Here is a 72,089-nt window from a genome sequence, read left to right as displayed (position 1 = left end):
CTGACGCAAAACCCTCCAGAAACGGTCTATAGCTTTCCGTTTCGTTTAGGCCAGGGGGGGGGGGGGGGCGGTTGCAGCAAGCCTCGCAATCCAGCGTAATTCACGCTGGAGTAGCAGCTTGTTCCAATCGCCCTTCCTGGCCGGAATGTGTATACGTTCCAGGGCATAGAACGTTACCCTGGGGATCCTGTATTTATGCGCAAAGGCTATATGTCTGCCTATTGGTAGATGGGGGTCTCCTAAATTTATCCTTTGCATGTGTTTATTCACGCATTTTCCAAACTGTTGTTTAGTTTTACCTACATAAAATGCGTTGCATTCACAACGCATCAGGTAAATGATCCCCCGTGTCTTACAATTAAATGTTTCGGGGGGAGAATAACTCCCCTTTAGGTAGTACAGTACTTTTACATTTGGTTATAAAACTTTATACTGTTCGCATTTCCCACAGGGGAAAGTTCCTAGATTGCGACAGGGGTCTGCTCTATTAGAGCCTTTATATTCGCTGTGTACTAATCCGTCCTTTAAGGAGGATGCTCATCTGTAAATGATGGCAGGTGACGGAGTAACAATTTGTTTCAGAATCGTATCCTCTTTGAGTATTGTCCAATGTTTTTTCAATATTTTATAGACATTTTCATGTTCAGAGGAATAGTTTAGGATAACTCTCGGGGGATTCTCGATAGGCTGTATTCTAGAGGTTTTTTGTTTGAAGAGTAAGTCCTGCCTATTTAGGTCTCTAACTCTATTGAAATTTTTTCTTAGGCACGTTTTTGAATAGCCTCTTTCCAACAGTCTTTTGTCAGTTCATCTGCCTTGCTTTTGAAGTCTAGTTCAGATGAACAATTGCGCTTGATTCTCAAGTACTGAGAGTAGGGAATCGATTTTTTAGGAGGTTCAGGGTGGAAACTATCTGCATGTAGCAGTGTGTTCCCTGCTGTCTCTTTCCTAAAAAGTGTAGTTTTTAATTGTCCCTCATGATCTTTGAATATACTTATGTCTAAAAAGTCAACTCTATTGGCATCATATTTCATTGTAAAGAATAAGTTCATACTGTTCTGATTGAATCTCTGCAGGCATTCCTCCAGGAGTTCCACCGGGCCGTCCCATACCAGGAAGATGTCGTCAATATACCTCTGCCACATAAGTAAGTGGCAGGAGTATATCGACAATTCTTCACTGGAGATGAAATTTTGTTCCCACTCCCCCAGGTACAGGTTTGCGTACGATGGGGCACAACATCTCCCCATCGCCACACCCTGCACCTGGAGGTAGTGGGAACCTTCAAAGGAGAAGACATTATTGTGTAATATATACTCCAAAATGTCCAAAATAAACAAATTATAGTTCCATTCTTGTAATCGCCTCTGTTGTAAAATATTTTTAATGGCACTTAGACCTTTATCATGCGGTATTGAGTTATAGAGACACTCAACGTCCACCGTTACAAGTATCGCATCCTTGGGTATTATAACATTGTCCAAAATTTGCAGCATGTGGATGGTATCTTTAGTGTACGATGCCAAACTTGTAACGTGCGGCCTCAAATGAGCGTCCACTACCCGACTTGCTGTCTCTGTGAGACTTCCATTCCCTGAGACAATGGGGCGGCCCGGTGGATTCGTAGAGTCCTTGTGGACTTTCGGGAGACAGTAAAACGTGGGAATACGAGGATGTGCTGTCCTCATGTATTCCCATAGTTCCATAGTGATAATACCTTCACTTTTTGCCTTATCCACAATATTATAATATTCCATATTATATTGTTGAATGATAGAAAATGGTATTTTGCGATAGCAAAGTTTATTTTTCAAGAGTTTGTAAAACATATTTTCGTAGTCTATGTTATTCATTAGCACAATGTTACCCCCTTTATCACTTGGCTTAATAGTAATGTTATAATTTGTTTTGAGTGATTTGAGAGCCCCCCAATGATTTGGGGGGAGGTTGTCATGCAATCGATCAATCTTTAATTTTTCAATATCCTTCGTAACTTCTCTCACAAAGAGAGCGACGGATGGATTCTGATTTAGTTGAGGAAATCTATGCGATTTCTTGCGGAATTTAGGGGTAGGGGGGTGTTCATATCATCCTCTTCTATATTTTCCTCATCAGAGGAGCTGCTTATGTTTTCCCATATTTCAGGGTCATCATAGCCGCTCTCCTGGAGTAACAAATTTAAATCACGCAATGCTCTGCATTCTGCTGCTTTCAGCTTTGTATCTGGTTTTTCAACTTTTTCTTTTTGCTTAAAGAACTTGCTCTTAAAGAACAAGTCTCTGGCAAATAAATTAATGTCTTTGATGACACTAAATTTATCCATTTTTTGTTTCGGGCAGAATGATAGACCAAGTTTTAACACTTGTTCCTCCTCTTTGGATACTATATGGGACGAAAGGTTGATAATGGTTAAACCCCCTTCTGTATCACCCATTAAGGGTGAAGCAGTTAATCCCCCTTCTCCGTCACTTTGATGGCATATGAATCTATACTCGCCTGTGTTTTGGATGTTAGACGAGTGTTCAGTTTTCCTAAAAAAAAACGCTTTATTTAGATTACCTTGAGATCTCTGTTTATCAACCATTGAATTATCTGATTGCGTGCCCTGTGGGTCCTGGTCCTGGATATGTCCCCCACCTTTGTCACCAGGTGTGCCATCCTTGTCAGGTACTGTGGAGGTCCTTTGTCTGGAAGGTCTTCCTCCTTTGATAAATTTATTATTTTTCTTTATAACTTGTTGAAAATTGTCAGCTCTCTGGCGTCCCTGTGCTTCACTCTGTGAGGTATTGGATGCAGAAGAATCAGAAGAGTAATTATCATTCCTATTACCCTGTTCATATCTCGGTCTAAAATTCCGTTGTCCTAAATGCCATTTATAGGCTTTACCTTCATTAAATGCTATTCTATCTCTCCAATATTTTTTCTCCTTTCTTTGTAGGATAGATTTGGTATACTCCTCTATATGTGTTTTTAGTTTAGCCTCTTGTATACTAAAGAGGGGGGAAGTATTAAGGGGAGTAAGTTGCTTATTTATTATAGTTATTTCAGAGTCAATAAGCTTTAACTGTTTAAGGTACTCACCCTGTAGGAGAAACATGAGTTTTTTAGAACATTCGTTTAAGATTTTTTCCCAGTCCTGTTTTAGTTCCTGTGAGATGTTTTCAAGGGTTGGAAAAATCTGGATTCTCAATCCCAGAGGGTTCAAATTTTCCTTAATATACCTATCAAAGGTTTTAACATGCCAATGAAGGGCCGACTTTTTATCGAGGAAACGTTTTAAGGTGGAGAAGAGAGAATATATATCCGACTCCACTTGTTCCTTTTGTTGGAATTCATTTTCTATTCCCGACATTAGCTCCTCCCATCCCTCACCCTGGAAACCTCCCATTTGGGGGTTTTTTTCTTTATCCATAAGTCAACTATGACTTATTGAAGGCACGGGTGGAAGGCTTTAAGGATCAGCCTCCCTCCTGTGTCGCTTTCACAAATTTTAGTAAGATTTGACAGATCGTTTAATGCTCTGATTGGGCCGCCCTATAATTGGCTACAGAAGAAAAGGGGGGTAGGGTGTGTTATCCACCCGAACATATAAATTATAAAGGGTGTGTAGTCAACTACACTATTGCTGATCTCAACCTTACTGCTAGGGAAGAACTTGATTTGATCATAAAATGGTTGGGACCAGAATCTTCCGATGGTGTTAAAAGACAGAGAACAGTACATGTTGACCACCCAGATGCAGGTCTTTCTGCTGCATGGGCAAGACTTGAGCAAACTTATGGTAGTTCTGAAGCCATAGAAAGTGCTCTATTCAAGAGACTGCAAAACTTTCCAAAAATATCAAACAAAGACCATTGCAAGCTGCAAGATCTAAGTGACCTCCTCATGGAGTTGGAGTTGGCAAAGAGAGATCCACGTCTACCTGGACTAAGCTTCCTGGACACTGCTCATGGCGTCAACCCAGTGGTGTCTAAACTGCCATACAGCCTACAAGAGAAATGGACACAAGGATCAAAGTATAAAAGAGACTATAATGTATCTTTTCCTCCATTCTCATACTTTTGCAGGTTCATTAGTGATCAAGCTTGGATGAGAAATGACCCCAGCTTCCGCTTCAGTGAACCCAACATGCCTGCTTCATCCTCATCATCATCAAGGTATGATAACACAGCACCTAAACGTAGAGACTTTAATAAAGCAATATCTGTCAAGAGGACAGACATCTCACCCTCTGTCACCTCACCGAGTGATGAGTGCGTGGTTGACAAAGATAAAGACCCTAATCGCCAGTGTCCTATTCACAAGAAGCCTCACCCTCTTAAGAAATGTCATGGACTTAGGGCAAAGAGTCTACAAGAGCGCAGAGAGATTCTCCAGAAACTTGGAATATGCTTCAAGTGCTGTGCTTCTTATAGCCATCTTGCTAAAGACTGTGAAGCCCTCATCAAGTGCACGGAATGCAGCAGCGACAAACATGTTACAGCTATGCAGCCTACTCCACTTCCAGACAAGTTACAGCAGCCACCAACCTCCTCACCTGCCTCAAGTTATGGCGGGGAGCAACAAAGTCATGCTCCAGCCAAGGATAATGTTCTCTCTTCATGCACAGAAGTCTGTGGAGAAGGCTTGGATCACAAATGCTGAGCCAAGGTATGCCTAGTCAAGATATACCCAAAGGACCATCCTGAGAAAGCTACTAAGATGTATGCCATAATAGATGAACAGAGCAATAGATCCCTGGTTAAGCCTAAATTCTTTGAGATCTTTGGCATAGAGGGTCATCCCACACCGTATACTCTTAGAACCTGTTCTGGTCGTGTAGAGGCCTTTGGCAGAAGAGTGGATGGGTTCATGGTTTCTCACATCAAAAGGGGGACAGGGTATACCCCTACCAACATTAGTTGAGTGTGACCAGATACCAGATGAAAGGCAAGAGATTCCCACTCCAGAAGCCGCATATCACCATCCTCGCTTAAGGCACCTTGTTGATGAGATTCCTGCAATGGACATGAATGCTGAAATTTTTGGTTTTCCTAGGAAGAGACATCCTCAGAGTACATAAAGTGCGCGACCAGTGTGATGGACCTGACGACGCCCCTTATGCACAAAGTCTTGACCTAGGCTGGGTAATAGTGGGCGATGTATGCTTAGACGGGAAGCGTATGTCATCTGAGATCCGCTCCTTCAAAACTTACATATTGGGGAATGGACGTGCCTCCCACTTCAAACGATGCCCTCGCCATTATGAAGTAAAGGGAAAACCTCTTGACGTCATCCAAGTACGGCATACTGCTTCTATTCTTTCTTATGACAACCTAGGTGCTGCAGTGTTTAGTACTACAAATGATGACAACAAATTAGCCTTGTTGATTGAAGACAAAGAATTCACCAAAATAATGGACAAAGAATTCTTCCAGGATGAGTCTAACAGCTGGGTTGCGCCATTACCTCTTCGAGCAGCAAGAGCCAAACTCCCTACAAATCGTGAACATGCTGTATCCAGATTGAATTCACTTCAACGAACGCTAAAGAACAGACCTGAAATGAAGGATCATTTCATCGCTTTCATGAAAAGGATCTTCGACAATGATCATGCCGAACCAGCGCCACCACTTCAAAGCCATGATGAGTGTTGGTACCTGCCTTTCTTCGGAGTGTATCATCCACGCAAGCCTAAACAAATCAGGGTAGTATTTGACTCCAGTGCCAAGCATCAAGGCGTATCCCTGAACGATGTTCTACTCACAGGCCCGAATCTAACCAACAACCTTGTAGGTGTACTCATGAGGTTTAGAAAAGAGCCAGTTGCAATAACTGCCGACATTGAGCAAATGTTTCATTGCTTCATTGTACGCGAAGACCATAGGAACTTCCTAAGGTTTCTGTGGCACCGTAACAACTACATGGACAATGAGATCATAGAATACCGCATGAAAGTTCATGTCTTCGGGAATAGTCCCTCACCCGCTGTTGCAACATATGGTTTACGAAGGACTGCCCTTCAAGGAGAAAAGGAGTATGGCAGTGACGCTCGACACTTTGTTGAGTGCGACTTTTATGTTGACGATGGGCTTAAGTCTTTACCTACAGATGAAGAAGCCATAGATCTGCTCAAAAGGACACAAGATATGCTCTCTGAGGCTAACCTCAGACTACACAAGATTGCCACAAATAGTGTTGCCGTCATGAAAGCCTTTCAACCTGATGAACATGCCACAGGGTTTAACCACTTTACCACCGGAGGATTTTGCTGTCTTCCGTCCAGGCCACTTTTTGCGATTCGGCGCTGTGCGACTTCAACTGACAATTGCGCGGACGTGCGACGCCGTACCCAAACGAAATTTACGTCCTTTTTTTCCCACAAACAGAGCTTTCTTTTGGTGGTATTTGATCACCTGTGCGATTTTTACTTTTTGCGCTATAAACAAAAAAAGAGCGTTTATTTTGAAAAAATAACAATATTTTTAACATTTTTTTATATGAAATTCCCCCCAAAAAAGATGTAAAAACCAATTTTTTTAAAAATTTTTGGCCAATTTGTTTTATGCTACCTATGTTTGGTAAAAAAAAAATCACAATAAGCGTATTTTGATTGGTTTGCGCAAAAGTTATTGCGTTTACTAACAAAGGGAAAGATTTCTGTCATTTTTTTTTTTTTTTTTTAACGCGTAATGGCGGCGATCTGCGATTTTTTTTTGTGGGACTGCGACATTGCGGCGGACAGATCGGACCCTTGACTGACATTTTTGACACTTTTGGGGTTACCAGTGACATTACTGCAGTAATCAGTGCTATATATATGCACTGTTACTGTAAAAATGACACTGGCAGGGAAGGGGTTAATTTTATTGGAGAGGGAGGGGTTAATGTATGCCTGGTGCTTACTGACGTGTAGGGGGGAGGTGACTGAGTGAGTCATGGACAGATCGGATGTCCAGCTATGCTGAACAGTCCGATCTGTCACTCCCTGTCACTATGGAGATCCGCCCGCTGTGTTTACACACAGCGGGCGGATCTCCACACTAGATCCCCGGCGATCGCCGCTGCTCCTCCCCTGGCCCGACTCCCGCTGTGAATGAAAACAGCGGGAGCGAGCCTCCGGCGGCGCGCAAGCGCCACCCAGAAGGGGGAGTGTCTGACGACGTTAATACTACGTCGTCAGACGATAACGAGCCACTTTGCCGCAGTACTATTACCGTACTCGGTCGGCAAGTGGTTAAAGACCTTAATCTTGGAATGGACATGAGAAGTCTGGGCCTATGGTGGGACTTGTCAAAGGATGCCTTCGGCTATCAAGTCAGCTCTACAGACAAGCCGTTTACCAAGCGTGGTGTTCTGTCAGTAGTAAATAGCATACAGTGGGTACGGAAAGTATTCAGACCCCCTTAAATTTTTCACTCTTTGTTATATTGCAGCCATTTGCTAAAATCATTTAAGTTCATTCTTCTTCCTCATGAATGTACACATAGCACCCCATACTGACAGAAAAACACAGAATTGTTGACATTGTTGCAGATTTATTAAAAAAGAAAAACTGAAATATCACATGGTCCTAAGTATTCAGACCCTTTGCTCAGTATTTAGTAGAAGCCCCCTTTTGATCTAATACAGCCAGGAGTCTTTTTGGAAAAGATGCAACACATCTTTCACACCTGGATTTGGGGATCCTCTGCCATTCCTCCTTGCAGATCCTCTCCAGTTCTGTCAGGTTGGATGATAAACGTTGGTGGACAGCCATTTTTAGGTCTCTCCAGAGATGCTCAATTGGGTTTAAGTCAGGGCTCTGGCTGGGCCATTCAAGAACAGTCACGGAGTTGTTGTGAAGCCACTCCTTCGTTATTTTAGCTGTATATTTACCTTGTATGTAAACTCCACCCCCTGCTCTTGCTGTATTTCCTGTGTCATGGCTGCTTGCATTTGCCTCATATAAGCTAAGGAAAGCATCATCTTTTGACCGCATAATACTGAAATCCATTCATTCTGCTGTATTCCTGTTGTGTGATGTTCAGAATAAACCAGCTTTTGGATGAAACCAGTATTGGTGAGTTCAGCTAACGGAGGAGGATTGTCCGCAGTGACCGTATCTGCTTATACAGGCCAGGCACAGAGGTCTCACAAGGGTTAGATCACTATCACAACAATCCGAGTCAGAATATTCTGTCTCAATCATTCAAAATACACCCATGATAAAAATAAGACCCTCCATTCCAAGTGATTACAACCCTCCCATTTTTGTAAATATTTTTTCATGTGACAACACTGAAGAAATTCCCACTTTGCTACAATGTAAAGTAGTAAGTGTACAGTTTGTCTAACTGTTAAAATTTGCAGTCCCCTCAAAATGACTCAACACAGCCATTAGTGCTGGTTCACACTGTTCCGACTTGTCAGGCGACTTGGAGAGAGAGAGAGTCCGGAAGTATATAGGTCCCTGCGTTCCTGCTTACAGTGGTTTGTGTCCTGTCTGAGGAAAGTGGAGATCTGGTTGCCTGATTTTATCGGGTTGAGGTGAGAGGCCATTCTGTAAGGTGGTGGGCTGTGTGTTGTACACTGAAGAGCACCTGTCATTATCTGCATCTCCCATCAGGATTTCTGCCACTATAGTCTGCACCTGAGGGCTTTTTGCATGGACCTTTTACTTGAGTCTTTCTGGCATGGACTTATATATACAGGAGTTTTTTCACATGTTAGTTTACTTATCTGTTTCTAGCGCTACACTATTTGTTTTTATACATTTGTTATGCTGGTTTTGTTTTTGAACCTGTGTGTATAGCTGCCTTTTGAGCGCTGATATACCTTTTATCCGCTCCTATCACACCTATATGTGTGTATGTGTATAAATACGTGTGTGTGTGTGTGTGTGTGTGTGTGTGTGTGTGTGTATATATATATATATATATATATATATATATATATATACCCCCCTATACAGAAGTTCAGATGTTATGCCTGCCTCCAAAGACGCCTAAAAAATGCCCAAAAAAACGCCTGCAACAACACATCTGGGCATTTTTGTTGCAGGCATTTTTTGGGCGTCTTTGGAGGCAGGCATAACATCTGAACTTCTGTATAGGGGTATATATACACACACACACACACGTATATATACACATATAGGTGTGATAGGAGCGGAGCCCTATGCATGCAAATAATTTAATTAGCGCAGACATAGGGTTCTGCTACTTTCACACCTATATATGTGTATATATACATATATGTGTGTGTGATATATATATATATATATATATATATATATATATATATATATATATACCCCCCTACACAGAAGTTCAGATGTCATGCCTGCCTCCAAAGACGTCCACAAAAAGCCCAATAAACGCCTGCAACAAAAACGGCAAGGTGTTAAAGTAGCGGAGCCACTACCCTGCTCTACTGCAATTCTAATACAAACGATCTTTTTTCTATGGCGGTCACCCTGACATGGAAGGGTTTGGTCACCCTGCCATAGCAGTCAGAGTCAGTTCACCCTACACTACGGTCACCCTGACACTTAACACTTTCCCTACAGAAATTCGAATTTTGAATCTAACTATAGTGGAAAATAGTACCCCAACTACACTAGATATCCCTTTCTTCACACTAATAATTGCTAAATGAAACTTTTGAAGCAGGAGTAACAGAACTGCTTCCACTCTCTTCCACAGCCCCTGTATTACAGTGCTAGCGATTTGGCGGGGCTATCTTATATACTGGGGGGCGTATTCACTACTGATTGGCCTCTGGACCCCCTAGTCACTCCAATCAAATTCCTAGCATCCTCCTGCCCCCTTAATTGGCTTTTACTGATGGTTCTGGTCCAATCACGGGCTTTTAAAGCCCAGTTCCTGTCCCATTGCATTTTGGTCGGTTCTGGTTGCCGAATTCCAAACTTTTTCAGCAAAAAGTTTGGAATTTGGCCGAATTTCGAACAGTCAATGGTCGACCCGAACCGTTCGATCATCCCTATCCATTAATCCATGTCCCTAGTCTGCTTGCCTTCCATTAATCCATGTCCCTAGTCTGCTTGTCTTCAGCAAACTGTTTGCGGGCTCTTGTGCATCATCTTTAGAAGAGGCTCCTTTCTGGGAAGACAGCCATGCAGACCAATTTGATGCCGTGTTCGGCGTATGGTCCGAGCACTGACAGGCTGACCCCCCACCCCTTCAACCTCTGCAGCAATGCTAGCAGCACTAATACGTCTATTTCTCAAAGACAACCTCTGGATATGACGCGAAGCATGTGCACTCAACTCTTGGTCGACCATGGTGAGGCCTGCTCTGAGTGGAACCTGTCCTGTTAAACCGCTGTAGGGTCTTGGCCACCATGCTGCAGCTCAGTTTCAAGGTCTTGGCAATATTCCTATAGCCTAGGCCAGTGATGGCGAACCTTGGCACCCCAGATGTTTTGGAACTACATTTCTGAGTGCATGAGCATCATGGGAACCGTAGTACCAAAGCATCTGGGGTGCCAAGGTTCTCCATCACTGGCCTAGGCCATCTTTATGTAGAGCAGTGATGTGTGCTGCGATATAGGAGGATTGCGGCTTTTACCATTGACCATCACCGCTCGTTTTTTACTTCTGTTATGCAAGTATATTTCCACATTAAGACAATACTTCACTATGTGAGCCCTTCTGTTTCCTCTATACGGTCTGGACCTGCAAATACCCCTTCTTTTACCTATTGATGCCAATCTGAGTGAATTTGATATTTACTGGAGAGTACTGCCCTATACTTCTGAGGTGGATCCGGCTGGGAACCCATTGATGCCATGATCAGTGTCCTCTGATGGGATTCCTCTAACCCCAAGAAATGCACATCTGAAAGCTGGCTTCATTTTAAAGGGAATTTCAGATGTGGTACAAAGGATTGTCTTACGTGCCCACATGTTGCATCAGGAAATACCTTTCAGTCTACTGTTGATAATCAGATCAAAAAAAAAAAAAAATCGATAGATTCTTCAATTGTAATACAACATTTTTGATCAATCTGATTACGTGTAGAGGGTGTTCAGTGCAATATGTGGGCCGTAAGACACGCAAATTAAAGGACAGGTTCAGGGAACACCTCAGCGACAGAGGTTGCAAATCTACAAATGTTGCGCGGCCCTTCAACACAGAACATCATGGGGATTTGTCCCTTGTGTCAGTCCAGATTGTTGAACAAATTACATTACCACCCGGGGGGGGGGGGGAGGATGCCCTCCTCCTGTATAAAAAGGGAGGTTTTTTGGATATATAGACTTCATACTAGGTTGCCTAATGGATTAAACTTTGAGTGGGATGTTACACATTTCTACTCATAGTTATCCATAGTCTTCCATCAATGCTTCCCTATACACTCCCCTTACTGTATTTGGGTACAGTATACCCTGGATTTTTGTTCATGTTTTTGTGCACACGTCCATACTATGTGTACTTATTTTTGTACACATTATATATTAAATTTTTGCTTTGTTATTTTTATCATCATTTTTTTATTTTTTCGCCTTTAAGGTGTAGTATTGTGGTTCATAGGGTGTGTCGCACTCGTATTTCCACTGCTTGTTTAACAATAAATGAAGATGATTTTTTTTCTAATAAGAATTTTTCTTTAAAAATAAAAATCATGTATGGCTGTGTGCACATATACACATGTACATCTCCTTTCATTGTTTATGCTCAACAATACGGACTGTAATATATATTTTTTTTTTTTTGTATTTTTTTACTTTTTACCATCATTCTCTTTTTGGATGATATGGGAGTGATTTGTCTGCTTCATTTTGTTTGTTTATTTAATTTTGGTTCTCTTTTCATCTCAAATTTGCCACTTTATATCTGTGTCTATGCATCTTGAAGTTTGTATATAGAAAAATGGAAGATTGGGAAGAAAGGATTTTCCAGCACATAAATTGCTTAAGTAGTTTATTTGAATTCCATCACATACAAAAAAATAGGAGGGGGGGGGGGGAAGAAAGGGGACAATTAAATCACAAATAAAAAAGAAGAGGTCTATTAAAATTGACTAACCCCAGACTCGGCTGAGTAGTCATATGAATAACATACAGCATACATGCATAAATAAATGCTAATAGTCACAAATTGCGACTATATATTACATATTTATACTCAGGTAATGGTGACAAAAAGTAGTAGTTCGATTGCTCAAGTTGCTCAACATGTTTTGCCTCATATAGAGGCTTCGTCTGGAGCCTGTTTGTACAAACAGGCTCCAGACGAAGCCTCTATGTGAGGCGAAACATGTTGAGCAACTTGAGCAATCGAACTACTACTTTTTTTCACCATTACCTGAGTATAAATATGTAATATATAGTCGCAATTTGTGACTATTAGCATTTATTTATGCATGTATGCTGTATGTTATTCATATGACTACTCAGCCGAGTCTGGGGTTAGTCATTTTTAATAGACCTCTTTTTTATTTGTGATTTAATTGTCCCCTTTCTTTTTTCCCCCCTCCTATTTTTTGTATGTGATGGAATTCAAATAAACTACTTTTTAAGCAATTTATGTGCTAGAAAATCCTTTCTTCCCAATCTTCCATTTTTCTATGTAGCAAACTTTAGGATTGGCACGTTCAATATTAACTCTATATGCTCAGATTGCTGCTATCTGACGGCATTGTTTCATTGAATAATATTGAAGTTTGTATACACAAACGCTATTTTTAGTGATATGCTGTACATACATAGATATACATATATACATTGCTAGGAAATATGTTGTATTTCTTTGTCACCGAATGGTTTTTCTGCTCTTTTTAGGATGAATTTGTCTAGATTATCTTCATCTGCTTATGATCAATTTCTTCTTTTTTTGTGTTTTTTTTCTTCCATCTGTAATATTTAGTGTCTCTGCATGTATATATGATGATTCTATTACCGTATATTAGGTCTGTACAATGCTCGACCTAATGCGGATACATGTGTAGATGTTACCCTATTTATCATTATCATCCTATTATATACATATGAAATTGGGTATTTTTTATATATTCAGTTATCTGCCAGATGTTCTTGGATCCTTTTTTTTTTTCTTTTTGTCTTTTTCTCTCCTTTCTTTTCCTTATTTCTAGTCTTTTTTGCATTGTTTTTTATTTTTTGTTTTTATTTTTTGTTGCTTTTCTTTTTCATGTGGGGTTCACTCTTTTTTCCATGTGTGAAATAGATTCTTGCCAGAAGCCCATGTTGCAATTAGCTCTCATGGTTAGCAGCCTTTCACTTATCCAATTACCGTTGATTGTTTTTTCTGGTCTTTTGGCTGCAGTTTTATTATTTAGCTGGCATCTCCACATGTATCCCCACGGTTATGACTAAGCGAACATAGTTTTGTGAAACGCGTCAACTGTTTTTTGCCCTCCTGTCCCTGGTTTGTCGTTTTGGATTTTATGGAGTTTCAATAAAAGGTTTTTATCATTTACTATCACTCTCAAGTTGGTGTGCGGTTGCCTTCTTCTAATTGTACAGCTGTCGGGACTACGGACCTAACCTGCACCCTTCTGATTGTGAGGACATTTCAACACCAGAGCGGTCTCTGTGCCCTCATATCTATTTGATGGGATTACACCCATTACCCCTGTAGGGGTGTTTAGTTCCGGTGAGTGCGGTCAATATTTAGAGGGGAGCACCATTGTTTCCTCACAAGCACAATCACCTCAAGATTTTTATTTTGGGACTCCATATATCTATTCACTTTATGGATTACCGTTTGATATACTTCTGGCCACTTATGCACTAGTCACCTAATTTAATAATTCATTTATATTTATTTATTTAAGCACCTTATCACTATAGGAATTTGTTTATCAATTTGTATACTGGAGTACCAATTTTTTGTGGATTTATTACCAATTTTTAGTGGTATAATCACTTATACACATTTATGCACATTGTGTCACTTTTGTGGTTAATATTATCATTATACAGGATTTATATAGCACCAACAGTTTGCGCAGCGCTTTACAATGTGAGGGAAGACAATACAGTTACAATACAATTCAAAACAGGAGGAACTAGAGGGCCCTGCTCGTTGGAGCTTACAATCTAATTTTATGATTAATTTGATCTATTCAGACACCTTATCACCACATTCTATATTTATTTATTAATTCATTGCTTATTGGATCAATTACGATTTATTGATAGTGGCATATTCAATGTCGTTTATTACATTATATTGTATCACTTTTTGTGGACACTATTAATTTATGGTTGATACTGTACACTTCACTACAACACTTATTGCATATCTGATAAGTAATAAAAGTGCCAAGTGTGCAATAAGTACTAAGTGCAATGTGCAACATCACTATTGCATTAATACAAAAATCAATATTTTCATAACTCATCTACTATTTATACAATTTTGTGTTCGTATTGATTTAGGCAGCGCCAATTACCTTCACTTCCTCTATGTAGATCAACCATTTTTTTTTTTTTTTAAATCCTCAGTTCTTTGCCATTAGGGTGCCATGTTGAACTTCCAATGACCAGTATGAGAGAGCAAGAGCGATAACACCAAATTTATTCACACCTGAGACCTTGTAACACTAATGAGTCACATGACAGAGGGAAAATGGCTAATTGGGTCCAATTTGGACTTTCACTTAGGGGTGTACTCCCTTTTGTTGCCAGTGGTTTAGACATGAATGGCGGAGTGTGGAGTTATTTTGAGGGGACAGAAAATTTACACCGTTATACAAACTGTACACTCACATTGTAGCAAGTCATTTGTACAGTGTTCACATGAAAACATAATAAAATATTTACTAAAATGTGAGGGGTGTACTAATTGACACTTTTTTTCTCAGTCTGGTATAGATTTTAAAAAGGGAGGTACCTTGCCCAGGGGAACTCCCCATGTTGGGGAGAATAAGGGTCTCTTCCGCACAACCCTGGCCCAGCACTTGTGGGGATATAAGGGTGCGGGCAGGGCAGAGACCCAGAATATGGGTGCAGGCAGGGCAGAGACCCAGAATATGGGTGCGGGCAGGGCAGAGGTTTTCAGCAGTCATTGCCACATGTCTAATTCATCCCTATAGGCATGCGCATGGGGTGTGCCTGGGCACACTCTAATCATCCTGTGCAATGCAGGTTCCCCCTGCTGCCTGGGCTCGCCCCTGCAAGGATCTGTTCAGGATGGGGGAAGGGGCTAATATGTGATTTAAAGCCCACTTCCTTTTCTAAATGAACACCCTGTGTGATCAATAATGTGGTCATTCATAGCTGTAGCATAGTAAATTGTTTACTATCCATCCCCATGTGGGCAGAGTGACCATGGTGGGCATCCAGGCTGAGACTGCCATTTACTATCATACAGCAGGTCTTGACTGGGTGCATCTCTTGGGACATCTAGTCACTATCCACCAATGCCTGGAGCGTAGATCTCCCTTCCGGATCAGCACTCAAAGCGTGGGCACAGGACTTCATTCTCATACAGCCTGAGCAGCTCACACACATCCTTGGTTTGCAAACGGTTTACTATGCTTCAGTTTGTAGAGAAGCCGCTTAGCATACATTCACAGTCCTGTGCAGCTGAGGCTACAGAGAGGGCTGGGGGAATCTGTTCTCAGACCGATGTCTCCCTTTTTCAGACCGAGGAAGGGACTGTTTAGACCCCTTATATGTAAAAGCCTGCCAATTGGCCCCCTTAAAAAAAATTGTAAAAATAAAAAACAATGACGGCATCAAAGTTTTAATAAATGTAAACAAATATTTTAAAGAGTGTGTTCTGTGTGCGCACACACGAATTGAGCTTTGGGGTGCACACCCTAATCCAATAGGCTGTGCACACGTTTATCCCTTTTGCATGGAAGAGGAAAAAAAATTATAAAAACACACCATGACCAATCTTCATTCTTTCTAAACATTTTATTTTTTGAAACATCCATGTGCAGCTGCTGGTTGCACACACCCTGTGTAATACATCTTCAAACTGAGTTTCAATACATTAAAAAATAAAATTTTACTTCTAAAAGAAAAAAAAAAAAAAATATCCCCTTTAGCAAAAATGTCTTTGAAATTCACCTGCCCATTGACCCATAATACCTAATGGGAGACGGTTAAGCATTGCATAAACGGTTAATCGGGATATGGTTCGTCTTCATGCTTGCACTGTAAAAACAGAATTGCAAAATTACATCACACACTCTGAAGTTTGAAAGGTAATCACTAAACACCTCTAACCAAGGACCATGTGATCCTTGTCTAGACTAACAATTTATTTGGCTCCAAAAGCTTCATGTGACAATGTTGAGGTTTTAGGATTACAAGATGAATCATGTGAACCATTTCAACTATAATCTCATGCCATGTAGATTGCAATGGGTTATTTGCAACCATCTACATTCCCTGCCCCCCCCCCCCCCCGATGACTGCATGGTACCTTTCCTACAAACCAATACAGAAAGACAGCAGTGTAAAAAACAGCAAAATAACGTTCATATGAATACAATTTGTTTTGTATAAACAGGACATCTGGACCTTAGCATTTAATGTGAAGTGTTTACTTACCAAAGTCATAAGTCACCAGGAATCCTTTAAATTGTTTAGAGCGATCGCTGATAAAATTGAGCAGCATTTGATTTGCAGTAGACATTTTGGTTGGAATGGAGCGTTTACCACAAAACATGGATTTCTGGGAGCCCACTAAGCCTCCAGTATACACAAACAAGGCATCACGAATGCACAGACCTTGTAGAGGATCCTCAAGCTCACACGTGCCCGTCAACATGATCTAGGAGGAAGGTAGAAAGAATTAAAAAAGGAGAAGCGTTTTAACCTCAGGCAACACTACTTTCAAAAGACTCAAGGATCAGAACATTAAGGGCTATGAGATATGATTATGGCACGCCTACACAGGTTGAACTGGATGGACTATTATCTTTATTCAACCTCAACTACTATGCAAAACTTTCACTTTTTGAATTACTAAAATAAACTTTTTGATAATCTTATAATTTTGAGATGCATCTATAGCCATAAACTAATTCTGGAAAAAAAAAAAAAAAAAAAGTCAGGCTCCTGTTGCAGTGGATGCTTGAAAAGCTCTGGCTGTGCAGGCTTCTGCAGAACGAGTCAAATCACAACAGCAGGAAAGGATATTTTCACAATGTACAAAACATCCCAGATATCACTGTCGCAAAAAGTCAACACTGGAACTTTAATTTGATAATCTAAATAGCTTCAGATTTGGTTTATAGAGTTAAGAATAAGACCTTGCTGACAGATATACACTCATGTAAAAGGTTACCATTTGTCCCACATTCCCAGGGACAGTCCCCAATGTGAGGGGTCTGTCCCTAGCAAACAGGCGTCCCTTGATGCTGGGCACTGTAGTGCTCAGACTATAACTCGAGTCATACTGTACAAGCATCAGTCCAAAAATGGCACCACTATAGCAACCTGAGTGGCACATCACGTTTCCACAGATGTGGAGGCAAATCCATTTTGTATGTATGCCTGCAGTGTCACCCAAGTTGGAGCATGGAGCCAGGCATGGTAATGCACTATGGTGCCCAGCTTCCAGGGATAGTGCCGGGAACAAGAAAAAAAAAAAAAAAAAAAAAGGATATGGGGGGGGGGGGGAGAAACCAGACCAGAAACACTCAAGTCACTTGCTCCTGACCTGACCCCTGAACTTTGTGCATTACGTGCTTGTGACCTAAACCCTTGAACTCTGCATTACAAAATGCTGACCTCTGCGCTGTATGCATTGCAGATTTCTAACCATGCACTGTTACATACTCCACAAGCCTGAACTCTATACTTTATCCAAAGCAGCATAGGCCTAGGTCTTTAACCATACCATTTTAAGCCCTGCACACTGTCTGCAAATTTGCTTCAGGTCTTGTTAAAAAAAATGGAGATGTGGCTACAAATGAGTGGTTTTGTAAACCTGTAGAGGGAAAAAAAAAAAAAAGTCTTACCCGATAACCAACAGGCGCATAGATTGTATAGTTACAATTCAGGTTAGCTGGATATTCATCACCGGTACTGTACCCCGGAGAAGTGATTGTTCTTACAGCACCAGAGTAAAATCCGCCACATGGGACTGTAAAGAGGAAAAATAACCAAGTTATAACTGCTTAAGAGACCCAGAGAGAGACAAGTGAATTTCAAAAACACCAAATCAAGGATGGGTAATGCCAAAAAATGTCAGCCAAAATTATTTTCTTCAATTCAAGATCAATGAAAATACAGTGAAGAGGTTTTTCCTCCTTCCCTTTGCAGTCACTGGCAGGGCCGCCATCAGGGGGGTACAGCCCATACACTTGTAAGGGGCCCTGAGCCTTTCAACGGGCCCGGCTGCCTGACGAGAATGAGAGAAGGCGGGGCGGGTACAGAAGTGCTCGGTGGCTGCGCTGGCTTTCTGAGTGAGAGTCGGCAGCTTCGGCTGCTCTGTGTGTCATTTAGCTCACATAGGGCTCTTTGCTGCCACCTCTGGCTACTTCCTGCATGTGCACTACTCGTGTGTGCACTGTACACAGTACAGGTCCTATATTCTGGACTGCAGCTCCTCTGTCTCATCCACATGTGGAAAGAAGAGCTGGGACTAGAAAGACCACCTTACAAGGGCTATTGTACAAGTGAAGGGGGGTTGTGTACAGGTATGTGTGTGTGTACATGTCTGCGTTTGTGCACATGTGTGTGTATGTACATATGTGTGTTTTAAATATATATATATACACACACACACACACACACACAGGTGTGAGGGGGGGGCTGAGTGTGTACAGGGGTGAGCAGGGGCTGAGTGCGTACAGGTGCTGGATTGGGATGTCTTTTTGGGCAAAATATAATTCTTTACTGCTAAATCTTGAAAGCACTGATGACTTGGAATACTTCATTTTCATATATTAAGTTGTAAGATTGATAAAATAAAAGTGTGTGCAGTGAAAGACTCAGTGGGATAGCTAGTTGGTGGATTCGGTGGGATGGCCCGGGGGGGCCAGGTCTAAATCTGTGTAAGGGGCCCCACAATTTCTGATGGCTGCCCTTGTCACTGGGACAGACAAATGCCCTGTAGTATAATGCAAAAAGTCTTACAACTAGTGGCATAGGAGGATGCAGGCCAGTATCTTGTCCCACAAAAAGCATTCAGCATCAAGCAGGAAAGCTTTCTAACGAAAATTAAAAGGAAATCTAGCCAATTGAAGCGTGAACACCAGTTCAGCTTCATATATTTCTTATAAAACATAATTTGCCCATGCAACATAAAAACCAAAATGTGCCAAGTGAAAAAAACATATGTAAAGTCTGTCAAAGTTCTCATATTATAAAGTGCTCAGGTGCTCCAAGCATCAATCATAAAGGTGCTGAAGTGTAAAACATGCTGTCAAGTGTGCCACACTCCTCTTATATCCCCACTAACCAGAAAAAAAAAAAAAAAAAAAAAAAAAAAAAAAAAGACCCACTACTCATAGTGAAGTACTGTAAAAAGATTTGCGCAAAAATGCAAGATAACTTACAAGAAAGCAGATAAAAAAACAGGCAGACAATTAGGCCTTTTCCTGGGTTTGCCACTGATGGCGTGCGTTCCACAGAGGACAGAAGTGACGCCGTTGGTTTGACAGAACCGGAAGTCAACGCGTTTCACCCCTCCAAGACGTCATCAAAATGATGCTTGCGCGTCATCAGCGGCGAACCCGAAGCAGCCTCCTGATCTGTCCATGCTCGTTTTTTTCTGCATTCTTGCGAGTCATCTTGCATTTTTGCACAAAAACTTTTTTACAGTACTTCCCTATGAGCATTATTCTGCCTTATTGAGCCTGAAGAATATTATAGCCGCCCCAAGAGTAATAGTGGTGGGAGCCGTCCCTAAATGCCCAAAGGTCATTAGCCACAACAGATTCTCCACAACACCAGACAAGTTTGATTGACCCCAGACTGAAAAGCCGTGGGTCCATTTTTTCTGGTGAGTGGGGATATAAGAGGAGTGTGGCACATCTCACAGCATGTTTTACATGAAGCACTTCAGCACCTTAGGATTGTAGTTTGGAGCACTTTATATGAGAACTTTGAAAGACTTTACTTAAGTTTTTCGCGTTTATTTTTTGATCACATTATGGTTTCATGTTGTATGGGCATAAAATATCTTCTCTGAAGTCCATTGACAGATGCAGCCTCATCAGCTGAATAGGTTATGCTGCCCCCTGCAGGAGTAGTCTAAGCAGGCTGTCCCCACAGGCAAACCAGTTTGGTTGCAGTGAAGGAAAAACCGTCCCTAAATTATAGGGGCGCAGAAGCCCAGGGAAGGGGGGGGGGCCTTGCCCTACCCAACCCCTGGCTGTACTATCTGGCCTCCCAAATGCAACACCTGGTAGGCGCGATGTCGGGGACTCACTTATGCAGGAATTCACGGGGGCAATTGGGATACCGGAGGCACAGCTGTTCAAACCCAATCGGCGATACCCGACGTATCGCCTCTTACAGAAGGTATGGGATAAGAAAACAAATGCAGCATGTGACGGGCTACACTAAATTCAGTCCGATTTGGGGTAACCGCACTTACCCGGAATTGTGCAAATTAGATCAGGCAGATATATGGCGGGCTTTGGGGGTGACTCATTTGCGGCACATCCTCCGCAGAGGGGCCCTGCTATCTTTTGCGCAGCTACAAGAGCGATTCTCCTTACCCGACCACATGAAATTCTACTACCTACAGTTACAACATGCGCTGCGGGCTCAGGCTGTCACAGGACAGCTTCACCTGTCGCCTACTCCAACATTCTACCTTATGCAACAGTTCACTGACACCAAGGGGTTCATATCTAGCTGCTATGCTGCCCTGTTGAGCACGTGCCTAGAAAAATACCCTAGCAGGGCCTGTGACCAATGGAGCACTGATGTGGGAGAGATCCCAGGTGAGCAGTGGGAGGAGGCCCTAGAGTCGGTCCGCACATGCTCCTTGAATGTTTCGCATCAGGTATCTCAATTGTACATTTTACTTAAGAGTCCACTATACTCCTCTGAAAACTGCACTCTATGGGTGTCCGGGACGACGACATATGCGGTCGTTGCCAAAGGGAGGTGGGTGACTTGATTCACCTGCTATGGCGCTCTCCAAAGCTGCACAGGTACTGGACTGAGGTGCACTCTGCGATTAATAGAACCCTGGGAGTAGATATACCTGGGGGCCTCCCGCGCCCTGTTCCAAGCCCGTCTACTTATATTGCGACAATGGACTGCACCTGACCCTCCGACTTTTAGGATGTGGCTAGAGCAGATAGGGGGCACTCTCAGAATGGAGAAGGTTATATACCAACATAGCAAAAACTCTCTAAAGTATGGGGTGCTTGGTTGAATTGCCCGGAAATGGCTCCTACTGACCTCATCCTGGACCGTTTGTTATCTGAAATGTGTGAATATGTGTTGGGGCTGCTGAGGGATGATTGATTGAGGCACTGGGGGTGGATTGGAGGGAAGTCATCCTGTACCTGGCACTGTTGGGGGTTGCCTGCTTTAAGGGGGGTGGTGGCGTATTTACTATGTATACTACTCCATATGGTGGTGGTGATTTCTTGCTACTATGCATGTACCATGTTTTGTTGCTTACTGTGGTGATGTGAATTTCTCTCAATAAAGATGTTTTCGGATTTAAAAAAAAAAAAAATTATAGAGGCGGGTACTGCGTCTGTCAATGGGACTTCAGAGAAAAAGATCTTACAAAAATCTTATTTTCTCTATCAACCACTGACAGACACCGCGTCATCTTCCATTAGCTGAATGGGACGTCCCAAAGCAGTGTAGGCATGAGGGGTGGGAAGAATTCAATCAAAAGTAATGTAAACTCCAAGGGCTAAACTTAAACAACTGGGTAACATGAAGCTCAACCAAACAGGAGCTCACCCAAAAAAAGACCCCCAAGAGGAAAAAAAAAAAAAAATTATGAAAAAACAGCAGCCTGCAAAACCTTGCTGCCAAAAGAGGCATCCGAAGATGCCAACAAATCCACCTTGTAGAACTTGGTAAAGGTGTGTACAGACGACCAAGTCACTGCTTTAGAAACTGGTACAACAGAGGCCTGATGGCAAAAAGCCCAAGAGGCACTCCGCGCTCTAGTAGAATGCGCCTTCACGGGGAAAGGAGGAACCTGACCCTTGGATCAGGCAGACGGTTGTTCCGGCTTATTCAGTCATCACGTCTCAAAATGGTCACAGCGGTCGCAGCCAAACCTTTGAGAGGACCGTCCGAAAGGACAAAGAGTCAGACTTCCTGAAGGACTCAGTAACCATCAGATAAACCCTTATTGCCTGAACCACATCCAGAAGAGTATAAAATAAAGTGCAGTGCTACATAAATGAACAAGTGCATATACACACATAAGGGAAATTCAAAATAAAAAAAAAAAGTGTGTTCATCCAAACTCATAATTGATGGTAATCCACGATTGGAATCCCCACACCGAAAGACAGTGGATGCGCTCACCGGAGGGTATGGACCCAAAAACACTTTATAGTACATGGGCCATACAAGCTGGTAAATGCTGCAATTCCCAAACAGTAGCTTGAACACCCGATGTAATGAAGAGGTGGCCAAAGCGTCTCAAAAGGAACTAGCAGGTCTCAACAGTGATACATGGAGGAACAAGCCAGACAAAGCCGACAGTGTGAAACTGCTTAAAAACTTTTATTCAAAAAAAAGTTCAAAGACACACTTACAAGCATCCAGTAGACAGAAGCAGGAAATACAGAAACTGATGGCAATTATGACCTTGCCGACGCGTTTCCTCTAATAAGACATATTCATAGGAAGCGGCCATAACAATTTACCACCTGCAGTGCTTTATATATCTGAATATACCCCTAATTAGATTAAGTATTGGCTACAGCTGAAGATACATGCCGCCACTTCCTCCAAAATGGCACCGGCGTGCATCCCAAGCCCAACTTTAAAATCCGGATGTAAACTGCGGAGGCGGCGTCACCTCCGGGAGCGGATGTCAACAAACCACATCATATTGTTAGATGTATAGAGGTTTATAATTTTAATATCCTTTACACTCTGTTTCACCTTAATTTTTTTTTTTTTTTTATTTAGGCACTTTGCAATTACGCGCATCATTTCAGTCCCACAGTGTGCTTATAGTTAAGTGCAGGGCAGTTGGGTGTATAGTATCGCCATCTGTTCAATTGTTAGTTTGTGACATTCATTGATAATGGGCGAGTAGTGCATTTTTATGCATCTTGTTTTCCATAACGGTCTCCGGGGTATGATGAATATCCAAGTCCTGCCCTGGTGATCGTGGACCGTCTTCCCCATGTCCGCTACTCTCCTGGCCCTGAATGGTTTACTGTTTCCCCAGTGACCATGGTGTGGCTTCTTTCCCCCGCATGCTGTTCACGTCTGAGGGCAGGGATTTCCAGCAGTGGTTGTTGACATCCGCTCCCGGAAGCGATGCTGCCTCCGCAGTTGACATCCGGTTTTGAGAATGAGGCTTGGGTTACACGCCAGCGCCATTTTGGAGGAAGTGGAGGATTGCATCTTCAGCTGTAGCCAATACCTAATCTAATTCGGGGGGATATTCAGATATATAAAGCACTGGAGGTGGTAAATTGTTATGGCAGCTTCCTATGAATATGTCTTATTAGAGGAAACGCGTCAGAAACGTCATAATTACCATCAGTTTCTGTATTTCCTGCTTATGTCTACTGGATGCTTGCAAGTGTGTCTGACTTTTTATGACAAAGTTTAAGCAGTTTCACACTATGTCGGCATTGTCTGGCTTGTTCCTCCATGTATCACAGACCTTCAAGTTTCTTTGAGACGCTTTGGCCACCTCTTCATAACATCCGGTTTTCAAGCTACTGTTTGGGAATTCCAGCAATTACCAGCTTGTATGAGCCATGTACTATAAAGTATTTTTGGGTCCATACCCTCCGGTGAGCGCATCCACTGTCTTTCGGTGTGGGGATTCCTATCACGGTTTACCATCACTTAGGAGTTTGGATTACACCTTTTTACTTGGGACTTACTCCATGAACTTTTTATTACACGTGTATATGCATTTGTTCATTTATGTAGCGCTGCACTTTATTTTATACAACAGATGTCAGTTGGTGTGCTAGCAGCTTCATTTTATTTATTTTTGATCCTGTTAGCGCGGTGGATAATTCTATTTTTTCACATCCAGAGGAGTGCAAGGCAATTTCCTTGGGATGTTTAGGCTTAGGACATAAGGCAACACAATCTCTTCATTAAGATGAAAATCCGACACCAACTTAGGGAGAAAGACTGATTAGGTTGGAGGACCACTTTATCCCTCTGGTCCACCAAATATAGGACAGCGCCGCCAACTCAGACTCTGCGAGCAGAAGTGATAGCCACTAGGAAGGAAACCTTCTGCGACAAAGAAAGCAGAGAAACCTCCCTAATATTCTCAAGAAGGCTTTTGAAGAACAGACAAAACCAGATTAAGATCCCACGGTGGTAACGAGGATCTCATCGGAGGGGCCAGATGACACACCCCCAGAATGAAGGTGCGAATCAAACTAAGTGGCTATTTGGAAGTAAATAGCCAAGACTGACACCTAGCCCTTGATAGTACCCAACGCCGAAGCGCTGCTCAACCCCTTTTTGTAAAAAGGCCAAAACCCTAGTGTAGCCCCCTCCAATGTAGGTGCTAAGTAAAGTATAGTGGGCCTTGTCTGCTTATCAGCAGGGCCCTATTTTCAGCTAGGCTGGCATGTGCTCCCAGGTGTGCTTGTTGTGCTGGGGAGTCTCCCCACTGTATCCCAATGAGGGCTCTCATTCAGCAGTGGAGGAAACCTGGCCAATACCATACCAGGGCTTGTATCCATCCTAGAAGGACAGATTCTGCCACACAGCATTCTGGGAGGGGGTATAAGTCCATGGGGCACACATGTCAGATTGTTTTTGGCGGTAAGCAGAGTCCCAGGAGGGAGGTGACAGCTGTCTCTCCTCCTGTCAGGAAGAATCGGGTGTCCCAGGTGGCTGGCGAGTGGACACAGGGCTGAGCTGAGCTGCAGTAATGATCCAGGTGTGCCGAGGACCAGCGGAGCGTTGGGGGGGGGGGGGGTCAAGTTTCAGGAAAGCATTCCGAGTACTGCAAACTGCCCGTGGGGGGTCTGCCTAGCAGAGGGGACCACTCCGGAGAAGGTCAGAGGGATCCAGGAGCTAGTACAGAAATAAGAGTAAAGGGGGTAGCAGCGATAACCCTGAAGAGTAAAGGGGTGCCAGCGGTTGGGCCCTGTGTAAAGTGTTCCAAGTGTTGCAGCAGCATTGCAAGTAGCTACCTCAGTCAGTCAGTGAAGACTACAGGGAGCAGTTTAAAGGACTTTTGAGCTGCGAGGAAGTAGCAAAAGTCAAGTTTAGTTCACAGACCGCAAGTCAGTTTTACAAGCGCCAGTAAGCATTGGTCGGCCTTCAGCGCTAGGCGGCATTTGTCCCAGATTTGTACCTAGTTGAGCCAGAGGAATATCCCACTCATTCCCTTCTATCCAAGTTCCTACAATAAAACTAAAAGCCAAAGATGCCGGACTGTTCATTGAGAGCCAAAAGCCCCCCCACGTCCCTGCCGGCATGGGCTCAGCCAATTTTAAAGAATTGCGCACTGAAATAATCAGGGCTTCCACTAAGGCACCTTCCCGCACTGCAGCTGAAGACAGGTCCTCTTCACCATCTGACTGCGAGGACAGCGACCCCATCAGTCTCTGAATCAGAGGACACCTCCATAGAAGGAGAAGGCAGCGGCCGTTTTCGGCTATCAACAGTTTGCATCCAAACTGTCCGGGAGTCACAGAGTGGGTCTGAGGGTGATTTCACAGTTTGGGACTCCATATTGCAATTTTCAAAAAGACGATGTACTGTCGCTTTAAGAGCGCCGATCGTGGTATCCACCACCAATCGCCATGGTCTGCAGGGAACCCCTTTAAACCAAACTGACAGCAGAAAGTGCAAGGATATGCCCGCAGGGACCCCAAGTACTGTACCACCTCAGACAAACAGTCATCCTGAATCCTTCAGCAGCATGGAGAGAAAGGCAGGAAGTGACCTCGGCTCAGGAGCAGTAAATGACTGCACAGGAAGTGATGTCGCCTGAATAAGGTTACACTGCTGAGTATAGTTCCAGGGCTACACAAAGATGGATGCCCATACAAAATAGGAAGCTACAGGGAAAAATGGCTGCCCCATACAAGTCTATAGGGGGAAAAAAAAACATTTCCCACACTTAAGATAGCTGCGCCCATGGCGAACCATGCGGCTGGGGACCGAAACGTGAAGGCCTCAGGAACCACAACAGGTACCAGCAAGCCCAAGGTACCACATCACCCCCCCAGATTGCCAGGGCACACAGCCTCCACAGGGACAGGGAAGGACACAGACCGGGTAGGTCAGGGGGATCTTTTGTGAGGCACAAATCCCATTGTACCCAGGAGAGGGCCCACATCCCCCCAAGGCCAGCAGGGGCACATTTACTTACCATACCATGGACTGGGTGGGTTCCGCTCCGGGCAGACTGCCTCCCACCCGAAGTGCTGCCAGCCGAGGGGTACGCTGTGGCTCAGGGCGTTATATGTCATCGCTCCCCAGCGAGGCATCCACTCGCAGGCTCATCCCCCTCCGGAAAAAGGGGGGCCATCCTGGCTAGGCCTAGGTCGTAACTATAACCTGCTCATGCTCTGAACACTAGCTAGCAATTGAGTAAAGAGAAATAAAAACGGAGACCAGAGTCCCAGCAGGAAACCTACTCCTTCTCTAGGCAGAAACAAACTGATGTGCTGGGCCGTGGCAGTGGGGGTTATGCCTGGAGGGATAGCCCCTAGGGCGTGTACATTCAAATTTTCCCGCCTAGACTACTCCTGATGGGAGGAGCATAACCCACTCAGCTCATGGAGATGAGGCTGCGTCTGTCGATGGACGATAGAGAAAAAAACAGTTTTTAACAAGCTCAATAATTCAAAGCATTTAGAGACTACAAGTCCGTTCATAGGACTATATTGCAAGACATAAGGTTAAGCACTTTTAACATGGTCATTATTACACACACAAAGAATCACCCCCTTTAAAACAATCACATTTTTTTTTCTTTGCAGCCTGAAATGAAGACAGACCGTTTTTATTTTACCCAGTGCAACTTCTAACATTCAAGTGAAAAGATACCAAAAACAAGTTAAAAACTTTTTTTTCCAAACAAAAACAGAATCACTTGAGTTGGAAAAAGGATCACTCCCCCCCCCCCCCCCCCCCTTCCAAAAATGGACTTGTAAACTCCTATGTAGCTAAATCACCTTCTCAAATGGAACAAAAAGCCATTTGACTTTCAAATGTTTGATTAGCTCAGCATGAAAAAGCTTTCCTGGAGCATTTCATTCCCTGGTAGTGCAACTGAAGCAATCAACTATGAGTGGCAAGGCACCGTCAAGAGATCTCGGAGATAAAGTTGGACCGTCAAGTCAGGAGATGAATGCAAAAAAAAAAAAAAAATAATGCTTTATTAACCGCTTGCCGACCGCCGCAAGTAGATTTACTGCGGCGGTCAGCCCCTGCCAGGCAGAGTGACGTTAATTAACGTCACTAGCCTGGGAGGGTCTGGGGAGCGAGCGCGCTCCCGCGCGGTCACGGACCCCCCCGCGCGTGTGACCAGCGGACCCGATGTCCGCCGGCCACTCAGCGATCGTCGGGGGAGAGGGAGAATGTCAGGCAGCTTGTGTAAACAAGCTGCCTGTCATTCTCCTCGCTGTAAAGACACTGATCACACGGATCTAGTATGTAGATCCGTTGATCAGTGTCCTTACAGCTAGAGCCACAGCCAATCACAGTAAGAATCACGCCCCTAGGGACACACACAGCCCCTCCCTCCCAAATAAAGTTAACCCCTTCACTGCCAGTGTATTTTTACAGTAACAGTACATATGTATAGCACTGATTACTGTAGAAATGTCACTGGTAACCCCAAAAGTGTCAAAAATGTCAGTCAAGGGTCCGATCTGTCCGCCCCAATGTCGCAGTACCGCAAAAAAAAAAAAAAAAAAAAAAAAAAAAAAAAAAATCGCAGATCGCCGCCATTACGCGTTAAAAAAAAAAAAACAACAAAAATGACAAAAATCTTTCCCTTTGTTAGTAAACGCGATAACTTTTGCGCAAACCAATCAAAATACGCTTTTTGCGATTTTTTTTTACCAAACATAGGTAGGATAAAACAAATTGGCCAAAATTGTTAAAAAATTTTGATTTTTACATTTTTTTGGGGGGGAATTTCATATAAAAAAAATGTGAAAAATATTGCTATTTTTGCAAAATTGTCGCTCTTTTTTTGTTTATAGCGCGTGATCAAAAAAAAAAAAAAAACGCACAGGTGATCAAATACCACCAAAAGAAAGCTCTGTTTGTGGGAAAAAAAGGACGTCAAATTCGTTTAGGTACAGCGTCGCACGACCGCGCAATTGTCCGTTAAAGTCACACAGTGCCGAATCGCAAAATACCCCCTGGTCTTTAGCAGGAAAATCCTCCGGGGCTTAAGTGGTTAATGCCTAGAGGCACAGTGAAGTCTATTAAGAAGTGAAAGGCATTTAGTACAATACAGACCCTCCCTCCAAACTGGATAAAAGCCAGGAGGAAACTGGTCAGGGAGGCTACTAAGAGGCCTACAGCCACTCTAACATGCACTTAAAGCAGAGTTCTGGCCTCAAATACCTTTAACTAAAAATTCCCCTGCAATACTAATCCATCGCCCCTTACAGAACCGTTCTGCTCATACTTACAAGGTGTATAGTATTGGATTTTAGTCAAAATTTTACTTTTAAAAACGCTGTCTGAGAGCAGCCATCTTGGATGTGGGCATCTGAAGCCACGGTGTAATCTGCTGTGTCCTTCTTCCTGATTCCAGGGAGTTATTCCCGATTCCAGCCTCCTGGGAATAAGGATGACAACAGCTCCCAGGATGCAATGCAAAGGCGGAAGTGATGTCGGTGGCCACGGCCACAGAGGGGGGAGAAGGAGGAAGTACAATCAAAAATGCCCTGAAAATAAGGTAAGGGACCACTGAATAAAATTGAAAATGCCCAATTGTTGATCAGCATAGCGAGCACTCCAGGAATCACTAAAGTTGCAAAATAGGCCAGAACCCTGCTTTAATGACCACTCGGTCATAAATTCCTGAAACCGCTTCAATGTCACATTCTCCACAAACATGGCTTTATGGGAGGGGGGGGGGTGCAAAAAAACCCACAGGTAAGAACAGAAATCTATGACTTCATGCAGGTAACCCTTCAGGTGCATCAGGATCAGTTTGAAAGCAGCCCAGTATAGCTAAAAGATCTGTCCATTGCTGTTTAGTAAAAAAAAAAAAAAAAAAAAAAAAAAAAAACAAACACTGACCTCAATCTGAATAGTGACTCTAGGAAAAATATATAGGGGGGCACATAAGGTCCCAGTCAAAACTTGTATTTTGTACATTACTCTTGTATTTTGTACAAGAGTAATGCAGTGTAGCAATATTTCCAGGCCTGGGGCCTGAGCTGGGTCTGCCATCAGTACCGGTAACACTTACAACACATTTAAGTTGTGAACCCAGGTGTGAGAACTGAGACAATGACCATTCCGGTATCTTTGGTTTGTTTTATTGCATTTAGGGGATGGGAGAAGGGAATGAGTGGGATACTCCTCTGGCTCTTCTAGGCTTAACTGGGATTTTGTACAAAAAATGCTCACTAGCACTGTCTTGGTGCCAGCTGAATGCCAACCAGCGCTTCCCGACGCTTCAAATGCTGCTTGACTGAATTGGTGCTGAAACCTCGGCTTTAACTTGGTTAGCTCAGAAGCTCCAGGACTGAAGAACTCTTGACTCCCGATACTTGGTGTACCTCAAAAGTCACTGAACAGCTCCCTCTAACCCTTCATTGGCTGAGATAGCTCCTTGTCAGTACTTGTGCTGCTGCAACTCAACTTTGTACTCTTCACACTGTACATTGACTCTTCAGAGCCCAAACTGCAGGTACCCCCTCTGACACTTCAGGGTTCTGCGACTAGGTATCCCCTCTAATACTTCAGGGTCCTCTTACTAGGCACCCCCTTTAACAGTTAGCTGAATCCTGGATCCCTAGAACCTTCTCCAGAGTGGTCCTCTCTGACACTAGGCAGACCCCCCCCCCCCAGGAACAGTCCACAGTACTCACAACCTTTGTAGGCTTTCCTGGACCCCTCTCTCTCTCTCTGCTGGTTCTCGGCACACCGGATCCCCTCTGCAGCTCAGCGCCACACTCTTTGGATTCCCAGGCCGCCACCCGGGACACCTGCTTACTCTGAAAGGAGAGACAGCCGTACTCTCTCCTGGGACTCTGCTTCCCGCCAAAGACGCTGCGTCAAGCGTTCCCTCAGAACTTATACCCACTCCCAGAATCCTCTGTGGAAGAATCTGCCTTCTGGGGTAGATACAGGCCTGAGTGTCTGATTAGGTTTCCTCCACTGTCCAATGAAAATCCTCTCATGGAGCCAGTGGGGAGACTCCCCTCTCAGCAGACACCTGGGAGACATGAAAAGCCAGCTGAAATCATGGCCCTGCTGTTAGGCAGCCAAGGCCCACTATACTTTACCTAGCACCTGCCTGTAGGGTGCTACAGGAGCGTGCAAAGATACCTTTTTATTGTACTAACCCAACATTAAAAAAGAAGCTTTCAAAAGTTTTCCTTTCTTCCTCAGGTATTGCTTCAGACCTGAGAGAGGAAAACTCTTAAAAGCTTTTCTTTTAGTTTAAAGCAATTTCAGCAAAAAGTTTAAGCAGTAATAGCCCTTAGTAATGGTGCCAGTTTATTCAGTAAAGGCCCCTAGTATTGGTGCCAGTTTACGAAGTAAAAGCCTAGTATTGGTGCCATGCTCTCAGCATGAATGAAGAAGGGAAGAATACTGAGACTTGCTAACCACAGTGATGAAAGTGTTAAGACCTCCGCCACTGTCGTGGCTGGCCTTAACACTTATCAACTTCATGGGAGATCTTTACAACTTCCCCGCGGGTCTCCTGATGCGCTACAGTACAACACACCTCTCCATCCGGGACGCCTTCTCTCCGCCACACACCATGGCAAAACAGGGGGGGGGGGGGGTCTGCTACAGCGCACCTCTATCCAGGACTCATGCCCCTACAGCAGGAGTGCCCAACCTTTTGAGGAAGGAGGGCCACTTTAGCACCTTGGTAACCAGTTGTGGGCCACAATGAGTGGAGCAGGCAGGACAGGTCCATGTCCACTCAGCATATGCAGAGCAGACACGACACAGCCAAATCTACGCAATGTACTCTCCGATCTGATCCACCCAGAGAAAAAAGTGGATGGATCCCTTTTTTTTTAGTGGATCGGATTGGAGATAGGCGGGTGTAAACAGACACAGCTCAGTTTACATCTGCCACTCAATAGGAGGTGAATGGAGGGTCAGATAGGGTCCACCTGAAAAACACAGACATGCGGACCTGCTTGGACAGATTGTGTGAAAGGGGCCTAAGGCTGCTTTCACACGGATGCACTGCGGTTCACCTGCACCTCAGCTGACCTCAATCTTCACTTCTTCAGGATTCTTGTATCGCTCCTGCATTTGGCATCACCCCGCCAGTGACAGGAGCAGTGGCGGCTGGTGAAGTTTTAAGATGGGGGGTGAAAGACCCCGCCCTTCTATTTTGACCCCTCCCATTTCTTAGAAGCCCCACCCCTTATAGACTCCACCCATTTTGTCCCCTGTATTTTGCTTGCGTGAACAAATTCTCCTAATGTATCATATATTAAGGGGTCCATCAGTACTAGTATATCCCATAATAGGGAGCAGGGGCCCTATTATGGGATATACTGTGAGAGACACCCTATTATGGAATACACAGAGTGGCAAACCCCACAGTACAGGCCCCCTAGCACAAACCCCACAGTACAGACCCCCTAGCACAAACCCCACATTACAGGCCCCCTTTCAATGCAGTGACAAGCGTACAGGCTCCCTTTCAATGTAGTGACCAGCGTACAGGCCCCCTTTCAATGCAGTGACAAGCGTACAGGCCCCCTTTCAATGCAGTGACAAGCGTACAGGCCCCCTTTCAATGCAGTGAAAAGCGTACAGGCCCCCTTTCAATGCAGTGAAAAGCGTACAGGCCCCCTTTCAATGTAGTGACCTGCGTACATGACCCTTTCATCCATCCATGATGATATATATAATGATATCTGCACACTCTGGTCTGGGCCCGGCCTGGGTAACTTGATATTATTCTTGCACCGTGACCTGCCTGTACCTACCTGTTCTGGCCTGGGTCCATCCATCCATCATGGATGGATGGATCCAGGCCAGAAAAGGTAGGTACAGGCAGGTCACGGTGCAAGATTTATTAAGTTACCCAGGTCGGGCCCAGACAACCAGACTAGTGCTGCTGTGCTTCAGATGAAATGGCATGGCAAATTGGCAATGGCAATCGAATTTAGCAATGGCTGCCCAGCACTTTTTTTTGGGAACGGTCACGGAGGCCTGAGGAGGAGGACTGACAGGAGGACTCCCTTACAGTTACCGGGCTGCTGCCGCATAGGGCTGGACTCACTCGTCTCTCTTCCGACCGAGACCGCGACCGTGACCGACTGGTTCCAGATGACGACCTCCTCACCTCACGCTGCGCGCCCTGTGAAATTTCTGCGCAGCTGTGGCCTGGATCTGGATGCAGTCTCTGCAGTGCCGCCGACGCCGTCCCGTCCATCCACGAAGAAGGCCCGCCGCCGCCCGATCCGATTTGCTGACTCCCGCCGAGTCCTGGTCTCAGTCCTTCTCCTGGACTGGTCCTCCTGGTGACTCGAGTCGGGCTTGAACAGACAGTGCGGACGCAACATCTTCCCTCCGCTGCTTCGCGACACACTGTGCTCAGGTGGGAAAGAAGTCAGAAGGCGGAAGTGGTGAGCGTGACGCCAGGGTGGTGCACAACCCACGTCACCAGATGTCCTACTGTGATTGGTCCAGGCTGGAGTCTGGACTAATCACAGCCCGGACATCAGAAAAGTGGGGGGTGTCAGGCGCATTGCTCTGCGCCCCGATGACCCCCTGAAGAGCGCCAATCAGCACCCCTGCTGGCCGAGGGTGGGGTCAAAAACCCCACCCCCCCCCATACCCAGGACACAGTTCGGCACCCCTAGTGGGCAAAAATTAGACTTTTTTTAATCTTTCTTTTTTTTCTGGAGGGGCGGCGCCCCTGCGCCCCCTATTGGACAGGAGCCAGTGCTATACAGGAAGCATGGGCTCTGCTTACTCTAGTGCTGGCTCCCGCTCTTCACACCTACTGATGCTCAGAGATGGCGGGTCAGGAACCCACAATCTGGGCATACCAGCCCGCCATCCCAAAGCAGGGAGGTGGCCCCCTCTGCACCCTGACTCCCCCCCCCCAGTGACGCCACTGCTCAATCTTCACTGCCACCTCAGAATTCCCGCTGGTATCGCTGACTGCTGCTGTCCCCCCAGTACAGGCATGGCTGGCAGGTCCTGCTGGCTGTTCCCCATGGCGGACATGGCTCGTGGCTGCTGTCCCAGGAGACAGTTCATCGGGTATCAACTGTGACAGGAGTCGGCGCTATACTGGAAGCATCGGCTCTATTCTACGCTACTGCAGCCGCATGCTTCCTTTACCACCGGCTCCATTCTTCATACTGGATGTTAAGGGATGGCAGGTTGAGAACCCATGATCTAGGCTTGCCAACCTGCCATGCCAGAGCAGGAGGTTCCGGGCCACACCCGAGGGTTCTTTGCGCCAGCGGTTATGCACCTCTGGACTAAAGGCTGCAATTAAACCAAAAAGGTGGTTCAACAAAATACTGACAGATCCTGTTCTGGAATCTGTTATTTATTTTCCTGACAGGCTTTATAACTTTCACGTGGATGTTATACAATTTGCACTCACTGAGTGCATACAGCTGGATAAAAAAAAAAAAAAAAAAATACAAAAACCTAAAAAACACAACCACACCACCACCAAACATTTTCTTCATTTTAGGCTGCAAAGCAATGCATTTTAAAGGGGGGAGGGGGGTGATTTGCTATACCCACTGTATATACATCTGTACCTGCTTAAATGCCAATGGATGATAAACTCATTGGACAAAGCACTATCATGGAAAGATTGGTAAATATAGGACTTTAGAAGGTAACAGAATGTTGTAAGATATCCATGTTGGAGTGGATAAAAAAAAAAAAAATAAATAAAAAAAAAAAAAAAAAATAAAAAAATGTATCCATACAAAATCTCCCATTACCAGAAAAGGGTTTCTCAATATCAAATATTGTTAAAATGTGTTCTAGGGAATACAAGTATACAATCCAAGAGTCTGGCAGTGACCAAATGTATGCTAGATTCTTGTTGTATGCAAGTATTTCGCACTAGTTGATTTGCTACCCCACCCGATAGCCAAAAATGTGGTGATTTTAATTGGCTGCATTGGCATAGTTTTAGCTGACTTCACCTGGGAAACCAGACTGCATTTGACGGACTAACATGACCCATGAAACTGCTGCAGAGGATTATCTGACAGGCTTTTTTTTGTTTTTTTATAAAAACAGTCAAGATATCTACATACAGTAGGGTAACATTTTTTAATGTCATAGGTATACTTTAGGCAGGGGTGTCAAACTCTAATTTCATCGCGGGCCGCATCAGCATTATGGTTGCCCTCAAAAGGACAGTTATATCTGTAGGATTAGATGTCCAGAGCACCCAACGCCCCCTTACATGGGATGTCAAGAACCCCACCCCCCCACCATCAGAAGTCAAGAGTCACCCACCATTCCTTACATCACAATGCACCCCCTTACCTTGTGCTGCTGCCAGTAAGAAGATGCGGGTGGATCTGGGAAGAGGTGCAGGGTCTGGAGAAGAACCAGAGGAGGGCTGGAGTCAGCTTCCAGAGTCTGCTGAATACTGAGACCAGGGGAGGCAAAGGCAAGGTGTTGTTGCGGCTGCACAGAGGTGCAGGATCTGCAGGAGGAGTTCTGCCCTCCTCTATGCTGCAGACTGCTAAGAAGGGGGGTGGGCAAAGATGAGCCTTTCTGCAGCTGCACAGAGGAGTGCAGGATCTGGCAAAGGCGTTATGTCCTCTCTGCTGGCGACTACAGACACAAGGTCGGGCAGAGAAAAGGGGGGTGCCGCAGCTGCAGGAGAAGTGCGAGGTCCACATGAAATGGCCTGGGGGGGGGGGGCCGCATGGACACCTGTGCTTTAGGGTAACAAATAACTTTCTATCCTCATTGCAAACCATAGTGTATGTGAACATGTTCATCAAAACTGTTAATGGGGTTTGTAAAGTGACTTTGAAAATAACACAGCAGATGGGTGAGAGTATGGACTGGAAATTATGAAAATATTTACAAATTAATTTGCTTGGCTAAAACCAATCTTTTCCAGAATTCATTCACAAATTCAGGATGAAGATATGATCTTATGAAACACTTAAAGCTGTATTTTGGCATGATTTTGCATATAATGCATCAATGTAAAAAAAAAATCACCTTATTAACCCATGTGTCATGACATGGTATCTATTCGAACTTTTGTATAACATTTTTAATATAAATTCGGTGAATTGATGGTGCCACTTAATATACAGTAAAGACCCTGAAAAGGACTTCGCTACAATGAATTTAGGCATGATATTTAGCATGTGGGCATAGGCTTGATATGTGGGATGTGGGCATAGGTTGACACAACCATTAGCAAAACAATTAACCCCCAAACTTCATCAAATCCTAGAAATCCTGCCTAGATATAGGATTTACTCAGTCTGAGAACTCCATGTATAGACTCTTCCAATATATGCCAAAAATCCAAGCCCTTTGCCCCAGCAACCACACCCCGCACACCTCTATAGTAATTTCTAGATTGTAAGCAGGGCTGTCTAATTCCGCCTGTATTGAATTGCATTGTAACTGTATTGCCTTTCATATTGTAAAGCGCTGTGCAAACTGTTGGCACTATATAAATCCTGTATAATACTAATACTTTAGCATGGGAATTGCTATACATAAACACACAAAATTGGGAGTAGTTGACGATACCAGATTTATATGAAGCGCTAAATCCGGCGGAGGGAACAGAGGAATCGCTGGTAAATTCAATAAGCATCTGGTCTGTGGAGGAAATTATTGTAGGATACTGAACTGTCCCACAGGCTCTGTCCAACAACAAGGGGTAATTCCTGGTGGGTCCATCATAAATCCTTATGTAGTCCGCTACACAGCCATCAGTGTTCTCGATATTGAAATCAGTGAAGGTGAGGGCAACCTAAAATAAAAAGGATGTACACATGGTAAAGCTGGCCTGGTACATAGAGGCAACTGTTAATGGGTACATGAATATATTGCCTGCTCTGACATTTGCATAGAGCCAAGTCAGTTTTCTAGAGGGTGTCTAAACATGCAAGCTGAAGTGCATGCCATGCATATGGTGTAGATTAACCTTTTTTGGTATTTAGGCGGGGGTTTCAAGCACTAAAAAGCTCACATTACAATCCCTTTGCATCAAGGTCCCATTGCAACAAAGGACCTTTCCTACTACTTTACAAATTGGTTTGTAGGCAAATTGATCTTTTACAACTGCCATGATGCAACACGGTGAAGAGATTTACCTGTCCATAAGGAACTCGGATCAGCCAAACACAGGTCATGTTGTTGGGATATTCAGCGGTGTTTGAGATGGTCGAGGAGAAGTTTCCCCTTATTTCATTCAACAAATTACTGCAAACAGCTATGATAGAAATAAAATTCATGCATTTTAAAAAGTTTCATTAAATCAATTAAAAACATGCAAGGAAAAAAATATATACATTTTAGATTAAAAGAAGCTCCATGCTCCCGCAAAAAAAAAAAAAAAAAAAAAAAAAAAAAAATCAGCAGCTAGAAAAACTGTAGTTGCTGATGCTACATTAGGGCGCTTACCTTTCCAGGAATCCAGTTGTGTCCTCCCCAAAGCAGATTTTTCAATTGGCTCTCGGGTGCTGGCGCCATCTTAAGGGAAGCCGGCAGTGAGGTTTCCTACTGCGCATTGGTGAAGCAACCTGTGCATTGTGAATGGGCTGGCTGCGGGAAAAGGGGGGGCCCAAATGTCTGGCACAGTTCGCTGTGAGTTGAAAGTGGGAATCTGTCAAAACCACGTACCCCCTTCCCCCAAAAAGGGTGGTAGACAAGTGAAGCTCCACTTTAACCCCTTACTGCCTGGGAGCATAAAATATGAATGCCTGGCCACTTCAGCCAGAAGGTTTTTACCTGAAAGCATTAAGGAAAAAGCTTTTGCATTTTTTTTTTTATGTGCGTGTTCACATGTGTACCATGTACTTCTTCCATCTGAAGCACCTGTTTGATCCCATCAATCACTTGTTCCTTGATCTAAACTGGCCAAAACATGGAAGCCGATCTGTGTTAGTGTAGTCGGTTTGCGATTATAAAATTGTGAAACATAGAAACCAAAAAATGATGTGTTCATATGTGATCAGTCTGCAGCCATATGCTGAATCCAGGTGATAATCAGAATATCATTGTGTCCCAGCTCCACTTAAACACCACAAAAAAAATTCTAAAAAAAAACGATTGTGTGGTGGAAAAACCCTCCACCTGGTATAGAGTTTCTCCACAGAGGTTCCTTGTCAGAGTCTTCGGCAATAAGAGCGCCAGGCCCACTGATTGCCATAAACTCTGATGGAGGACCTGTGCAAAGAAACTATACCAGCCAGTAGGTTTTTACACACAAGCATTTTATAGACTTGTCTTCAGAGTCTCACATCTCATGGTAAGGAGACATTCACTAAGGTCATAATCACCTGGATTCAGCATAAGGTTGCAGACTGATCACATAGGAACTCAGCATTTTTTGGTTTCTAGGTCTTAATTTATAATTACAAAGTTTAGCATGGCATGTGGATTATGTATTAATTTGTATGTACATTATCCTACACATACTGGTCAAGTGCATTGTTATGCTGCTTGCTGCCTTTCCAGCAAATTTGAAAGCATCTTCAATCAAGGTGGTTTGCCAAAACGAGTTAGCCACTTTGTATACTCTACACGTAACTAATAAACCTCCAATACAGATTTGGAGCTGCCAGCTCTTTCACTGGATTTGTTCAGCCATAAGGAGGCCCAAAGCCTGCAGGCAAAGTTACAGGTTAGTGTGTCACAGTCACTCTATGGAGGGGGGGGGGGGGGTCACAGATATAAGGGGAGGGTAAAGATCTAAAAAAAAAAAAAAAAAAAAAAAAAAAAAAGGTAAGGGGTGAAGGGGGTTGACTCTGCAGGAGTCATGATCGTGGCACAATGCTTTGACTTTATGCTACATTCAGAGAATGCAAGTCTTGTAAAGTCACCAGCTGCTTAAAGTGAATATCTTACACACCACAAGTTTAGCAGGCATGCATATACCTACAGGTAAGCATTATAGGCCTACCTGAAAGTCAAAACGTGGACTAATACTATCTGTAGCAGGCACGGGGAGGAGACAGTACCGTCCTTTCCCCACTGGCTGTGGGGCAAGACCACTCAGCAGAGGGAAGGATCTTGGGACATTTAGTCCCAGAATAAATTGGGGGGGGGGGGGATGAGGTAAAATGGCACTGCTATATTTAAAATGTAGATTTTATATAAAAATAGAAGCTGTTCAGTGGGAGGTGAATAAATAGTGTAATAAATAAATGTGTAATAAATAAACCAGCAAAAAACGCCTGAAGTGCATCGGCTAGTGATCAAATAAATATGTCAGTTGGAGGAAATACTCACTAAGTGAGTAAACACAATGAATGTGAAATCTCAAAGAAAAAATGGATTTTTGTAAAATCCTTTTCTCTTAAGCTCATTGACAGACGTAGTCCTCCTTGATTAATATCAACTCGAGTTATACTGCCCTCTACAGGAGTAGGACTAGACAGGAAAGAAAACGTTCTGGCCACACCCTAGGGGCAGTCCCAGAAGGTATATCCTCTCACTTCCTGCTACAGCAAATCAGTTATGTCACAAAGCAGTGTTTAGAGAATTTAACCCAACCCAACTCAAAAACAGAGGGGCGGGTACTACGTCTGTCAATGAGCTTAAGAGAAAAGGATTTTACGGTAAGATTTTACAAAAATCCATTTTTCTCTGTCGCTCATTGACAGACGTAGTCCTCCTTGATCAATATCAACTCGGACGTCCCAAAGCAGTGCCACAAATGAGGGGTGGGATAACAGAAATCAAAATCCAGAAGGCCCAACCGGAGCCAACCAGAAGCATCAAGGACTCATCGAGCAAAAAGATGAGACCTAAGTGAAAAAACCCAACAAACCCTCGAGGTAGACCAACGGTCTCCTCAAATTGCGGCCTGCAAAACCTTGCGGCCAAATGAGGCATCCGACGATGCCATCACATCAACTTTATAAAATTTTGTAAAGGTATGAACCGACGATCAAGCAATTGCCTTTAAAACCTGGACCCCTGACGCCTGATGGTGGAAGGCCCAGGAAACACTAAGCGCCCGAATAGAGTGCGCCTTAACAGGGAACGGAGGATTCCGACCCTTACATAGAATAAGCCTGTACCACCGTCTGTCTAATCCATTTGGAGATAGTCGCGGCAGACACAGGTAGCCCCTTTCTGGGGCCATCCGTGATCCCAAAAAGTGAATCCGTTTTACGGAACGACTCCGTAGTCTTCAGGTATACCCTGATTGCCCGAACTACATCCAAGGAATGCAACGCACATTCCTGAGGATGATTGGGCTTAGGACACAAGGAAGGTAGCACAATATCTTCATTCAGATGAAAATCGGAAACCACCCTAGGAAGAAAGGATGGCTTCGGATGAAGAACTACCTTATCCCTATGAACCACTAGATATGGGGAATGGCATGATAATGCAGCCAGTTCTGACACCCTGCGTGCAGAAGTGATAGCCACCAAGAAGGCCACCTTCTGGGATAATGTAAGCAAGGGAATCTCCCTGATATTTTAAATTTTAAAAGGGAGGTTTCTGCAGAACCGACAAAACCAATTTAAGATCCCAGGGCGGTAAGGGCGCGCGCACTGGCGGAGCTAAGTGCCACACCCCTTGGATGAAATTCCGCACCAAGGAATGAGTAGCCAGCGGCTTCTGAAAGAAGATTGCCAACGCTGAAAACCTGACCCTTGATAGTGCTCAAGGATAGTTTCTGCTCAACCCCCTTTTGCAGAAAAGCCAAAATTCGGGTCACCAAATAGGTACGTGGGGGAAATCCCAACGATTCACACCACGCAATATAAGTCTTCCATGTGCGATAATAGAATTTGCTAGAAGTCGCTTTCCTTGCTTTAATTAGAGTAGGAATAACTGAAGCTGACAATCCCCTGTCTGTTGGTCATTGGCGTCCAGGCGAGACGTTTAACTCGCAGGGTCAGTCCCCGTCCAGTGGGACTATGTCGCGGCCGACCCAGCGCGGAGCTATGGCCTGCACGCACTCGTAGGCTAAACTGGGGTGACCACTGGATCTCAACATCCAGCCCGTCGCCCAGTTTCAGCGTACTTGCTTGAAGATCTCACAGGAACACTGGAGAAAAAAAGCTGTCTAAAAAAAAAGTATTTCTAAAATAAAAAATAAAAAAAAAATCTTGCCAGGACCGAAGATCCTAGCAAGGAATCTAGGTCCTTACTCCTAACTAGACAGAAAAAAACTGATTTGCTGTAGCAGGAAGTGAGAGGATATACCCTCTGGGACTGCCCCTAGGGTGTGGCCAGAACGTTTTCTTTCCTGTCTAGTCCTACTCCTGTAGAGGGCAGTATAACCAGAGTTGATATTAATCAAGGAGGACTACGACTGTCAATGAGCGACAGAGAAACTAGTATATACCAATAAATACGTAATAAAGTGACTGGTGCGACTTGGCCCAGGAGATGTGCAAAAAATTGCACTATGGGGCAGCCAAAAAGTGAAATAAGCAAGTAACAGTGTCTAATAAAATTATTAATAAAAGTCCATATAGTGATTGGTTGGTGAAAAAAAGTCCAAAGAACGTTGATGGGTGAATCTCAGGGTGATCCAATCTGAACGTGCAGGTGAGAAAACAAGTGCTCCCCTCTCAATACTGCCTGCACTCACCGGAGACAAGTACCCCTACAGGGGCAACCAGCGTGATGCAAACAGGGGTTAACTGTCAAACAGGGCCCTTGTGCCAGTAGCTTCAGTGGTTCCATTGGATCATCTCTCACTGGTGTACAGTGTGCTCAATACAATTGGTATAGCCTCGTACAACATCAACATGCCATCATTGTATGAGTAGGTGTAGTAATCCCACATAGGTGGGGATCCAAGTTTTCGGACGACAAAAACTGGATGTGCAGGCTATGAAATTTTTATTGTACGTCAACACAATGTCCAAATTTTCATTTAATTAGTACAGTTTTCGTCCGAAAAAAAATTGTAAGAGCAAGACTAGGCATGCTCAGGAACGAAAGAACACATACAAAACAATTCAACACATTACATCACTTCTGAAGTTGAATTCTGTCGTACGGGAAACTGCGTATGAAAATAACCTTCACTTTCGACACGAGACTAGCATGCAACAAAAATCGGACGACAGATCGTTCGATAATCTGATCGTGTGTACGGGGCTTTAGACTTGGCTTCCCACCTATGTGTGGGATTACTACACCTACTCATACAATGATGATGGGATGCGGCCAAGTGTGAGGTGTATGTTTGATTTGAGGGCCCATTAGAGGCGCATCTCAAGACCTGTGCAGGAAAAGATATGGAAGGGCAAGTACAGTATATAGAAAATTCTCCCTTCTGCTGCTAGAGAAGTTTAACTTAGACTGCGTTAAACCGGTCCAAAAAGGAAGCTGGAGAAACATCAATATAGCCTCATTCCCCGCACTTTTGGCCTTTAGCTGCAGGCGTTCACTATTCTGGTGAGCCCGATTGGGGAAAAGCAGCCAGAGAATTTCTTGGCACTTTTCCATTATCTGGATGCCATCGGGTGGAGGCTCACGTGTGGCGTCGGTACGACACACGATTTCATCAGCAGAAGGCCATACGGTGGGACTATAAGGACATCAGCTTATGGATGAAGTTGATGTCTGCGTGGGCCTTAACATTTTTTCCGAGCGGGGCCGGAAGTTCGAATACCCCAGGACAACCGGCCGGTAAGCGAAAGGGATATTGCTGGCAATGCAATGAGGGGGCATGTAGGTTTGGAAAGTGTCATTTCAAATATGAGTGCTGCAGTCGCAAAGGCACTCACAGGCTGTCCCGTCGCTTCAAGCAAGGGAAGGGATGTTTTGGAGATGCTTTAAGCAAGAGGAACTACTCCGGTGATGGTGGAAAGGATGCATCCTTTCCCAAATAGGTACCCGGGCAGGTTTTCCTATTCCATGCTCGCTGACTCATATTCTGTCTGTTAAGAAAAATTTACGTTCCCCACTACTACGCCCTTTGGTCGTTTCTGGAAATTACAAAAGGAAGTGGCGCTGGACCGCATGCGTGGCCCATTTCTGCTTACCCTTTGGAGGATTCTCCACTGGGAGTAGTCCCCAAGAAGGAACCCCTTAAATTGTTTAATGCTTTACCTTTCATTCACAAAGGGTGGTTCTGTGAATTATGCTATTGACAAGTGCTTGCTCGGTGTCATACCTCCACTGATTTTTTGGGTCCAGCATTATGGGTGTGGTGCTCTCATGGCAAAAACTAACGTGGAGTTGGCTATTTACCTGCTGCCTGTTCATCCGCAGAGTTTATCTTTTGGGATGCAAGTGGCTGACGCCTTTTGATCAGTGCATGCCTACGGGCTGTTCAGTCTCTGAGACCTTTAGTTCATTTGTGGAGTGGGTCGTACGAGACCCGTAAGGCATCAATTCCATCATTCACTACCTGGACAATTTTTTGTGTGTCGGTCACCCTTCCTCTAGGTTATGTGTCATCTTGTTGGTGTAGCACTGCCCCCTAGAGAGCTGCTGAGTGTGACACTTTCTTGGGTCCCCTGGGTTACCATTTGCAACTGACAGTAGATAAACCGCAGTAACAGTTCTTGTCTCATACAATTAGTCCAGGGGGATTTGGTTTTTTGGGTTTTATTTAGAACTGGGATGGGAGAAGGGATGAGTGGGATACTCCAACTATGAACTATGCACAAACTTGAGGACAACGATCTGTAGTGTGCGGCAAGGCCGCTGCTTCATCTTGCCACAGAAGTGAAGATAGACTGTTCCTGTTTGAATATTCTCTTCAGGGTTAACTTGGCACCCCCTTTACTATCACTGCCTGTGTGCTGACACCATCCTCTGACTCTAGCCACTGGAGTGGTCTCCTTCCTGGGCAGACCCTTTGGCAAGCTCCCCTGTACTCACGGACATTTTTTCCAGAGTTGCTCTGCCTTCACCTCCTCCTCCGCCTCCTCAGCAAACAGGTGGAGAGACAGCCATCACCCTCCTCCTGGGACCTGGCTTCCCGCCCAAAGACAACCTGTCACATGTGCCCTTGGCTTTTATAACATATCCCAGGATGCACCACTGTGTGCCAACCCACTGGGACAGTTACAAAGCCTGTGCATCACTGGCTGGGTTTCCTCCACTGTCCAACAGGCTCCCCTATTGGACACAGTGGGGACACTCCCTCAGACCAGATGAATCACACAGACTTGCAACAGGCCTGACAGAAATCCTACTCCCGTTAAGCAGATAGAGCAACTAGGTTTTACCTACCATTCTGATAATCAGGCCGAGCAAACTTTACTCCCTACCTAGCACCTATCTTAGGAGGGTGCTACAATGGCTACCCTGCAACATGTTGCCAATCGCTTTGGGATACTGCTGGCTCCAGACAAGACGGTCAGCCCAGAGTTCAGTTTCTAGGGATAGTCATTGATTCCTATGGAATGTCAGATGACTGATGACAAGCTGGTTGCTCTGCAGTCAGAGATCGATTTGGGGAATAGGGAAGTGCAAACTTCCAACTTCGCTAGCTGCAGTCCCTCTTGGGTAAGCTGAAGTTTGCATGCAGGATCATGCCAATGGGGAGGGTTTTTTGTCGCCGTTTGTTGGCTGCTACCGCAGGTGTCGTTTCACCCAATCATTTTTTTATCACTTTGACACGGGAACACAGGGAGGTCCTTTAGGTCTGGCATGTTTTCCTGGAATCTTTAATGGCTGTTCGCTTTGGATGGAAGGGCTGATGCAGCACGCTGGTCGGATGATTGGGGAAAGGCAGGTTTTCGAATAAAAAAAAAAAAAAAAAAAAGTTCTGGTCCTCCTGGAATTATTTCTGGTTATTGTTGCAGTGGAGGTCTGGGGTGACTGCTTTTGTAATAGGAATAGCTGGCTCCACTGACAATTTGGCGGTGGTTAAGGTCATTAATACCACGTGTTGGTTCATCAATGTCGGTGGTTAGACTGTTGCGGCATCTGGCATTACAGGGTTTGCAACTGAATGTCTTTATATATGCAGTTCATATTCCTGGAACGACTAATGCAGTGGTCGATGCTTTGTCTCGGTTTCAGTGGAACAGATTCTGGGAGTTTGCACCGGGAGCCGAGCAACACAGCGATCTTGTCCCCAGCAGCTATGGCACATTGCATTGGTGTCACCACAGGATTGATCGAGAACTCATTGAGCGAGAGGACGTAGTCTGCCTATGTAAAGGATTGGCAGGAATGGTTGGGTCTTTTGGAGCGTGTAGGTTCTGATCTGGTGGAGGGTGAGGTCATGACTGTTGCTTTATTTCATCTGCTTAAATTAGGAGAATGGTAAGGCCATTTCAGCCATTGATCGTAAATTGGCGGACTACTCTTTTGGTTTAGACTATCAGGGGGGCAGAATTTTCTGGTAAAACAGGCTCTGAAGGGGTACAGGAAAGGGGCTAAGAAGCGTGATGGCAGGCGACCCGTAAAGTTTTTCATTTTGCGAGAGTTGCTTCAGCAGGTGAGTTCGGTGTCTACCTCGGGTTACAAGGCTTGTTTGTTAGCGTTTGTAGTGGCCTTCTATGGGTCTTTTAGGGAAAGTGAATTGGTGAGCCCTTCTAGATCAGCCCATGGGGGTTTAGTGGGGGGAATGTTTTCTGTGAGTGCTTCAGTGGCTGTTTCGTCGCGGTTCTAAAGACTAAAGACAGACGGAGGACGAGGGAAGGCAAGTCTAGCTGTATCGAGTCTCTGGTTCAGACATTTGCCCTGTGGCTGTGATGGAGTAATATTTGGGCAGGTGGCCAGCGAGTGGTGGTTCCTTTTTGGTTCGGCTTAGTCGATCTTTTGATCATTCAATTTTGGGTGGGTATTTAGACCGTGTCTGGGGGCAGCAGGTTATTTACCCTTTGGCCTATTCTTCCCATTCCTTTCGCATCAGGGCAGCCACTGAGGCCGCCCGGTGGGGATTGGGTGCCGCGGTCATTAAACGTTTTGGGTGTTGGGAGTCTGACCAGTTCAAGCTTTACATTTCACCCACATTTGGTCCAGAAACACTAGACTTTATTAGCTGTGCCTTTTTGTTATTTTTCTTTTCTTCTGGGGGTCTACGTGTGCTGTATTCTTTTCAGATGATGCGGCTTGCCTCGTATGGATCTTGGGCCACTCTTTTTCTGGGGGACAAAGCAGGTGGATGTTAGGTTCAACGGCGGCCAGCCGGGCATCCCCCGGGAGGTTGCCATAGTTCGGTGGATCAGTGTCCCAGTCATGTGGTGGAGCAGGGTTGTGCCAGAGGTCCACAAGTATGCCCGTTTGGATAAGGCACCTGATTTAGGTGCTCCATGCAGGGCGCAACGCTTTGCTTGTCCTGTATTTGGCACCTGATTCGAGACATTCAATTTGACGTCCTGCATATCCGCATGGATTTCTCGAATAAGATAGTGGTGTGGTCTGACATTGTTGGCCGTACTTCCTGACATTGGGCAAGATCTGTTGAGAAGGTGAATAAGGCCAGGATTAAGGTTAACAAGGGAGGTGGGCATATTTGTGGTGCAGAATGGCGGCTTTGTAGTTAAGACACTGGGATTCGGGAGTAGACACTAGTCAGTGCTTGCGGGGTGATGGCATACATCTCAATGCTATTGGCATATATTTTTGTTTTTAGGCCTTCTGGATGGAATTCAGCGATCTCTGCGCTTTTTTGGGGTGCCCACGTAAGGCTTTACACCTGTGTGCTGTGGCAGGTTAAGATCTTTGGAGGCCTTCTAAAATAACAGCGATATGGTATAGTGGGGAACCATCTATGGTATGGGGTCCTCCGATCCCAGTTAGCTGAGGTTTAACTGGGCATATGGGTATCTGCGCAGAAGGTGGAAGAGTTGTGAACGTCCCTTAGTCAGTGTGTTGCGGCTGGGGACCTTGTGTGGTCACGCAGAAGAAAAAAAAGAAAGAAGATTGGGGGGTTTTTCAGTGCCTTCAATGATTGGCAACCTGGTTTAGTATTTATTAAAACAAATGTGTTTTATGGTCATTTGTGAATAAATGGCCAGTGGGGCCAATTTTATTACAAAAGGGCGTCTTTGATTTATTTATTATTTGTAGGTTGTAAGGGGAGCAGTAGTGTTGATGTGGGGGTTTGCATCTGTCTTGCCATAGTCATGTAATTTAAACTGTATTCAATTTTTTACATTGTTTATTGCTGGCCTGCCACTGGACTATCTGTATTGACTTTAGTTTGCTAGAGTTAGAGGTCCACTTTTTATATTGCCAAGTTAGTCCTCTGCTTAGCAGATACAGCTAAACGTAACGTAACCTGCTATCTGTGCATTTATGTTCTGCTGCCATTTATACCAAGCTTTTTCCAATATCATACGCACGTTTATTGTAAACCAGGTATGCGTCTACTGGTACTAAATTCACAGCTATAAAAAAATAAAATACAATTTTTGTAAGATCCTTCTCTGATGTCCATTGACATACGCAGCCTCATCTTCATGAGCTATGTGGGTTATGCTGCCACCTGTCGGAGTAGTCTAGGCAGTACGTTCGTACGTTTTTACATGTACACACCCACGGGGCTGTCCCTCCAGACATAACCTAGCACATCAGTTTAGTTGCAAGCAGCGAAGACAAAAAACATCCCCATCAGAGGGGCGGGTGCTGCGTATGTCAATGGATATCAGAGAGAAAAATATTTTACAGTAAGTTCTTACAAAAATTGTATTTTCTGTATCGTCTATTGACAGACGCAGCCTCATCTTCATGAGCTGTGTAGGACATCCCAAAGCAGTATAGGCATGAGGGGGTGGGAAACAAAAAAAAAAAAAAAAAAACACGCAACCAGAAGTGAATGTAAACTCCTAAGGCTAAACCTAGCCAACTGGTTAACCTGAAGGTCAATCAAAACATGAGCTCCCCTGGTAAAAGACCCCCAAGAGAAAAAAAAAAAAATTATCTTATGAAAAACAGCATCCTGCAAAACCTTGCGGCCAAAAGGAGGCATCCGAAAAAGCCAACAAATCCACCTTGTAAAATTTGGTAAAGGTGTGCACCGACGACCAAGTCGCTGCCTTACAAACTTGCACAACCGAGGCCTGATGGCGAAAAGCCCAAGAAGCACTCAGCGCTCTAGTAGAATGAGCCTTCACAGGGAAAGGAGGAACCTGACCCATTGAGTGAATAAGCCTGAACAACTGTCTGCCTGACAGTTGGTCGCAGCCAAAACTTTGCGTGGACCGTGCGTAAGGACAAAGTCTGATTTTCTAAAGGACTCCGTTAAGTCAGAAACCCTTATTGCCCGAACATCCAGAGAGTGCCAAGGCAATTTCCTTGGATGTTTAGGCTTAGGACATAAGGCAACACAATGTCTTCATTGAGGTGAAAATCCAACACCACCTTAGGGAGAAAAGACGGTTTTGGCCGAAGGACCACGTTATCCCTGTGGACCACCAAATAAGGCAGATGGGACAGAAAATAGCCACTAGGAAGGCAACCTTCTGTGACATGGAAAGCAGAAAAATCTCCCCAATATTCTCAAAGGGAGGCTTTTGAAGAACAGACAAAACCAGATAGAGATCCCACGATGTTGTAAGTAAATAGACACCAGGCTCTTGATAGTACCCAACGCCAAGCGCTGCTCAACCCCTTTTTTGTAAAAAGGCCAAAACCCTAGCTATAGAAAACAAGCGAGGGTGCAGCTGCAGCGATTCACATCATTAGGTATCTTCAAATCGTCTGATTGGACGAAAAGTACGTCGGTCGCGGCGTGCTGACGTCACCACTACGAGTTGAGGACGGGCGGAAGAGTCGGCCGGCAGCTCATTTACACATCACGCTCCTGATTACTAATTTTTTGCAAGTTCCTATTCTTTTATATTAAACAAACGTCTATGGCTTTACACTATGGGGCACCTTATTGTTTCCACATAATCTCGTGATTGGACGTGTGTTGGGATTTCTGTTCGAGTTATCTGGCATTGGATCCATTGCATACAAGAATTGGATGACTGGCTTTTGGCTACTTTGGTAAGCAGCAGTGGTGTCGGTCTTTCTCCTTGTCTGGTTGGATTTAGGTGGTTACACTCCTGGCCACTCCAAAGGATACTTTATTATCTGCACCATGTTATATGTATCTGGTAAGCAGATCGTGCTTATGGGGGACGGTCACCCATTTCCTTTAACATCTTTCTTTTGGCTTAATACACTGCATGTCTGGTAAGCAGTTTGTATTGTTGGTGGAGGTTTCCTCTGACAGCACTTTTTCTCCTAGAGGACTGCACCTAGGTGTTTACTCATAGTTGGCACAACAACTATATACATACAGTATTATGCTATGGGATCTGTCATTTTATTTTTCATGCACTTGGGTCGAGTTTGCTGAGTCTTTCCTGTTCCCAGGAGTATTCCAGTATAAGTTGGTCCTGCTTTGGTTTCGGAGGATTTACTCTTGAATTGGGCACCCAATTTGCTACATTCTGGTAAGAAGTTTGTACATCTAATGGTCTTCTTCCAGTTATAGAGATTCATCATATCTCACACAAGGATTTTTTATAAAAAGGACTTTACACAGACTTTAGACTTCTGATATCCAATTTGGGATTACATTCAAATATATTAGGTGTATGGTTTTATTATTCATACATTTGGTACTATTTTTCACATATTTTCACTGTCTATATGGTGATATTTCTACTGCTTAGCGCAGCTTACCTTTGTATTAGATTCACATCATGAAATGCATGATTTCCACATGCGATCTTCCTGGAAGTCGACTTCCTGGCCTTCAAAAGGGTAGGAACTACAGAGTCAGACAGACCTATATCCCTCAAAACCTTGCTTTCAACAGCCAAGCCGTTAAAGCCAGCAACCGTAAAGCAGGATGGAAGATCGGTCCTTAAGACAGTAGATCTTACCGCAGAGGAAGTCTCCATGGAGGATCTATGACCATTTTTACCAGGTCAGTGTACCAAGACCGCCAGGGCCAGTCTGGTGCCACCAGACTGACCGGAATGCCTTCCACCGCCACCCAGCAAAGAAACCTCAGGAGTACGAGCGGAGGGAAGACATAAAATCAGCCGATACTGGCTTCAAGGAGCCACCAGGGTGTCTGTGGCGTTGGCCAGAGGATCCCGAGACCTGGCCACAAAACGATGGACTTTCCTGTTGAGGTGAGATGCAAAAACAGATCCACGCTCGAGTCTCCCAATGGACACACAGGAGATGAAACCACTCCGGATGAAGGGACCATTCCCCTTGATCCAGCACTTGACTCCTCAAGTAATCCGCTTGCCAATTCTCCACATCCGGAATGTGAACAGCGGAAAGAGCCAGAACATTTTGTTCTGCCCAAACCAGAATCTCGGCCACCTCCTTGGCTGCCAGGACGCCTAGTGCCCCCTTGATGCAAGCCACAGCTGTGGCATTGTCCAACTGTATCCGAATCGGAGAGCGGCATAGCCGACTCATCCAGTGAAGCAGGCAGAGCTTGATCGATCTCAGCTCCAGAATATTGATCGGCAAGGAAGACTCTTCCGTCACACAAATCCCCTGGGCACAGAGCTTCCCCAGCACTCCACCCCAACCTGACAGGCTGGCGTCCTTAGTGACCACCGTCCAAAACACCGGCAGGAAGGACTTGCCCTGGCCCAGGGCAAGTGACCAGAGTCACCAAGAAAGAGCAGACTTTGTAAAGATGGCTCAAGCGAATCTTCTGTTCCAATGACCAAGGATCTCTGTCCATTTTCGCCAAAATCTCCTTTTGCAAAGGTCTCAAGTGAGACTGACAGCTGGACAGCTTCGAAGGTCGAAACCATCAAACCCAGGGCCCTCATGCGAGCCTGCAAGGAGGACCGATTGGTCTCCATCAGCAACCTGACTGCTTTTTTCAGCTTCTGAAGTTTGTCTGGGGGGGGGGGGGGTAGAGAGACCCTCACCAGAGCAGAGTCAAGGGTCAGCCACAGATAAGGTGACCCGTACTGATGGCATCAGAGCAGATTTTTTAAAATTGATTGTCCACCCAAATTCTTGAAGGGTCAGGATCATGATAGACGTTGCCCAGCAGATCTGAGTGGGAGACTGCTCGCAACAGGAGATAGTCTAGATATCCCACAATTGAGATGCCTTGCCGATGCAACAAGGCCAGCACAGGGACCAGGAGCTTAGTAAATACTCTGGGAGACGAGGCCAGACCAAAGGGTAACGCCACAAATTGAAAGTGCTTCTCTGCCATCGCAAAACGGAGGATTTGCTGGTGTCCCGCCAAAATAGGGAAGTGGCGATACGCATCTTTTTAGATGGATGGAGGCCAGAAAATCCCAGATTCAATGATGCCACCACTGACCGAATGGACTCCCTTCAAAATGTCTGCACCCGCACAAAGCAGTTCAGAGCCTTGAGGTCCAGAATTGGGCACGCCTTGCCCTCCTTTCTGGGCACAGTGAACAGGTTTGAATAGAAACCTTGAGAGCGTTCCTGCTGAGGAACTGTCACAATCACCCCTTGAGCCAAGAGATCTTGCACAGCCTCCCGCAGATCCTTCAAACGCTCTGGAGACAGGTGAAGATTTGATTGAAAAAACCTGTCCCCTGGTTGGGACCAGAATTTGATCTTGTACCCGGAACAAAACAGTTTGTAAACCCAATCATCCAATCTCCAATCGTCCTGAATGAAGGAAGTCCAGGGTTCCTGGAAAAGGCGCAGACATCTCCCCCCCCCCCCCCACCCCTGAGCTGGGTGAGGGCACCCCTTCATGCTGAAGACGACTTGTCAGCAGTACCAGCCTTGGGCTTGCCCCAATGCTTTTTAGCCCCTCCAGAAGCTCTGAATGGCTTACCTTTATTTTGCACCCCGCACCCCAGAGGCACGAAAAAAAAAAAAAAAAAAAAAAAAAAAAAAAAAAAAAAAGCTTGCGAGCAGAAAAAGAGGGACCATGCTTGGTACAGAAAGTCTTACCCTTGGAGGATTGAGGAAGAAGAAGAGTACTCTTCCCGCCAGTAAAGTCCTTGAGCAACTCATCCAATGAGTCGCCAAACAAACACTCTCCCAGAAAAGGGGAGGGCAGCTAGGGCTGCTTCAGTCAAACCATGCATCTCAAGGCAATGCCCACGGCCCAAACCCTGGCCAGGGGAGTTGCATCCCTAGATGCATCACACAGGAACACCAGAGCCTGGATCACCTGGTCCAACAGTTCCAGCTGTTCTGGAGGAACAGTCTCGGGGTCCAAAACCTCCCACAAACCCCTAATCTATTCGATCACCATCTGTGAGACTAAAACAGACACAAACACTGGTTTCAAAAATGGAACCCGCCAACACGTGAAGATGGCGGGAAAGGGATGCCATCCGCCTGTCCACCGGATCTGTAAAGACCGGGAAATCTTCCACAGGCACAAGGGTAGATTTTTTTAATCAAGGGTAGATTTTTTTAATCTGGAGACAGGATGGTCCACTTTAGGTGGCACCGTCCAATGGTTAAGACCTTTTCAGCAAAAGGATACCGGAGTTTTAAGCGTTTTGGCACAACCAACATGTGCCTAACGTGCCGCCATTTCACAATATAGTGAAAAGTGACGGGACAAGGGAAAACCTTGCCAGCTTTCTGAGACTTTTGGAAGCCAAAAGCCACCTGCGTCCCTGCCGGGATGGGCTCAGCCAATTTTAAAGTGTCCCGCATGGAAATAATCAGGGCTTCCACTAAAGAGCGTTACCGTGCTGCAGCTGAAGGGGACAGGTCCTCTTAACCATCTGACAGAGGACAGTGACCCCTCAGAAAGGGGAGCATCATCCTCTGAAACAGAGGACACCTCCATAGACGGAGAAGGCAGCAGCCATTTTCGACTATCAACCTTTTTCATGACTAAATCAACTTTTGTCACCAGAGCTGCTGAAATCGCGGCCAGCGACTGCTATCCAGACTGTCTGGGAGTCGCACAGAACGGGTCTGAGGGTGAATTCACAGTTTGGGACTCCATATTGCAAGTTACAAAAAAACAGTACTGTCGCTTTAAGAACTAATCGCAGCGGTCTGCAGAGATCCTTTTAACTAAACTAACAGCAGAGCGTGCAGGTGTAGTACCCTCCTAGTTAGGCGCTAGGTAGGCAGAATAATTTTGGCTCTGACTGCTTATCAGCAGAGCAACAGGCAAAACGTATATGCTCTCTGCTCATCAGGGAGCAAGACTGATAGTTAGGGAGTGTCCCCAGCAGCTCCAATGGGGAGGCACATTGGATGCTGGAAGAAACCTGGCCAATGATACAGGCTTTTGCAACTGTCCCAGTGGGTTGGCAGACAAGTGATGCATTATGGGACAGGGTAGAAGAAGCTATGGGCACATGAGGCAAGGGTTTTGGGCGGGAAGCCAGGTCCCAGAAGGAGGGTGGCAGCTGCCTGCTCTTCTGCAACAGGCAGTGATGGTCACAGGCAGTCAGCCTGGTGAGCCAGTGCATGTGAGGCTGAACCCAGAGGTCCAGGAGAACCTGACTGCAGGAGTTGGGGGCGATAGTGAATCTGGAAAAACCGTGTCAGCGAGTACAGAGGAACTTCCTCTGCCAGAGGGGTCCGCCCAGGAAGGGGACCACTCCAGAGTGTAGAGTCAGTGGACGGGTGTCAGCTAACAGAGAAAGGGGGGGGTACTAGGGGAGAACCCTAAAGTATCATAGCAACGCTTATCGAATCTTCAGTGGCAGGATGAAGCAGCGGCCTTGCCGCACTCAAGTTAGATGTCCTCAGCATTGTGAATAGTTAACAGTTGAAGTATCCCACTCATCCCTCCTCCCATCCCAGTTCTAAATAAAACCACAAAAACAACCCCTGGACTGATCTTTGACTGAGCCAAGAACTTAAAGTGATATGTTTCTGTAAACAGTTGCTACGGGTAGCCCAGGGGAATCCAGAATGTTTTCTATCCAGCAGTCCTCTAGGGGGCAGTGCTACACAGGGATATGTCCGCAGAGAGACCCCAGTACTGTTCCACCTCAGAGAAAACATCCTCCTGAACGTTCCAGTAGCACGCAGAAAGACAGGAAATGACCTCAGGCTGCAGCAGGAAACATCACAGGATGTGATCTCGCCTGAATGAAAGATCACGCTGCTCAGTGCAGCACAAAGGCCACACAAACATGGTTGCCCATACAGCTGCAATAGGAAGCTCAGGGAAAAAATGGCTGCCCCATACAAGTCTATGGGGGGGGGGGGAATTGTCCACACTTGATTGCAGACAGGGGCTGACAGGATCCACAACAGGAACCAGCAAGCCCAAGGTACCATGCCACCCCCCTCCCAGGCGCCCCAGACACCTAGCCAGGAACAGGGAAGGGGGGGGTGGGTAAGACAGACCGGGCAGGCCAGGGGGGGGGCAAAGGGGGCACATTCACTCACCATACCATGGACCGGGTGGGCTCCAGGCAGACTGCCTCCCACCCAAAGTGGGGGTGCTGCCACTCGAGGGGTACGCTGCTGCCAGTCGATGGGTACGCTGCAACTCAGGGGGTTCAGGTCGTCGCATCCCGGCGAAGCAGCCGCCCGCAGGCTCGTCCCCATGCGGAAAAGGGGCACCGTCGTGGCTAGGCCTAGGCGGGTCTATAACTTGCTCACGCTCATTGGTCAGGCAAGGGGCAGGCGGGGGGGGGGGGACCATAAAGATCTAGATTATCTAGTGTGAAGCCCCAGCTGGTATCATTGCTTGTAGGTCACCAGGAAATTCTTCCCTGTACACTAGCTATTAAGTGAGCAAAGAGAAATAAAAAAATATTCTGAAAAAGGAGACTGGAGTCCCAGCCAGAAACCTAGGTCCTACTTATCTAAGAAGAAACAAACTGATGTGCTGGGCTGTGTCTGAGGGTTATGTCTGGAGGGACAGCCCAGTGGGCGTGTATATGTAAAAACTTTGTACCAACGTACTGCCTAGACTACTCCTGCAGGTGGCAGCAAAACCCACACAGCTCATGGATGAGGCTGCGTCTGTCAATAGATGATAGAGAAAAGGCATTTTTCATTTGTGTCCTTATTCATGTTTGCAATTATTTTCATTCAACCAGATGGCAGAGGGGATAGAGGGGCAGAGGTGGTTCTTTGAGTCTAGGAGCAGAACAGAGAACCTAAATTCCAAACGAGCGCCTTTGGGGGTGGCCCTACATAGCTCTTTAGCCTTCATTGACACCGATGCATGTCACTAAAAATTCAGCAATATATTTCCAGATTTGCAAAAAATTGTCAGAACGATTTTTCTGCTAGTGTATGGCCAGCTTCACTGCAAACATATCGAAAAACTAAAAATTGGCCGCGAGAGCAGACGATCGTGCCATCATGTAATGACCAAATTTGGAATGATAAATCGTTCAGTTTGTCACATATGCCTAGTGCAAACAGTTTGGCCGAGAAACACATTAACCTTTCAATTTATCGTCGGCAGAATTTTCCAAACTGTTCATTCGATTTTTCGGCTCTGAAAAGTAGACGATTTCTAATTTGTGCCCATTGACTAGACGAAAAACGAACGATCATACCAAAATGACAGATTTTCAAATGATTTTTCAGCTAGTGTATGACCAGCGTTACGGTCCCCCAAAAGTGACCCCGTCAGTGACTCTGTCAGGGCTTAACAAAAATCTGATGTCAGTACCCCATCATCATGTGTCCTGCAGTAACTAGGGGTCAGCAGAAAGACCCCCAGCAGCCACCTGGATTAGTGCTAGGAGCTCAGCAACATAGCAACGTTCCAGCTGACAGACAAGAAAATACGCCATCTTCTTTCCCAGGGTACTACCATTGTAGATTCTTCAGCCCCTTGACAGGTTCACTTTAAATCTGGAAAGCATTTGCATATTAACCAGGCTGCAGGAAGCTGAAGATCTGACTGATTTTACAAAGTTATGTCAAGATTCGTACCAGTTTTTTTTTTTTTATATATACACATTTTAGGATAAAGCCACTTTGATTTAACAGCATAGAAAAGTCTCTAGGCTATATATGAAATTCATACTCACCACAGTTATAGAGTTTGTTCATTTTCTTGACATCCAAAACACTCAATCCATAGGCTTGCCCAAGGGGTACATTCGGATTAGGTGTAGGCATGATGGTGGGTTCGATTGGATTATTGGTGAAAGTGTACCTTAAAAGAAAAAGGTTATTTTTTTTCCCTTAGAGCACACATCCAATGCAGGACATTACAAGTGCATGGAATCATTCACAATTGTCACGGCTTCTGAAGAAATTTAAGAGAATATACACCAATCAGCCAAAACTTTATGACCGACAGGTTAAGCAAACATGGATTATCTCATAATGGCATCTGTAAGACCGCAAGTAAACATATCACTAAAGTGGTGGGTGCCCATGACCACCGCCAAATGTGCCTGTGCACAGATCCGCCAGCAAAAATATTTACACTGGACCATTGTACTGGGTCTTTGAAGTTTAGTCTGTTTCCTGTGTTACCAGCTACCTATTCCTGTGTAGCAGGGTTCTCCCCTTTACAATGTTCATTAGAAGACTGTATGACATTTTGAAGGAACTCGGCTCCATCTAGTGGCCAAACCACCACACTGCAGCTACTTGGTGATTTACATCAGAAGCTTTTATACTACGATACCCACAATTCCGTTGGAATACCAGGGTGCATTGCTTCACCGCACAGCCTTTTGGGGGAGGCTTTATAAAGGAAGGGAGGAGCCAGGCTCTCGCTCTTGTCTCCTCACACAACACCTAGAAGGAAGCAAGTGCTGTGGGCTGATGCTGCGGACTAGGCCTGAAGTGACTGAGTGGAAGTGTTTCATCTTCAGTAAAGGAGCCTTCCCAGAGAACCCATCGATGCTCTGCAGAGACTGGTGTTGCCCACATCTAACCACAAGCACGGCTGGTGACAGAAATCAGAGGTGGAGAGCTCCTGAAGAAAGAGGCCGTTTGGTGAGCAGGGAACATGCCCAAATCTGATTCTCACTTGGAAGAAAGTAACTTTAGCCGGTGCCGACTATACTTCAGATAGTACGCAGTACACTGAGCGGCCTAGTGCACCTTCCAGGAGACTAAGCATTTAAAACACAAGTACATAAGGTGTTAGGGGCCTATATATATGCACCCATAAAGAAGATTCATACGCCCAATTACGCAGTAACATTGCAGGTGATTGTAAGCTTTTTTTTTCCCCTCACCTTTTTGACTATATATCCTTACTTTTGGATTACAAATAGCTTGTGCACCAATGATTGCTAGCAAAGATTCCAAACCAAAAAGGAAGGAACTGTGTGTGGGATTAAAATAGGTTCTGCCTACCTGATACAAGAGACTGGACGCGTGTAAAGTGTAGTCTGAATTGGGTAAAAGAAAGCTTACGAGTCATCTTTTAGTTGCATAAGTATACAAAAATAGCTATCTTAAATCAGATTGTTGTTTATTATTGTGACACAAACTTTATCTTTCTTAGACGACTCTTGTGATGTCTTATGGAGTCAACTTGTACTTTAATTCTCAGTAAAGCTACTTTGGTTAAGCTAAAGTCTGTGTGTTGCACCTTGTGTCACCCAGAGGGACTGCGGCTGGAGAAAGGTAACAAGTTGTTATTACTTATTGGGGTGATATATCCTGAATGGTGTTCTCCTGTAGCCATTTGGTATTATAGTCCCATTTCGTGTCAGTTGTGCCTAGGGGGGTTCGAGCCAATTCCAGGGGCTGGTAGGCAGGACGTAGACCCAATAATCTAATCTGCAGCTCATTCGGGGGAGGTGCTACACCTGTATTAATCCTCTGCTGCCTACCTGTATTAATCTTCTGCTGCCTACCAGATCTGCCTGAATGCTGCCTGCCCCAACCCCTGGTCTGCCCTACCATTATAGACTCTGGCCTGGCTCCTGACTACCCTGCTGCCTACGGTTTGCATCCAACCTATGCCGATTGCGGCACTGGCCCGTCTCATCCTGCTAATGGACTTTACCTCAGTACCTGTGCCTGCCAACTGCCAAGTCTGCCTGCCAGTGATCTGCCTGCCATCCCTTCTGCCTGGCAGCTACATTCCCATCTGCTCCTGGGAAGGCACAGCCAGCTCACCAGCACACTCACTGTCAAGCAATCATGCACATCTACGCTTGGGGTCTTCCAGTTACCTTATCGGGGCTCCCTGAGCAAGGTGCAAGAAGCCTACATCTGCATGTCAGACACCACCAGATAAGTGACAGAAGGTACATGGTCATCAACATTTAGTTAGGTGGTACAAGTACATCCCTTGGAAAAACAGGATTTATGTTACACAGGCATGGTTTGCCTTTAGTATTGCCCTTGTGCCCCACTCCATAGCTAGGGGTAGCTCTATGTAGTCAGCTCCACCCTTGTTGATCTAGTCTATTCATCACATGTGCTGTATTCTGCTGGATCTAGGACATACTATGATTTTTTGATCTACCGAATATTCATCTAAAGAACTGCAAAGGTTTTCAATTGAAAGCTTTCTATGTTCTGCAGGAGGTCTTTTGGATCGAATACTGTCTGCCAAGCTGCTAGGCAGAATTAAGCAGTCTCACTAGCTAGGCTAAATTAAGCCATCTCACTACAACTGGATTAGTTATAAAGATCCTACTTTCATTGAAGCAGAATATTCTCAAATGGCAGTGGCCTCTTTCATCAGGATAATGCGCCCTGCCACACTGCAAAAATGGTTTGATAACAAGTGGAGGTGTTGATTTGGCCTCCAAATTCTCCAGATCTCAGTCAAATCAAGCATCTGTGGCATGTGCTGGAAAACAAGTCCCACCTTTCAACTTAAAGGATTGACCAGTGCCAAAAAACATAATGACATAGGTGTGCACAGCCCATTTCCCATTTCAACTTCACCAAAGTTCACAGCCATGGTGAATGGTGGGTATAGCCAGATTGTGTTTACAGTGGGGGGGGGGGGGGGGGGGGGAGTTAAAGGGTCATTGTCAAAACAGTACCCATAAATGCTTTTGGTCCTCCTTCGCCCCAGTAGGGCGCTTTCATTCACTCTGAAGCAGTGCAGTTTTGCTACACTATGGGTGCAGAGTACCTGCTTTCGTGTGGGTTCGCTGCAATTTGCTATAAACTTCCATTATGCCCCATAGTTGGTGTGCTTTCAGAAAGTGAACCAAAACCAGCGGAAAATGTAGCACCCTCCTAGGTAGGTGCTAGAGAGTATAGTTTTGAATCCAGTCTGCTTACCAGAGGGATTGCAGGTAAATCTATATTGTTCTCTGCCTACCAGAGAGCAGGATCTCTAAATCTATATACAATAATATTGTATATGGAAGTATTATCCTTTCTCTGTACATGGTCTTGTTTGGGTCCTCTTCCTGTTTCCAATGCTGTAAGACATGCTTTGCAATTCTCCGTTCAAGTAAAAGCAGCTATATGTATTAACTACTTGCCTACCGTGCACTTTCACCCTCTTCCCATCCAGGCCAATTTTCAGCGCTCTCACACTTTGAATGACAATTGCGCGGTCATGCTACACTATACCCATATTAAATTTTTATAATTTTTTTCACACAAATAGAGCTTTCTTTTGGTGGTATTTAATCACCTCTGGGTTTTTTATTTCTTAAAAAGAAAAGACAGAAAATTTTGAAAAAAAAAAAAAAAGAGAAAAAAAAAAAAAAAAAAAAAAGTTTATTTTCTGCGAGTAAATTTTGAAAAAAAAATTCTCCTTCACTGATGTGCGCTGATGAGGCTGCACTGATGAGGTACTAATTAGTGTTGAGCGAACACGGACTGTATTATTCGTGTTCGTACCGAATAATTGGATTTTTTGTACCCGAACACGGACACTTTACTGTATGTTCGGGTAAAAATCCGTGTTCGGTCGTTTTATTTCCGGGTTTTGCATGCTTTGGCGCTCTTTTCATGGCGGGCTTTCAACAGCCAATCAACAATCGTTTAACTGGTGTGCCTTAAGCCATCCCAGCCATGCCTGCAAATGTCTCAGTAGCTGTGATTGGCCGTCTGAAGCATGTGACCAAGTCTTTATAAGTTCGAGGCAGCCGCAGCGGCGTCATTATGCTGCTTAGATTCAGGGACAGAGCACACATCAACGTGCTGGCTGCTGATTAGGGAAAGATAGGCAGGAAAAAAACATTTGTGTCCGGATAGAATTGAGGGACAGGTCGGAGTGTTTAGGCAGGGCGAGTTGTAGGCATTTTAGGGATAGAGTCTGCTGAATTATAGGGTCAGTGTCTTCTACAAACTACAATCGATATTGCTGTGTGGGGGGTGGGGTCTGCACTCAATCCTGATCTACGATCTCTTCTCAATCCTGTTAGGGACAGAGTCTGCTGAATTTTAGGGAAACTGTGTTCTACAAACTACAATCGATATTGCTGTGTGGTGTGGGATTGGAGATAGGCAGGTGTCAGTGATCCACATCCATTTTTCTGTGTGTGAGCTGCAGTGAACACAATCTTTTTGGGCTGCAGTGAACACAATCTTTTTGGGCTGCAGTGAACACAATCTTTTTGGGCTGCAGTGAACACAATCTTTTTGGGCTGCAGTGAACACAATCTTTTTGGGGTGCAGTGAACACAATCCTTTTTGGGGTGCAGTGAACACAATCTTTGTGGGGTGCAGTGAACACAATCTTTGTGGGGTGCAGTGAACACAATCTTTTTGGGGTGGAGTGAACACAATCTTTTTGGGGTGGAGTGAACAACATCCTTTTTGGGGTGCAGTGAACAAAATCCTTTTTGGGGTGCAGTGAACAAAATCCTTTTTGGGGTGCAGTGAACACAATCTTTTTGGGCTGCAGTGAACACAATCTTTTTGGGCTGCAGTGAACACAATCTTTTTGGGCTGCAGTGAACACAATCTTTTTGGGGTGCAGTGAACACAATCCTTTTTGGTGTGCAGTGAACACAATCTTTGTGGGGTGCAGTGAACAAAATCCTTTGTGGGGTGCAGTGAACACAATCTTTTTGGGGTGCAGTGAACACAATCCTTTGTGGGGTGCAGTGAACACAATCTTTTTGGGGTGCAGTGAACACAATCTTTTTGGGGTGGAGTGAACAACATCCTTTTTGGGGTGCAGTGAACAAAATCCTTTTTGGGGTGCAGTGAACAAAATCATTTTTGGGGTGCAGTGAACACAATCTTTTTGGGGTGCAGTGAACACAATCTTTGTGGGGTGCAGTGAACACAATCTTTTTGGGGTGGAGTGAACAACATCCTTTTTGGGGTGCAGTGAACAACATCCTTTTTGGGGTGCAGTGAACACAATCTTTTTGGGGTGCAGTGAACACAATCTTTGTGGGGTACAGTGAACAGAATCTTTGGGGGGTACAGTGAACACAATCTTTGGGGGGTACAGTGAACACAATCTTTGTGAGGTGCAGTGAACACAATCTTTGTGGGGTGCAGTGAACACAATCATTGTGGGGTGCAGTGAACACAATCATTGTGGGGTGCAGTGAACTCAATCTTTGTGGGGTACAGTGAACACAATCTCATACTTCTGAAGGTTTGAGGGTGCTGCCTGTTCCATACTCCCCCTACTCCTCATCTAGCCTTTTAGGGGTACAAACAATAGTAATTGGGGCCTAGTGTGGTTGTGTACGTGTGATATACATACACTTTTTTGGGATCATATTTTCTATTCCGCTATTTAATCAAAAACCTTTGGGGATCAGTTAAATTGGGGGATAGTCTGTGTTGGTACGTGTGAGAGAGATCCACCTTTCCAAGTTGTTGGGGTTCATCTCATACTTCTGAAGGTTTGAGGGTGCTGCCTGTTCCATACTCCCCCTACTCCTAGCCTTTTAGGGGTACAAACAATAGTAATTGGGGCCTAGTGTGGTTGTGTACGTGTGATATACATACACTTTTTTGGGATCATATTTTCTATTCCGCTATTTAATCAAAAACCTTTGGGGATCAGTTAAATTGGGGGATAGTCTGTGTTGGTACGTGTGAGAGAGATCCACCTTTCCAAGTTGTTGGGGTTCATCTCATACTTCTGAAGGTTTGAGGGTGCTGCCTGTTCCATACTCCCCCTACTCCTAGCCTTTTAGGGGTACAAACAATAGTAATTGGGGCCTAGTGTGGTTGTGTACGTGTGATATACATACACTTTTTTGGGATCATATTTTCTATTCCGCTATTTAATCAAAAACCTTTGGGGATCAGTTAAATTGGGGGATAGTCTGTGTTGGTACGTGTGAGAGAGATCCACCTTTCCAAGTTGTTGGGGTTCATCTCATACTTCTGAAGGTTTGAGGGTGCTGCCTGTTCCATACTCCCCCTACTCCTAGCCTTTTAGGGGTACAAACAATAGTAATTGGGGCCTAGTGTGGTTGTGTACGTGTGATATACATACACTTTTTTGGGATCATATTTTCTATTCCGCTATTTAATCAAAAACCTTTGGGGATCAGTTAAATTGGGGGATAGTCTGTGTTGGTACGTGTGAGAGAGATCCACCTTTCCAAGTTGTTGGGGTTCATCTCATACTTCTGAAGGTTTGAGGGTGCTGCCTGTTCCATACTCCCCCCTACTCCTAGCCTTTTAGGGGTACAAACAATAGTAATTGGGGCCTAGTGTGGTTGTGTACGTGTGATATACATACACTTTTTTGGGATCATATTTTCTATTCCGCTATTTAATCAAAAACCTTTGGGGATCAGTTAAATTGGGGGATAGTCTGTGTTGGTACGTGTGAGAGAGATCCACCTTTCCAAGTTGTTGGGGTTCATCTCATACTTCTGAAGGTTTGAGGGTGCTGCCTGTTCCATACTCCCCCTACTCCTAGCCTTTTAGGGGTACAAACAATAGTAATTGGGGCCTAGTGTGGTTGTGTACGTGTGATATACATACACTTTTTTGGGATCATATTTTCTATTCCGCTATTTAATCAAAAACCTTTGGGGATCAGTTAAATTGGGGGATAGTCTGTGTTGGTACGTGTGAGAGAGATCCACCTTTCCAAGTTGTTGGGGTTCATCTCATACTTCTGAAGGTTTGAGGGTGCTGCCTGTTCCATACTCCCCCTACTCCTAGCCTTTTAGGGGTACAAACAATAGTAATTGGGGCCTAGTGTGGTTGTGTACGTGTGATATACATACACTTTTTTGGGATCATATTTTCTATTCCGCTATTTAATCAAAAACCTTTGGGGATCAGTTAAATTGGGGGATAGTCTGTGTTGGTACGTGTGAGAGAGATCCACCTTTCCAAGTTGTTGGGGTTCATCTCATACTTCTGAAGGTTTGAGGGTGCTGCCTGTTCCATACTCCCCCTACTCCTAGCCTTTTAGGGGTACAAACAATAGTAATTGGGGCCTAGTGTGGTTGTGTACGTGTGATATACATACACTTTTTTGGGATCATATTTTCTATTCCGCTATTTAATCAAAAACCTTTGGGGATCAGTTAAATTGGGGGATAGTCTGTGTTGGTACGTGTGAGAGAGATCCACCTTTCCAAGTTGTTGGGGTTCATCTCATACTTCTGAAGGTTTGAGGGTGCTGCCTGTTCCATACTCCCCCTACTCCTCATCTAGCCTTTTAGGGGTACAAACAATAGTAATTGGGGCCTAGTGTGGTTGTGTACGTGCGAGATACATACACTTTTTTTGATCATATTTCCTATTCCGCTATTCAATAAAAACCTTTGAGGATCAATTGAATTGCGGGATAGTCTGTGTCGGTACGTGTGAGAGAGATCCACCTTTCCAAGTTGTTGGGGTTCATCTCATACTTCTGAAGGTTTGAGGGTGCTGCCTGTTCCATACTCCCCCTACTCCTCATCTAGCCTTTTAGGGGTACAAACAATAGTAATTGGGGCCTAGTGTGGTTGTGTACGTGTGATATACATACACTTTTTTTGGATCATATTTTCTATTCCGCTATTTAATCAAAAACCTTTGGGGATCAGTTAAATTGGGGGATAGTCTGTGTTGGTACGTGTGAGAGAGATCCACCTTTCCAAGTTGTTGGGGTTCATCTCATACTTCTGAAGGTTTGAGGGTGCTGCCTGTTCCATACCCCCCCTACTCCTCATCTAGCCTTTTAGGGGTACAAACAATAGTAATTGGGGCCTAGTGTGGTTGTGTACGTGCGAGATACATACACTTTTTTTGATCATATTTCCTATTCCGCTATTCAATAAAAACCTTTGAGGATCAATTGAATTGCGGGATAGTCTGTGTCGGTACGTGTGAGAGAGATCCACCTTTCCAAGTTGTTGGGGTTCATCTCATACTTCTGAAGGTTTGAGGGTGCTGCCTGTTCCATACTCCCCCTACTCCTCATCTAGCCTTTTAGGGGTACAAACAATAGTAATTGGGGCCTAGTGTGGTTGTGTACGTGCGAGATACATACACTTTTTTTGATCATATTTCCTATTCCGCTATTCAATAAAAACCTTTGAGGATCAATTGAATTGCGGGATAGTCTGTGTCGGTACGTGTGAGAGAGATCCACCTTTCCAAGTTGTTGGGGTATATCTCATACTTCTGAAGGTTTGAGGGTGCTGCCTGTTCCATACTCCCCCCTACTCCTCATCTAGCCTTTTAGGGGTACAAACAATAGTAATTGGGGCCTAGTGTGGTTGTGTACGTGTGATATACATACACTTTTTTTGGATCATATTTTCTATTCCGCTATTCAATAAAAACCTTTCTAGGGCAAGATCTTAAATTACAGAAATATGAGGAGACCGTCAAATAAGGGCCGTGGCCTGGGTCGTGGTGCTGCTGGTAGAGCTCCTGTTGCAAGGAGAGGACATGGTCGATCTGTGCCAGCTACACGCACAAGTGAAACACCTTCCTCAAGTGTGAGTAGGCGACAGAACCTGCATCAGTATTTGGTAGGGCATCAAACGCCCCTAGAAGTGATGAGGCCAGAACAAGTTGAGGCGATAGTAGATTGGTTTGCTGCTGACAGTGCCTCCAGTTCCTTCACATTGTCTCCCACCCAGTCTACTGCAGAAAGGTCAGAGTTGGCACCTGCAGCCAATGTCCAACCGTCTTTCACCTCACCCCCTTGCAAATCAGGCCAGCAGTCTGAGCCCCAAGCCATACAGCAGTCTCTTATTCTTTTTGAGGACTCTGTCAGCAGGGTTTCCCAGGGCCATCCACCTAGCCCTGCCCCAGAAGTGGAAGAGATTGAGTGCAGCGATGCCCAACCACTTATTTCTCAAGATGAGTACATGCAAGGATCATCGCAGCACGTCTCCGATGATGACGAAACGCAGGTGCCAACTGCTGCGGCGTTCAGCATTGTGGAGACCGACAAGGAGGGCAGGGGTGAAGACTGGGTGGAAGATGATGTGGAGGACGATGAGGTCCTCGACCCCACATGGAATGAACGTCATGCAGGTGACCTGAGTAGTTTGGAGGAAGAGGCGGTGGTCGCACAGAGCCACCAGCACAGCAGAAGAGGGAGCAGGGTGCAGAAGCGGAGCGGCCGTGCCCTAGACACTACGCCCGCTACTGCCCAACGCAGCAAGGGAACGAGCGCACCAAAGTCAGCTCAAAGGAGTTCTCTAGCGTGGAAGTTCTTTAGAAAATGTGCTGATGACAGGACACGAGTGGTTTGCACCCTGTGCAATCAGAGCTTGAAGCGAGGCATGAACCTTCTCAACCTGAGCACAACCTGCATGATCAGGCATCTAAGTGCAAAGCACGAGCTGCAGTGGAGTACACACCTTCAAAACCAAGAAACGTCTCTGGCTCATCCTGCTTCCTCTTCTGCTGCAGTCTCGGCCGCTCCAGCCACATCTGTAGTGATACCGGCACCTGCCACCCCGCAAACAGACGGTCAGCAACACCACCACCTGGGTCACCAACAACCATCTCCACAATGTCCCGTGGAAGCATTCAGCTTTCCATCTCCCAAACACTTGAGAGGAAGAGGAAGTACCCCCCTACCCACCCGCGATCCCTGGCCCTGAATGCCAGCATTTCAAAATTATTGGCCTTTGAAATGCTGTCATTCCGTCTGGTGGAGATGCACAGTTTTAAAAACCTTATGTCGGTGGCTGTCCCACAGTACGTCGTGCCCAGCCGCCACTACTTTTCCAGGCAAGCCATCCCTTCCCTGCACAACCAAGTGGGGGAAAATATCAGGTGTGCACTGCGCAACGCCATCTGTGCCAAGGTCCACCTAACTACGGATACGTGGACCAGTAAGCACGGTCAGGGGCGTTATATCTCCCTAACGGCACACTGGGTAAATGCAGTGGCGGATGGGCCTGAGGCGGATAGCAATTTGGCGCATGTCCTTCCACCACCGAGGATTGCAGGGCGCTTCAGTTTGCCTCCTGTTCGTAACTCCTCCTACTCCGCTTCCTCATCCTCTACCGCCTCCTCATCCGGACAGCGTAACACCTTCACCACCAACTTCAGCACGGCCAGGGGTAAACGACAGCAGGCAGTTTTACAACTTGCCTGTTTGGGGGACAAACCACACACCGCGCAGGAGTTGTGGAGGAGCATGGAACAGCAGACAAATGAGTGGTTGCTGCCAGCGAGCCTCAAGCCCGGCCTGGTGGTGTGTGATAACGGGCGAAATCTCATAGCAGCTCTGGGCCTAGCCGGTTTGACGCACATCCCTTGCCTGGCGCATGTGCTGAATTTGGTGGTGCAGAGGTTCCTTAAAAACTACCCCGATATGTCAGAGCTGCTGCAGAAAGTGCGGGCCGTTTGTGCGCACTTTCGGCGTTCTCACCCTGCTGCTGCTCGCCTGGCAGCGCTGCAGCGTAACTTCGGCCTTCCCGCTCACCGCCTCATATGTGACGTGCCCACAAGGTGGAACTCCACCTTGCACATGCTGGAAAGACTGTGCGAGCAGCAGCAGGCCATAGTGGAGTTTCAGCTGCAGCACGCACGCGTGAGTCGCTCTGCGGAACAGCACCACTTCACCACCAATAACTGGGCCTCCATGCGAGACCTGTGTGCCTTGTTGCGCTGTTTTGAGTACTCCACCAACATGGCCAGTGGCAATGACGCCGTTCTCAGCTTAACTATCCCACTTCTATGCCTCCTTGAAAAAACAATTCGGGCGATGATGGAAGAGGATGTGGCACAGGATGAGGAGGAGGAGGAGGATGAAGAGGTAACATTTCCAAGGCTTTCAGGGCAGTCATTCGCAAGGGGCTCCGAGGGTGGGTTCCTGCACACGCAAACGCCAGGGACGCAATTGTCCAGCAGGGGCACAGTTCTGGAGGATGAGGAGGATGAGGAGGAGGAGGAGCTGGAGGAGGAGATGGAACCATGTTCACAGCAGGGTGGCACCCAGGCCAGCTCATGGCCATCACTGGTGCGTGGCTGGGGGGATACAGAGGACACGGACGATACACCTCCCACAGAGGACAGCCTTTCGTCGCCTCTGGGCAGCCTGGCACACATGAGCGATTACATGCTGCAGTGTCTCCACAACGACCGCCGAGTTGCCCACATTCTAACTTGTGCTGATTACTGGGTGGCCACGCTGCTGGATCCCCGTTACAAGGACAACGTACCGTCCTTAATTCACTCACTGGAGCGCGATCGCAAGATGCGCGAGTACAAGCGCACGCTGGTAGACGCCATGCTGCTGGCATTCCCATCTGACAGCGGGGCCACAGTGGAAGCACAAGGCAGAGGAGGAGGAGGAGGTCGCCAACGCAACCAGGGCACCGCCAGCACCTCAGAAGGCAGGGTTAGCATGGCCGAAATGTGGAAAAGCTTTGTCAGCACGCCACAACAAACAGCAGCACCAGCAGCTCAGATGGAACGTCTTAGCAGGAGGCAGCATTTTACCAACATGGTGGAGCAGTATGTGTGCACACGCCTACATGTAGTGAATGACGGGTCTGCCCCCTTCAACTTCTGGGTCTCCAAATTGGGCACATGGCCTGAGCTTGCCCTTTACGCCTTGGAGGTGCTGGCGTGCCCTGCAGCCAGTGTATTATCTGAACGGGTATTTAGCACGGCTGGGGGCGTTATAACAGACAAGCGCAGCCGCCTGTCCAGAGACAATGTGGACAAGCTCACGTTCATTAAAATGAACCAGGCATGGATCCCACGGGACTTTTCCGTACCTTATGCAGAATAGCAATGGATACCGACCTTACCCACCCATTGTTCCATTTTTGCTCTTTCTCACTCTTTTGGGGTGTACCCTCATTTAAAATTTTTGAAAAGAAGCAGTGTTGGCTACCTCGTCCTCCTCCTCAGGGCCAGATTAATGTAGGGGCTATTGGAGCTGCAGCTCCAGGCCCCTACCTTTTATATAGGCCCCGGGTTGGCCATATTCACTGTTACCGCTCTTCTGTCACTTGTAAACACAGAAGTCTGGCTTCTATGCTCGCTTCCCCAGGCAGCACCCTCAGAACCTCCCCACACAGCGTGAAGGCCGGACAAGGAGGGACAGTTGGCGATGCATGGATGTGTTTATGGGCTTCAGAGACAGCATCCCATGTTGAATTAGGCATGCATGGCTGCACCCTTCCTCCTCTGGGTGCATGGCAAGGCACGGCCCTTAAGGCCCTTCAAAATCCTCAGCACCAAGCCCATGATGCTGTTAATCCGGCCCTGGTCCTCCTCCACCGCCGCTTCCACCTACACCGCCCATAGGTGTGCGCAGCCTATTGCATTAAGGTGTGCACCCCAAAGTTGAAATACACATGCATGTGTTTGCCAGCAGGGAGAGTAATGTATCGGGGCCATGTACCTGTAGGCAAGGAGAAATAGAGCAGAGCAGGTCCCAGGGAGATCTTTCCCATCTCCTCACTGGCAATGCTATGTGCCCTAGGTGATTAGGGTGTGCCCAGGCACACCCAGCACACCCTGTGCGCACGCCTATGTCACCGCCACATCCACCACCACCTCAACCTCCCTCCTACTCCATATGGGCCTCGTCCTTCAGAGATGAAGAACATTGTTTTATTTTTCTGTTTTTTTTTTGTTGTTTTAAGTTATTTCCCTATCCACATTTGTTTGCAGAGCACTTGCCATGCTCTTAATTACGTTTTGCTGCCATTTGCAGCACTCTAGCCCTTTCCTTTGGTGTTTTAGAGCCATTTTAGTGCCTTAAAGTTCGGGTCCCCATTGACTTCAATGGGGTTCGGTGTCCGGGAAAAGTTCGGTAAAAGTCCGGGACACGGACCCGGACTTTTTTTTAAAGTTCGGCCGAACCCGTCGAACACGGACATCTAGGTGTTCGCTCAACCCTAGTACTAATATGCTGCACTGATGAGCACTGATAGGCGGCACTGCTGGGCACTGATGAGCAGCACCATCAGTGCCCACAGTGCTGCCAGTCAGTGCTCATCAGTGCCTAGATGAGCAGGCACTGATGGGCACATTTTATTTTATTTACCTTTGTTGTAATCAGGGCACTGGTGATCAGTGCCCTGATTACATTTTTCTTTGTCCCCGAACGGCTGATCTGCTCTCTCCTTCCTCACACTGCAGTCTCTGTGTGAGGAAGGAGCGCTGGCGATGAGAGATGATCTCATATGTTTACATATGAGATCATATCTCATTGCATGGGCCGATCACGTGGTAAATGGCCGCTGTGATTGGCCATTTACCACGATCTGTGATTATCTGTGTCCAAGGGACACGGCCGACACAGATTTTCCCCTATGCGCGCTCGCGGGAGCGCGCGGGGAGCCGGTCTCTGGGAGGCCGTATAAAGACGGCCTCCCGGAAATGTGAGTCCGCGCTGTAGCTGTACTTCGGCTATAGCGCGGATATGAAGAAGTTAAAGAAGCTTCCAGCGCATCATTTCAAAACTCAGGCAACAGGTTATGGTTCATTGAGTACTGCATAGAAGCTGCTGAAAGATAGCATGCAGATTAGATGTGAAGTTTGCAAATCACAAAGCTGAACAATGCCAGTTACCAGCTGTGGAAGTTGAAATTAGAAAAGCTTCTCAGCAATGATGACTTGTGGCAAGTGTTGAACAGTGTTGGACATGTAACTTAAATAGTTAGTTATAGTTACTTCCCACAAAAGTAGCCAAGTTAGCAACTGAGTTACATAACTATTTTTTTTTTTTAAGTAATCAAATATGTCAAATAACTTGTATGCCCCCAATATTAAATATGTTAAATGAATGAAATGAACACTAAAGAGAATTATTATAAAATGCTGTACAGTAATTACACCATTTTAATGTTGCTGTGGGACAGCGAGTACCTCAGTGGTATTTGAGCAGTGGTACTGGGCCGAGTCCTGACTGAGTGGCATTTTATTTTTTGGTACCCACTGGTGGTGGTGGCTGGGGGTGTGGCACTGGTGGGGTCTGACTCCTGTCCCTCCTGAGCAGAGTGGTATTGCTGGCAGCGGCTGCTGCGTGGTGTGAACGATGGTGGTGGTATCGGACCGCCAGTACCTGCTGGCTGGTGGCTGACTGCAGAGCAGAAGCGCTGTACTTAACTCCAGACCAGGACTGCTCTGACCTCAGTCAGAGAGAGAGGAGTCAGTACCGTGAGGAGCGGACAGCGGCAAGGTGATGTCAGCAGATGATCACTCACAATCATAGGAGGATGGTGATGAGCCAAACACCCCCCTTGTTCGGTTCACACCAGAACATCTCGAACAGGGGAAATGTAGCGAACATGCTAACTTTAAAGTCAATGGGACAAGAACATGAAAAATCAAAAGTCCTAATGTTAAAGGCTTAAAATGCAAGTTATTGGCCAAAAAAAAAAAAAAAAAAAAAAAAAAAAAAAAAAAAAAAAAAAAAAAGTGTATGGGGACCTGGGTACTGCCCTGAGGAACTTTTTTTTTTTTTTAAAACAATTGTTTTTACAGGAGCAGGGATTTTAAGGCCTCTTGCACACGATACTCCCGTTTGAGCATCTCCTTTTTCAGCCATAACTTTTGTTTCATTGAAATGCGCGCATTTTCGCGCCTCTGAATATGCAATTTTTTTTCAGATCAGCAGTATGGGATCGTGTGCGTTCCATTTGATCGTATTTGCGCGCATTAGGCGTAAATTACTGTCCAAAAATGCAGATTTTTCCATTTTGTTCTTACATAGGCACATTAGTAGAATGAATGGGCTGTATTTTAGCTCAAAAAATTAAAAAAAAAAAAAGCTGTACTGAGCATTTTTAAGCTGCAGTGTGCAAGGGGCCTAATAATGCTTAAAGTGAAACCATAAAAATGGAAAATTCCTTTAAATATCTGCCTGGGGGGGCCCCCTTAATGTCCCTGTAAAGTGGCGCATTTGTGCGATGTATGTAGCCTGCTGCAGCAATACAAAATTAAAAAAAAATAATTTAAACTTGCTCGCCGCTATAATGTTATTGTCAGCTCCCAGCAATACAGATAAAAAATTGCTTGCCCCCCCCCCCCAAAAAGTCCATACCAGGCCCCAAGGAAAAAAAAGAAGACTTATCGGAATCTGGAATTCCCAACAAGGGGGCCCCCAGTACCCGCCCCCCTGTGTGAATGGATATCGGGTACATCGTACCCCTACCCATTCACCCAAAAAAAAAAAAAAAAAAGCAGCCCTTTTGGACGCTTTCCTTGCTATGAGCGGTTTGACAGCACTATTATAATTAGGAATCTGATGTCACGAGCCGCCCCACAATGCACTGCTGATCAATTAGATTACTAGTTACTGACAAAAAGTAACAGTTTACTTTTAACGGCATTATTCCCATCACTGGTGTTGAATACAGTAAGATCAACAAATGGAGAGACGGAGCCATAAGACAGAAGAGATAGACAGGCAAAAGCAACTATGAGCTTCTAGTGGAAGACCAGCTTCTCCACAGAACAGAAAATGACCAGAGGTATGTGGACCTCATTACAAATGCTGCATGAGCATTCAAGTCTAAACAGCAAGCTGTTTCTATTAAGAAAAGCTGTATAAAAATGAGACTAGAAGGCAATGTGTGACCACGTGAAAGCTATACTAGAAAATCAGAGCAGTTGTATACCATTGGAGTAGAGGACATCAAAGATAACCTATAGGTTGCCCTGCTTCTCTGCAGGCTTTCAGAGATACTGCTCTTATTAACGCTTTAGAATCCAGACCCGAGCAGGAGCGAATACTAGAAGTTGTCAAGAGCAAATTGATGAATATGACAAAGAGAAAGAAAATCTGCACCACGACGACAAAGCTCTTATAAGATGTACAAAGGTACAAAGCACAACAAAGAAAGCAGAGCCTGTTTTCGCTGTAAAAGGACCGGTCACTTAAAAGACTGTTCTATCTGGAAAGAGCAATGAAAGCTAGAGCTATTCACAGAAGAAAGTCAAAGGAGCCACAAAAGGTAACTGCAGACGCCTAATGGAATGTCACCTTTAAAGTGACAGAGCAGCAAGCCACATGGGTGGTGCATAAACTCAGAAACCACAAACCACATAACTAGCGAGGAGACCTTCACAAACAAGAATTACAGTGCAAAAAAAGGTTTTCTTCCTAGCAAATGGGAAAAGCATTACATCAGCAGGTAAAGGCCAGGGCTTCCTGAACTGCATTAAAGCGGTTGTAAACCCTAAAATAAAAAAAATAAAAAACACCTGCAAGACAAAGGCATAATGAGCTAGTATGCATCGCATACTAGCCCATTATGTGTAACTTACCTTAGAACGAAGCCCCGACATGGACCCCCAGACGTCGCTGCGGGCGCTGCCATGATCCCTCGCCGTCTTCCGGGTTCGGCGGCTCCGGCGCAGTGATTGGCCGGAAGAGACGGCTCCGGCAGGATGATTGGCCGGAGCCGCGATGACGTCACTCCCGCGCATGCACGCGGGAGTGATTTTCCGGCAAGCTCCCGGCAAATTAATTGAAGGTCTCCCCGGACCTTCAG

The 72,089-nt window shown here is 45.4% G+C and overlaps 1 protein-coding gene across 1 annotated transcript; it reads right to left on the bottom strand.

Annotated features, from left to right (window-relative positions):
* Positions 1 to 16,504: 16,504 nt before the first annotated feature.
* LOC309552729 (embryonic protein UVS.2-like) lies at positions 16,505 to 55,416 on the bottom strand (the record flags this gene model as incomplete). The annotated part of the gene is made up of 5 exons (XM_082253652.1): positions 16,505 to 16,735; positions 17,928 to 18,052; positions 36,016 to 36,241; positions 36,585 to 36,703; positions 55,326 to 55,416. 5 exons carry the CDS (start codon positions 55,414 to 55,416, stop codon positions 16,505 to 16,507), a joined length of 792 nt encoding a protein of 263 aa, XP_082109778.1.
* Between the last annotated feature and the right edge of the window lie 16,673 nt (positions 55,417 to 72,089).

Source organism: Pelophylax lessonae (genome assembly GCF_965119305.1).
Source record: "Pelophylax lessonae genome assembly, chromosome: 4".
Taxonomy (NCBI): domain Eukaryota; kingdom Metazoa; phylum Chordata; class Amphibia; order Anura; family Ranidae; genus Pelophylax; species Pelophylax lessonae.
The sequence above is the reverse complement of the archived record's forward strand: the minus strand, read 5'-3'. Positions and strand labels throughout refer to the sequence as shown.